This window comes from Fringilla coelebs (genome assembly GCF_963513975.1).
Source record: "Fringilla coelebs genome assembly, chromosome: 2".
In the NCBI taxonomy this organism is placed as follows: domain Eukaryota; kingdom Metazoa; phylum Chordata; class Aves; order Passeriformes; family Fringillidae; genus Fringilla; species Fringilla coelebs.
The window spans coordinates 38,012,820-38,083,820 of NC_140029.1; the positions used below are offsets into that span (position 1 = coordinate 38,012,820).

A 71,001-nucleotide genomic window follows, 5' to 3' on the forward strand; every position below is an offset into this window, starting at 1 on the left:
GTATTGCAAAATGACAATAGACAGATGCCCATCTGCAGCAAGAGAAATTCCAATTGGACATGTGAGGTGAGGGGGAAGAAATTAACAGGCTGCTCAGGTGTATTGTGGAATCTTCTTTCTTCAAGATTTTCATGTACTACTGGAGAAACTGAGCAACTTGTTCAGACTTTGACTATGGGCCAGATGTGACCAGAAGATAGGACTAGATAACCTTCAGAAGTGCCATCCAACAGGAATGATTCTGAAAATCTAGACAGTCCAATACAATCTGTGTATTGTATGTTTGGATGGCTTAACTATGCTAAAGGAAAAATTGTTATTTTATTCTGACCTATGGCTGAGTGCTTATACTTTTATCTAGAGTGGCACAGAAGTATTTGGTTTTATGCAATAATAAAATTAATTTACTTTTTTTCCCTAATGTAAAGAATTCAAACAAGGTGGAGCACAGGGAATGTTATTTTTTACTGTGAAAGAACTTTGATACTAGACTTTCCCCCATGAGTGAGGTTTAAATCCCTTGACATTTTTCTCAATTACCTCTTTGCTTTACACCTGTGTAACAACATTTTCCTGAAGTCACAAACCTGTTATAAGAATGAACATGTCAATTTCTTAATGAGACCCATGGAGCAATGACATCTTGACAGTTTCTTTCTTTCTTTGTCACTGAACTTATCTTGAGATCACCTCAAGGTTACCAGTGCAGTAGCAGTGGCTGAATAGGGAAAAGTCCTGCACCATTCAGGTCTCCAGAGTTGAAAGGGTGTTGGCTGAATTGGTGACTTGTAAATTGGTGACTTCTAAATCCATTTAGGTTTCAGGGTCCTGGGTTGTTTGGTATTTGTCCTGTTTCTTCAGATGACTGAGTCACCCGGCATGCTCAATGTGACTGGCAATGAGGATCCATTCAGGAGGACACACCTGGTGTTCTTTGGCCTTTTTTGCTCACCTAGCACTGACCAGGGCTTGGTATAATGACCAATATGAGTTGTGCATCATTCAACTGCTATTTGGACCAGGGGTAGTTATTTGGGTATTTTCAGCAGTTGTATTTCTTAGGCTGGGGCTCCATTACTGCTTCTAAATGAAAAATCAGGTTTGTGCAGTAGATCTGTACTGCCATTTGAATTTCTTTTTCCTAAATTTCAGCAGCTACAGCTTTTTCTTACAGTTGTTATAAGAGGTAAAAGCCCAAGTGGGTGGGTGTAATAATGCAAACAAAACCAAATAACTCAGAGCTGCAAAACTGAAATTCAGCAAGAGAGAGACAAAACCAAAATATGACCATATGGAAACTCTACAATGTTGAAAATGTTTGTTTCTTTAATTCTGAGAAGGAAAAGGCATAGATTTGTAAAAACACTTAATGAAAATATAAGCAGCAAAGTAAATCACTGCAATAATTCTACATACAGTTTACTTTAAAAGAACCCTTCCTGAAAATATTACCACTTGAAAAACATATTGTTTGTGGAAAATTTTGCAAATACCATCAAGTTACTTGAATATACTGCTGCTCTTAGGTTGAATGGAATGGATTGAACCTATACATCCAAATTTATCTCTTAAATTAGTTTGATTTGATCATAACACCCTATAAGACACTGTAAAAGCCTACCAGCACAGGCAGATCCTCTGGCATTCTTTAAAAGTGGAGCTCTTTCACCCACAAATTTAACTGACCTTCTTGCCCCCTGACTTTCAGAAACTACAGCTACAAATGCCATCTGTATTAGCAATATAATGCACTGAATGACAGTTTGATCCTTTATCTGAGCTATTAGAACAAAGAATAAGTGGTTATTAAAATTATGACTGACTTTAAGGGTCAGCAATACTTGACATTTATGTGAGACTTATTCTCTGAGAGCAGAAATAAACTCCATAGGCAAATGCCAAATACAAGCTCACCCTCCACTGGTCATGGCTAATAACCTGCCTGTCACACCAGAGGACAAAAGGTGGCTGTACAATAGAGCAGCCAGTCACCAGAGATTTCCCAGGAAGCTTCACACAGCAGCGCTAGGCAGACTTGTGAGAAAGAGAGCTGATGTTACATTCCAGCACATATTAACAAGCTGTTGGGCCCGAAGTGCTGAATCCTGACTCCATCTGACAAACACATCTCCTGTTGGATTCAGCAGAAGCTCAGCAGGGGTCAGTCTGTAGCTCAAACAGGAGGGCTGGTCAGCAGGACAGCTATCCAAAAGTGATCACACTGAACGGCTTCGCTGTAGCCTTCCTCTTTTGCCTTCATCGTTTTGTAGTTCACAAGGTCGTTTCACTAATAGTGACAATCCATTTATCCATGAAACATTTGTAGACTGAGATGTCCTTTTGGATACAAGGATTATGGTTACAATTGCAGAAGAGCCGATGATTGCAAGCAAGTTGAGAGGAAGGAAGCAGGAAGAGGAAATCAAGCAATGGCAGTTATTCCTGTTTGTTTCTTTATTTGCTTACACTAAACCATTTCTATTACACAATGTAGAAAGAAAATTATTTCCATTCTGCAATCTGTTTTTATACAGCTATCTAAGGACATAGGCACAGTAACTTCTGTAAGGAGGGGTAATACTCCCTGTCAGCTGGTATAGAGTCTAATTTTCTAGCTATACTGATTGATCAAAAAAAAGATTCTACCTCTACAAACTTTTTCACAGGAAATTTACTGATGAGATTTAATGACAGATTTTTGTCTAATAACCTTCAAACCAAAATCTCACATATGATTTCTCAGCAGGAGAGGTAAAAAAAGACTTAACTCCCTTTCTTTTCATTTTGCTTCTGGGCTAAGACACGCTACTGATTGCTTTAGTTTTATCCTGGGGTCACCCTTTGTGTTTCACCAAGGATGCCCTAGGATATCCAGCTCCCACCGGAAAAGTTTGGCAGGTCAGCCTCTCCTCTCTGCAACACTTCACCTCTAACACTAGGCACCAATGTTCAGCTGGGACAAAAAGTACATTCCACATCACATTTAGCACAGTTCTGCCCCAGAGGGCCAGAGTAAATAAGCAACATGCATCTGCCACAATCAAAGACAAAACCAATAGTATGTTCAGGAAGTCAACAATAAAAAATAAAAACCTCCTTGAGAGAATACAAATAGGAGTTAAATACTGACAGCTCCAAGAGCCTCCAAATTACTAGGGCAGTTGCCTGCTACAGAAGAGGTGATGAAGCTCTCTTCTCTAGCCTGAAAGAGACTGGAAGGCCTCAAAATCAGCTACAAGCAGAATCAGAAAATATGGTGTGTGGGAAGAAAAATTTTATTAATCTACCCAAAAGAAAACTCTTGGATAGGCCACTGAAAACAGGAGCATGCAGTACTGAGTGGCTAGGAGGAAAGTATTTTGTTTGCCCATACTAAAGAAGCAACAAATCTCTAAGTCTATCCATGCCTCAGCCAGACCATGACAAGCTGGTTTAGTTTTCTGTCTCCAGCCACCAGCAGCCAACAGTGCAAAGCTCCTTTCCTGATGGCCACTGTCCTTTTTCCATTGTTGCTCCCTCAGGTTCAGATAACCATCTATTTTTGGAGGAGCAGAGCTCCAGACCAAGAATTAAAAGCCTTTGTAAAGGGCAGCTGGTTGTCGTATGCTTCTAATACAAGACCTTTGTTCAAGCAACAAAACATTTAAATCCCTCTTGCCTCATGTGCTCTCTGTGTTGAAGAACCCCTAAATTTAAATTTAAAAATGAAAGCATAATCATTACATTAAGAGTAATTAATGTATTCTATCCCTTTATCACAAAAGTGTGTTTTCTAGGTGGCAATTTTTCAGCTAATTTAATGTCCTATTAAAAGTATTCAAAGGAAGGATTAAAATGATAGTGAAAATGGGGAAATATCAGATTTAACACCAAAACTTTTAAATACAAAGATTTATTGTCTAAAGTTTTAAATAATTGTTCAAACTTATAAGAGACTGTTCAGAGCTGTAATTGAAAACTTCTGGAAATATTCATTATATGACCCATAACAATCATGGTAAGACTTGGAAAAGTTATTAGAGTTGTCAGCTTAGCACATAAAAGTCAAGACAATGTCACAGATATATCTCTTCTGTGTTTATCACTATTGGCAAATTGAATTTAGGAATTTATAGGAATGCACTAGGAATTTGATGATTTGTTTTACCTATCTCTAGAAATGTCATTCATGTACGTGTCAGCAGCTACTAAAATGGAAATTATTAAGGAGAGAAAAAGCTGCAGAACAGCTGCAGCTGTCACCTCCCTATATCTCTCTTTCAGACCTTCAGTTTGGAAGGTCTGGCTTTCATCCTGCCTTTCCTCATTGCTTTATACAAGGCTATGTTCAAACTGGGAAAATTAGAAATCATCTCTAAGTCAAACAGTGTCTGAAATCTGTCCACAAATCGGTTCTCTTTCTCCAGCCTAAATTTCATGGCCCACAGAATAACAGTATCATTCTTGCACAAGTGATCAAAAGTTAGGAGGAGTTCATCCAGGAATGGATGGTGGTAAACTACATCAGCAGCCATAATGTAGTCAAAATGACAGGAAGACCTAGGAAAGTTCTTTTCCAGATCAATTCCCCAAGACAACTCCTTAACACAAGGCTGGTGTTTGCATTTCTGCTTTGTATTTTGGAGAATGTTGTACTGAAGGTTTCCCAGTAGTTCTGGCAAATCTGTGGCAGTCACAAAGGCACCTGTGACACAGAGAAAACAAATGCAATATTTGAATGTACATCAACACTTGAGTAAAAGCCCATTCACAAAAGCCACTGCAGAAGGAACTGGTTTTATCAGGTAACTCTCACTGAGGGCAATAAAAAAATGTAGATGCTCCTAATAACTCTTAAATATTGTGCTTAAAATAAATATTTTCTTCCTCGTAGTTCTACTCTACAGATTGCCATCTAAATGCAGCTGGTGGGGAGAAATCAGATACTTCCTGTATCTTGATATCATCACATTGTTAAAAGTACAGGGGCTGACTAGGGATTGATGAATACCATTACTGAATCCAAGAAGTCAGCATGAGATATAAGCACTACCTCAGGTTCTTCCCTTCTCACACAAGAAGAAGCTTTCTCAGACTACCAAAAGCTAAAGTTCTGTTAAAATGCAGAACCCACTGACCTGGATTACTCTTGAAGATGAATAGGGTGCCATGAGAGAAAACACAACAATGTCTGTAGCAGAGAGATCAAGTTGCTGAAGGAAAATACTGAAACACAAATGGATAGAATTGGACAGAAGGTGACCTGGCATCCAAGAGCTGTTTGGTCAAAGGAAGGGGATGCTCTGGTCTTACCTACATCTGGCTCAATCTGTTTGCCACTGATACCCTGCAAAGCCACTCATTTTTTATTTTGATCCCCAGTTTAACATGGTTAATGACAACATATCTACTGGGACCTCCTTGATTGTATCAATACACTCCCAGAAAAAAGAGAAAATAACACCAAAGCATGTTTCCAAACAAGCCTTTTAGAATTTACTGTTTCTTGCTCTTGGAAACTTTCAAATAACAGTCTCTTAGAAAAACCAAGCCACATCATTTGCCCTCCACTATTCATCTGAGAGGTGTTTCCAAGAGCTTAAGAGAAATATCACATACTCACCTAGCAAACTGGCTACTATGGAGACCAAGCCAGTTCCAGCTCCAATTTCAATCACATTTTTGTCAACCAAATTGCATTGTTTAGAATGAGTTTCCAAAAAATAACACAGAACAAGAGCCTGTAGGGGAGGAAATCCAGGAACATATTGAACAAAATAATAAACTAAATCCCTTTACTAAATATTAATTGTCATTTAAAAGCATGCAAAAAAAAATTGTTGTCGGTTCAAATGAGCAATATTCATTCAAGCACTGTCCCTAAAGGACCACAGCTCACCATGGTCTTTGGGCTCTATAGGTCACAAAATAAAGGCTACAAAATGCCTCCATATAGGTCTGTGAATTATTACAGACAGAAAGAGCAACTGCAATTAGATAATCTGTCACAACACATGACATGAATTGTAAAATTCATCAATTCCTGCTTCTAACTGGACTTACTTCTGGTTCAGATAAAATACGTCCTTCACAAAAACATCTTGATATAAAGGCTGCTTCTGAGAGAAAAACCACAACAACCCTCATTAAGCTCTTCCAATAGTCAATTATTTCTGGCAATAATTAATTATTGTTAGGGTTCAAAAGAGACAAATAGATTTACCCCCTTTTCTTCTGGTTCAGTTTCTTTGCAGTTTCTATTTGCTTACCTTGTTAAGCTTAGCAAACTTTCATAGTAAATATAGCCAAAGAAGAACATTTACAACAGACTCCTTACACATGTATATATAAAGTGATTAACTGGTCAGTTAATCTTAAAGTGATTAAAAATCTTCTTCAGCTTTTCTGCCCTATCACACACTGACCAATGAGTTTCAGACCACTGGTGAAATAGAAATTGCTAATTTTATTTCTCTCATAGTTTCCATATTTACTTCCATATTTTTCTCAGACTTTGATAGCTGTATAATCTCTATTGACAAATAAGATGATTGCAATATCCTCTCACAATACAGATGACCATTTGGAAAGGCAATCATTAGCAGCCTGCTCTGGCACAGCAAAATTAGTTTTGCTTTTAACTAATTATTAATGAGAAGGAAAGGAGCAGGGGGACTGCTGACCCAGTGTTAACATGCTAGAAAGTAAAACAAAGGGGTTTTTTTTCTACCTCTTAATTCAGAGCACAGAAGAGAAGGTAATCTGAACTTACATATATCATTTAATCAACAGCACTGATATAGAAATCAGTCTGTGAAAACCAGGAATAATTAAAGTCAGGTTCCTAAAGTCTGGGTCTGATATTTGACATTATACTGACATTATATTTGACCTTATATTAGGATTTCCTCCTAGTTACATTAATTCCTATAATTCCTTCCCTCAGGGTTTTGCATATTCTATTGTAGAAACTGGCTAGCATAATCAAAGTTTCTGAAGGTTAAATCAGGGAAACTTTAAATCTGGATTCCTTTCCATGAAACATGCAGAAACTTTACTTTCCCTAAAGTTTCTGCACTCTCGAAAAATTTGGCTGACATTTTTCAGATTTCAAGTACAGCTAGATGGATGTGGAAGGGAGAATATCAAGAGACAGAGATCGAAGGGTTGTCTTCCTTCCACAACAAAGCTGCCTAAGCCCTTCCAGAAAAAAATATGTTTTTCACTGAAGTCCATGATTTTGTGCAAATAATTGGTAGTCAGCCAAATTTTCCACAAAGACATACACTGAGGTCACCAAAACATATAGTACAGAGGACTGGTCCAGGTCTCCTAAAACCAGGAATATCATTTGGACTTCAAAGCAGAAGAGTAGGACAACTATCCTCAGCTGAACTATGGTCATACTTCTAAAATACCAGTATGATCCTAGGAGGTTGGGAAAGAAATGGAGCATCCTGGGCCTCTCCTTTAGGGACACAAATTTCATCATGTATCGTGGCACCCCCTGGAGATTTCTTTCAGTCTTAATTACTTCAAAACAGTAAGTGTGCTGCATTGTACATATTCAAAATCTGAAGAAGATGAAGAAGACTACTTGCATGGTGAATGTGTTGATGGTTCTTATATCAAGAGCCAAGGCCAATGGTTCTCTCCAACTATATTTCCAGCTTTTTAAGAAACTGAAAGCTCCAGCTGAACATTTTCCCATGTCTATCTATTAACAAGGTAAATTTGTTCCTTACATGAGTAGGTTGAATAGCTTCTACGAGTGATAACACCTTGTGAGCTTGTATCACAGTTGTTTCTGCAACCTGGATCTGCCTGCTACACAGCCATCTGTATTTATAAAATGTACAGAAATGCAATAATCAAAAAACTGCCATATTTTTTCCAAAATATGCTTGCAAGTGGCTAATAGAATTAAAAGCTACTGGCAAGCGAGAAAGGGACACAAGATCAAACACCTTGGGTGACTGGGGCACACACAAGAAATACCAAGTAAGCTTTGAGAAACATAAATCCACCAAAAACCAGGTTAAATTCACATTTGGGATTTGCAGAACAGAGACAGAGAAGCACAGAATTATTTCCTTGGGTTTATAACACATAAAAAAGTATATTTATTACACAAAACAAATCTTAAAATGCTAGATGGCTCCAAAAATGAAACATAACTATAGTACAAAAATATTGTACCGATGGCCAGACGACTGCCCCGTAACAATCAGTGGCTTCTGTAATTCTTATCTCATGGCCAGCAAAGTGAAAGCCTTCCCAGGTCTTGTAAGCTATATGGTCAGGAAAAAAACGCCTCTCCATGATTTCTGCAACTATCTGTTCATCTTCTTTTTCCCCTGGAAGCAAAAGTACAAAAGGTCAAAGAGGCTGAGCGGACTGATAATAAAACTATCAATTCATATTGAAAAGCTGATTTGGAAGCAAGAATATAAATTACATCTGTGAATAAAATACATTTCACCGTTAATGGTTAGAATGGTACACAGCTATTCTCCTAAATTCTAATTGAAATTTTCAGTGTGTGACTAAATAACTTCTTTCATGTCTCACTGAAGCAGCCAAGTTCATACAAAGTAAAGAAGAGGAATGCTAGCATACATTGTTTTCCATTTCAGCAACCCAAAGGAAATTTTTAAACTTCTTTTTCCCTTCAAGAACAGCTGCCCTAGTAAAGACACTCACAGCCTAATGCACCTGGATTTTTCATTATTCTCCATATCCTTTTACTGTTCACTTTCCCCATATTCTGGTTCTTTCTAACAGTAAACAAAAGGAGCCAGAATATCATTTATAAGTCTGTCACAAAACTTGTGAAACAGATCCTAGCAACACAAATTATGACAGACAGGAGTGAAAGCACTTCTGTTGTCAGGAAAGCTTATCCACCCACCCCAACAGACTGTGTCAGAGAGATTCTTTCCAGTTGGCTTGACATTCTGAATGCCATCCCTGTTGCTAAGCAAAGAATATTTATGATAGCTAACAAAATCCTGGATAACTGTTCTAACAGAAGAGGATTCATTCCTTTTTAGTGGAATACCAAGCTAGCTTCAGTTTTTGCCATCATCACACAAAACTGCACCACCATGTCAGAAAACAATATGTAAGTGAAACTGTCTAGAGCATTTTCTTAGCAAAGTCTACATTAATTCCAAGTTTTCACAGGAATTTTGCTTTACAGCCAACTATGGTCTGTGAAAGAAAAACATGTTTACAAGCTACAACTTCTAGAAAGCATGCTAGAGATTTAGACAACTCAGTTACCACCTTGTCCAAAGCAGAGTTTCTGTATCAAGCCTGCAGCTCCCATCAAAATCACAGATATTAATTTTGGGATCTGCTGGCTCTGGAAAATGCTTTCATCAACATAAAAGTCTTTGCTCTACTGAAGATTCTTCACATTTTCTTCCCCCTTGAATCATTGCAGTCACAGGACATAATGACCCCAAGTGTTGTCATTTATACTGCCATATGCCTCAGTATTTTTATTATGATAACTTATGGACAAAGTCTCTGTTCCAAGGAACAAAAGCAGGGGTGAACAAATAAAAACATTATACCACACAAAAAGACATCATGAAGCTGCTCAAACTCATTAGCCAGTGCTTTAAGTTTGTAAATTAAAATATTGGCATCAAAGGAAAATAGAGAATAGCAGCAAATGAGCTAGACAAAAAAAAAAAATAATTGAATTTGTTATGTTGACACCAAGACACAAAAAAACCATAAAAACTGACTAACCAACCACAGTACTTGTAATTGCAGGGGGAAAGAACCCTAATCACAGGATACAGCAAAATTAAAAATAATATCATGCATATACAACTAGGAAAAAAAGTTTTAATAATTTTTTTAATATAAATAAAATAAAAAGCCCAACATTGAAACTGTGGTATTTTAAGATGCTGGAGTAAGACAAGGAGTATGTGTCAGCCTCTTCAAGCCTCTGATGTTAATCTGGGAGAAAACATGCATCACTGTGCCTGTAATCAGGGAGCTCTTGACAAACATGAGCTAAGTGCCAGGGAAATGCTACTTCAGGGAAAAATTATTCTTTCTCTTATGAAAGAAATAATAAAAAGCTGTCTTATTACACATATCATAAGTGTATTTAATAGATCATCCTGTTTTCAAGCATACCAGATATAGCCTGCTTTTAATCTTCTCAGATTGCTTAGAGCTTGCTCAGATTGCTCTGATCTTGTTCTGTGATCATTACTAGCTGTGAAAGTAAAAGCTATTCTTTCTATTACCTTTCAATTACAACCATTTTTCTTGATTTTCCGCCCTTGACATCTGTTTTGGATCCAATTTTGTTGAGAAGCTGGTAACTTATTAGGTCTTAACTTATAAAGCTCCTGTGAGAAGATCTATAAAACTTTAGCAGTATTACAGCTGGCCCCCTAGCACTCAATAAACATTTCCCACCTATTCCCTACAGGATCAGCAAACTTTCTACTCCAGGTTTGCATAGCACCTACACTAACAGAGTTTGTAACCACTCTCTTCCTCAGCACTGTCTGTACCTCTGAAAGAAGAATCCCAAATCTGCTGATCAATAACACCTCTTGAATTTTTGCCCATCTTATCCTTTTGGTAATCTTTCAGGTGGCTTATCTGGAGAAGCTTATGCTTTTTTTTTTTTCCCCTTTAAGAAAACACTACTATTTTGAAGAATCAAAAATAATATCTGTTTCATCAGAGTTACCACATGTTAGACAAGGCCCAAAGGAGAAACTTTACCAGAACCAGGACATTAACGATCCTGACAAAGAGTGCTGACAAATAAGGAGTGCAGAGTTTTAGTCAGATTCACTTATTTTGTACAGGTTTCCCTTTGAACAGCAAAAAACACTCCTCTGCTGCTTCTTATCTTTCAGAACAACTTCTTGTGGGAGTGCACAAAAGGAAATAAGTTATTTTTTCTGTAACTGCCCTCAAAGCACTGAGAATAGAAAAATAAAGAACTAGTGGGAAATGTTTCAAGTGACACAAAAATTGTTTTAAAAGTAAGTAAAATCCAAGCGAGGTGAACTCTTTTAATATCTGAAAACATTAAGGAAATTCTGCTGGTACTTTGATCAAACTAGTTCCTTGATAACAGGTGTAAAAAGCTGAAAGGAATTTATTCTCCTGGAAGTGTTTACCTCTGTGTTAGTGAATATTCCCTTGTTCAGAAAAAAAAAAGCCCTGAACTTAGAAGTCAGTGAATGGACTCTAATGAGATTTTAAACAAAAAGAGATTACCCATCAGTAGAATAGTGTAGGATAAGAGAAGAGGAGGCTTTACTGACCTGGCTATCAATTCTTGTAAGAATGGAAGTGCATAATGGGCATTTCCAGCAATACTACTGGAGCACAGACACCGAACCATCAGAACTGAAAAGCCTGCCAGGATTGGCTCCTCCCTTCTTCACATAGATAGAAGAGGACAAACACACAGGTTGTGTTTGACAAGATAGGTTTGCCCTCACCCCTCTTCTTTGATGTGGAGAAGCGTGGAAGTGGTATACACAGAACTATTTTCTTCAGCCTATTCATCTGTTTGCATAAGCAAACACAGAAACTACTGGAGTTTCTAGTGCCAGAACCTTATTTACAGTAATATGAGGCAGTTTGATCCAATCAAGGTAACATACAGAAATTGAGATCATTTTTCTTAGTGAAACATAGTGAACGCCTTTGTCTTGAACTTGTGTACAAAAAGTCACCTCTACAGGTGCCCCAAAAACTTCAAGAATATCTTCAAGACTCTTAAGAATTCTTGCCCAATAGATTAATTACTTACAGTGTTCTTTGGAGTATTTTAGATAAAGCATTGCTTATTATGTAAGGCTAACATCTTTGGAGCACGTTCCATGAGCTCCCTTGATTTTACACTAATATCAGGACTGAGGGAAAACCTCATGTACTGTTGACATTACCTTGCACTGAATCAACTACTTCAAATAGCCTAAATATCATTCTCAAAGGCAAAGCAACTGAAATGCAAACAAGTTTTCCAAAGAGATGTACTAATCATGTGGAAAACTAGAGTTCTGAAGCCAGTGGTAGGTTAGTTAGAGAAATGTGTGTCAAGATGCAAAATCCTGTGTAGGGAACCGGAGGATTTTGCTGACACAGTGACACGTCATGTTAAACAAATGTTAAAATGCTATGTGTTAGAACAAAAACCTAAATAAAGAGAATGATGTGAGTTCTGCTAAGAGAAAGCTGGAGAAGTCCTTCAAGTGGGGAAGGGAAGATAGAAAGAAAATAACAGGAAATAGACCTGGTCAGAATGGAAAAAATTGCAAACTGCAGCATCTTTTTTCTACAAAATTAAGGCAATCTTTATGTGCACAATTTTGCTTAGAATTAGTAGAAATATTACTATAGAAACAAGCTACGTGATCAGCTATTTACAGCACTTGTCACATGAAATCTAGATACCTGAACTAAAACAGAGATAAAAAAGTAAAAGGACCCTTCCACCATGAAAACTGTGAAGAATATACTAGGGCTCAATATCTCCATTTTCAGACTCATTCACAAAAGCCAGATAGAGTAACAAAACCTACTCCAAGTACTTTGCTAGTGGATTAGAAGAAGCATTCATTCAGAAAAAAAATATTTTCACCCATTGATTCATGGGAACAGCCTACAGGAAAGAAAAAAACATATTAGCCTCTTTTGAGTGTTGGCCTGACTCTGCTTAATCTCAGGAGGTCAAATGGTGTCTCAGCCCAATGTCAAAAGGAAATATGATCCAGTCATCTGCTTCTCGCCTGCTCTGATGGATTTTCTCCAACTGGCAAAAGGAATGAAATCCAAGACTTTAGCATGAACTTGACCTGACAAAGTTCAGCCCTACAGCAACATATTCTCCCATCTTCAGAAGGAGTACACTCTCACCTGTAGAGTTTAGATTTAAAGTTTACCATTTAGACTTGTCCTTACAAATATTTTAATGCTATGCATCAATAGCTGTGAAGATAATTCCTCTATGATTTCTCAGCAATTGCCTCCACAAAGGAGGACTACCTGTGCTGTTACTACTGATTGAGTAATGCTAGAGAGTTTCCAAGAGAATCCAAGAATTCATAATATCCAGGACTCTTCAGATCACCCTCCACTCTGAACACACAGGAGTAGAGTCATCCAAACAAAATATTTAAGATGCATTTTATTTATATAATGTAGAAATAATATACATAATAGATATTGTTTATATTTTAAAATTATGTTGTCACTATCTATATATGCCAAAGTCAAGAGGATACCTGCAAAAAGATCAGTAAGGGAGCAAACCAGCAACTAGTTCTGTGACTGTAAGAGATGACTGGAGAACTGATAACTTCACTGATAGAAGTTATCCAAAGGTATCCCCATAAATCTATATGGGTATTTCCAATGGCTCAGACCAAATTCATCTCAAAATTACCTAAAGGTCACAATAGTAAGGGACCCTGGAGTGTTAGAATTTTTACTGAGCTACTAACATGTCAGGATCAGAGCCCTAGTCCTATGAGCACTACAGACGGCTCTGTGGAAACATACACAATCCTGAATCACAACATAGTCCCTAAATTTCAGGCAAGATCACTTTGGTATCTTTATTTCCTTCCATTTATTTCTATTTCATTCCATTTCAGCCTAAGGGCTCTCACAGGAAGGTGTTAGGAGAGAAATCTAATCATGCTCTTGACTTCACAGAAGTCAGATGTAACCTACACCTTTCTAAGAATATAAAGCAAAGTACCTCTCCAGTATGTCTAAACTGCACAGGTAATTTTTCCTTACTTCATCCCTACCTACAAAAGGGATATCATCACGTAAGTGTAGGCATTCTGCTACATTCATTACAAGCTCTGTCTGCTGAAGTGATGGCAATGAAGGCATGTATTATATTGATTAATCTGAGATACCATGTCAGGGTAACAAAATGCTTGAAACTTTATACTTTGAAATGCTGATATAGAAAACTGCCACCCACAGGCAGACTCTTCTCAGCCAAGAGACAAGATGCACTTTAGCCCAGAGCATGAGGACACAAGAACAGAAGGATTTGCTCATAGCATCCAGTCAATGTATTTACCCAGGTTTGAGAGGTGTGTTTTCAGTTTCAAATTTAAAACACTGATATCCCAGCCTTATCCAAGTCAAAGATCATCTAAAAACCATTAAATGGCTGAAAATAGAAGCACTATAGTCATTTTATCCCATGGACATATAATGAATTCAACTTTGCCAAGTACTTCCCTTGTTACTTCATCATGTTTGTCTGTCATTGAAAACATCTCCAAGTCTAGGCCCAGAAGCTATTTACTTTCTAAAAATAACTAAATTATGTCCCTTTGACTGCAAAGCAGACTCTGTTCTTAAATTAGTTTGTCTAATATACATTATAAAAGGCAGCTAACTTCCTGACAGATAGGAAGAGACCTAAAAAATGCTGTCAGTATTCAGCTGTCAGTAATTCTTGATTTCTAAAATGTTCCTTTGCATAAAGGACCTGAACACCAACCCATGCAGTCATATCACTTTTCTTCTGTGGAAGTTGAGATACATTATTTATTGTCAAAATGCAGCTACTACAAAGACTAAAGAAGTGAAAATAGGAAAGATGGGCACATCGCTGAGAGGGAAGAATAAGTTACTTCCCTACAAAGGTAATGTATGCTTTGATTATTTGAGTGTTGCCTCCAACTTCTGTTCTATGCATACACAGGAGTTCACTTGAGTTTAGAAATGGCTTAAGCAAAAACAGTGTGTCTACTTGTTGAGGGGAAAGACAACAGGGAAGTGTTAAATTAATAAGATGAGCCAACAGGAAACCAGGATTGCAAGAATCATGCTGGAAAGATAACAAGGAAGGAAAAAAACAACTACAAATCAGGCACTCAGTTGTGAAGAGGCAGACTTGTGGTCCATACTCAGGACCCAGGATGTTTTTCACATTTTACAATAAAGCCTTTGAAGTCAGTGAAAAAGCGTCAGTACAGAAGAGAATGAGAGAGATGAGAAGTATCTCAAGAAGTAACCCAGGAAATATGAATGAGGTGCTACATCACTACTTCCTCCCAGCTGAATTATCTTAAATTGTAAATTACAGGGTTAGGATGCTTTTCACTTGGCTCCATTCCAAGTATGTCCCATTTAAGGCACCACTCTGGACTCCATCAAGATGCTTGAAATGATGGCAAGAATTGCCATCAATTAGGACATCTGTCAGGCAGGGCAAATAGAAGGAGTGTGTCCCTTTTAAAATGTCAGGATTTATGAGAAGGTTATTAGGTCAGCATTTTCTCAGATATTTATGGATTAAAAACTGAGCCATGGCCGAGTGAAGTGAGACGATGGACTGTCAAGGACAAGTACACCTTGCAAACTTGTTCTTCTCCTTTTGTCTCAGAGATAAAATTATTCTGGGGTGAATTTACATAACACAACTGGGATAAAGTAATTTAGTTTCCCAAGAAATTAAGACAGAAGTGGTAGCATCTGGTCTCAGAAACATTTAGCCAAGGAGAGTTAAAGATAATACAAGAAATTATGTGAGGAAAGAGAGACATCTAACAATGCAGATGTGGAGAACTGATTGTTTAAAGCCACAAAAAGGAATGATCAGACTGGATGAGGACTGACCCATAAACTGAGAACCAGTAGTAATGGGAATCATGAACAAAAATAAGGAGTTTTAAACTGGAGAATGTATGACAAGTAAATTAATAAGCAAAGGGGAAGGCACCAAATACAAAGAGCTGAGACTGTGAGGGTGGTGCAACACTGGAAGGGGTTGCCCAGAGAAATTATGGATGCTCCATCCCTGGGAGTATTCAAGGACAGGTTGGATGGAGCTTTCCCTGGTCTAGTGGAAAGTGTCCCTGACCTTGGCAGGGAGTTTACAACCAGATGGTCTTTAAAGTCCTTTCCAACCCAAAGCATTTTGTGAGTCTGTGATCCTATGACTGAAACTCGCATAGAGACTGAACTGGAATAAGAACCCTGAGAAACAGATTTTGAGTCTGGGCAGGTGAAATAATGAAATAGGAATGGGGAAAGAAGTAGAGAAAAAGGATGAGAACAAGGAGGGCACAGGCTCAAAATAATCGAGCAGGAAAATCTCCATGCATCAGGTTCAGCACCCTTCCACCTCCAGAACCTGGCACGGAATTTAAGATGGCAAAGTCTGTAAAGATATCCAATTCCTGTCTCCTCATTCTCTTAGACTAATGTTTATAGACATGGAAGACAACTACCTGGCTCTACACAGACCACAACTCAGCTGAGATTTTACACAAAAATTTTATGAAAAATAAAATAATTATTCAAATGTCCTCCATTTACACTCAGCTGTAGAACATAACAAGACCCCATTGCAAAACATATGCATTTGTCCTAATACCTTATCTACTCCTGTAACCACTAAAAAGGGACTATTTATGAAGCTTTAGAATGCACAAAGATGTGCAGCCATGAAAGTACTTAAGAGAAAACGCTGCCAACAGCCCCTAAAGGTATTTGAAGGTAGGGTCTGAGGCTGTCTAGACAGAAATCAGAGGCTAGTAATAACCAATTCTCCTAACTGACAGCCTGTAAACAAACCTGCCTGAAAAGCTTGATCATAGTCACAGCTTCATTCCTTGGAACCAGACACAGGCAAGTAACTGGAGGACAGATGCCAGGCACCAGCAGGAAGCTGCCAGGACAAGAGTATGCAGGTATAACACACTTGAAATTCCTCGTGCATTGCTAGCATACTACGACAGTGCTATCTGTTGCATTTTCTGTACAAATGCCATAAACACAGTTCTTCAGAAAATTATTAATTAGAAGATAACTCATTGTCAGCAAGACACTTTGTTCCTTATACTTAATAATATTCTTAAGTGCAACAAGGAAACATAGTGAAATAAGAAACATTTTACCATCTTGTCTTTTGAATTCTCTGACCCCTTGATTTTGTAGATGATTATGCTGTGATGATGTCAAATCCATACTATGCCACAAACCCTAGGAAAGAGAAACACAAGTCTGTCTCAATAAAATTACGTTATTTCTTCTTTCACACATAAGCTTAATTTTAAAAAATAAATTACATGTATTATGCTACAATTTACTTCTATTGATAGCAAAGACATGAAGACACATAAGTATCAATATTCAAGGCATAAAAGCACAAAACACAGCAAACTAGTTCAACTGTTATAGTCTCACAAAGGAAAAAGAACAGATTAAAAAAAAACAAAACAAAGTTTTGATTAATGTTTAGATCTATTTTATGAAATTTTAAAGTTAGAATCAAAATCAGGTTCGGTAGGCTTATAAAGGATTGAAAGGAAAAGTAGAAACAAATTCCTGAAAGAGAAGAAAAATTGCACCAATATGATCTATTCTTGTTTGAATTAACTGGTTTGGAAGGGAAGGAAACAATCTAACAGCAAAAGCTGCACACGAGAATAAGGCAGCAGGATCTACAAATAACATGCTGCACATAAAGAATACGTGCCTATATGAACAGGAGCATGTTGGAGAAAAAATAGTAGGAAAAGTGGGACAGAGAACAATACAATTTTCAGCTGTCAGCAGACAACAAATAGTCTCCAGTTCTTGACGTTTTACAATCAGAGAGAACGCTGGGTTCACAGGAAAAAAAAAACAAACCAAAACAACAAACTAAAAAAAACCCACCCAAAAAAAAAAAAAAAAAAACCCCACACAGTGCTTTGATTATTTTTGATACTTTGATATGATTTTTAAATGTCCACTCTTATGTGGAAATTTGACTGATTTTTGCCAGGATGGTTACAGGTAGTGTGTAGTTAATAATCTACAGATATCTAAACACCCAATAGGGATGGAATTAAACAAGGCAAGGACTAAAAGAGAATATCTCTCCATAGTGGGACCAAACAATAAAAAGAAAAAAAAAAAAAGGACAATCAAAATAAAAATATATTCTGAATATCAAATCATCCTCACAAGTGCAAAGTCTTAGGTAGGTTTTTCTCTCAAAACTTCAGGATCAAGAGGACAGTATGGAACAGCCCTATCCTGTTTGAGAGGATGCACCTTACTCTCTTGACTTCACATCACAAAAGGAACACAGGTTTAATGTTTAACTTTACTACTACAATACTACAGCCATTATCCTGCTTGAAGGTGAAAATAACTTAGGGGCTTTCTAGAGGTCACCATAGCACACAGAACAAAAATATTGCCATTATATTTATGTCTATCCATGAACTTAGCAACAGCAACATTAGACAGGCAACAGAAAAGAGACTCAGAAAAGAGATTCAAAGTCTTTGTATGCATCTTCAGAATAACAAGTGGCATAAGAAAGTACAGGGATATTAAACAGAAAATGTTACACACATTCATCAGCTTGTAATCTATATCAGAAGGGTTAAAAATGACAGATTTCCTTCCCATTAGAAGACAAAATAAAAGGTAAAATAACCCACAGGACAAAGCATTTGTATTTTGTGGTCCTCTACATTTTTTTATGTCATTCTAAAAATATCCTGAGGTGCGCTGAACTACACAGCAACCTAAAATAGTCCAACATGGGCATTCAGGAGTGCTACAAGCAACTAAACAGTGCCAAACAGCTCAGTTACTCTGTTAAAAGCGAATTATATAAATTAATTTAGCATAGAAGACAGAGACAAGCGAAACACCACTGGCATCCACTGCATTTTGATCAACATTACCTGAATCTCTCACAGATTTCCAAAGATGGTGCTCCAACAGCGAAGTCCTTATCTTGCCGGTGGCTTCCCCCCTTGAGAGCCGCAGGCAAAGGCGTGTTCGGAAGCCTGTGTCACACATTGCCAACATCCCCACACCGGGAGCTATCACAAATCCCGACAGCTGCAGCCCGAGCACAAAGAGGGCACCACGCAGCCCTTATGTAAGGGAGCAATTTTGTAACAGCAAGAGACACCCCGCCCTCAAGGGAGCCCTAACCACAAAGTAACCAACTCGGTAGCACTGTTTACAAAATAAATAGTGGCAGGGTGTTAGCAACTCCTCACTGCTGCTAAAAAGTAACTGCTGCTAAAAAGTAACTGAAGAACACAAAGTCATTCTTCGGAGCCAAAAGGTCTTCCAGGAGAAAAATTTACCAAGGGGAAGGGGTGCTTTTGCAGCTGCGGTATAGGAATGCATGCTCCCCTTGGAATGCAGAACTGTAACGAGGTACACAACCCCCAAAATCCTAACCCCACGACACTGCTGTCACCCTGCATAAATACAAACATACCACTGCTCCATATCCAAGATGTTCATTCACTCAACAGAGCACAAACAGTGTCGTGGGACCAAATACAGGTATCTAAGACTTCTCTTTTTTTGACTGCAATCAGTTCAGGACAGGAGCCATCTCTCACTTTACACATTTTTAAGAAAAATTAGACTTCAACCTCAACTGGGTTTTCTAGGTGTTGCCAAAAAATAATAAATTATTGTAGCAAAACACTAAACAAGCCCTACAGAGAAGTGAGACTCTCTGTACCATAGTTAGCAGAAGAAATTAAACTGAGTTCTTCTACTTTTATAAAAAACTCACCAGGACCTGATACACACTTTTAAAGTAAAATTCACTAATGCCAATGAGTGATTTATAAAGTAAGACGGGTAGAATTCTGGGCTTTCCCTCCTTAACACCCAGGAGCTGGAAATAAATTTTACACTCAGAGAAGAGAGGCATGTGAGAAGTCTGAGCTTCACATCACCTCACACAAATTAATCAAATCAAATGTGAGTGCTGTAACCAGTAGATACCTCTGAACATCACCTTTGCCAAAAAATACTGTCTTTGGACACAGCCAAACTCCAAATGGAGTTTGTAACATGGAACTCCGAATCTAGAAGCGTATCTTTAATGCTCAGAATATGAACAATCACTGCACATCAGATTACAGAGGGACTTACTGTACTGAATGTTTTTCCTTGAGATTTTTTGAGGGTTTGCATCATCTCTCTTCAGTAAAAATATTACTTGGGGCATAAAATTTTCAAGACAGGCTTAGGGAAGAAGAAAGGCAAAAAATTCAACCTATTTTACTTCTCCCAAAACCTAGAAAGAAACTCAAGAAATTTTCAGAATTTCATTTATATTTGAAGTTAAGGAAGAAACTAATTGCAGGTGGTTTTAACAGCTCTATCAACTCAATTAGAATGCAAATAAATGGACAATATACTTTGGCTCAATTTTAAAATCTGAAGCCTGGAAACTTCTATCAAGTGAAATCCATGTCTTTCTGAGTAAGTGTGCCAAAATTAGCATTTTGTTTGGAATCACGTCTACTTAAATTCTTGACAGAAAATGAATGACAAAATACAGTACAAATAAGGATAATTCATTATATTTTAAAGAGAATCCATTAGAATATTTACAAAGTTCAAATCAGAAAAATCAGTCTTTTTCAATAATTCTTTTATGCAAGACATTCTTCTTTTAAGACATTTTCTTCCTTATTCCTCTCTTGCTCCGTGATTTCTTTTTTCTGCCTTCAAACACAGGTTTGGCAGTCACCATGACTACATTTCCCAGGTCTTCATCCTCACCACTTGAGCTACTGCACCCTTTTTTCCCTTTATGTTCTGCTGTCTCTGTTGCAGATGTGTTTTTTCTCCTTTTGCTCTTGCCTAAATCTCTGCCTTTGGATTCCTCCACTGAGGAGTCACTAGAAGTTTCTGAAAGACACAAATTTCCAACAAAACCACCTCCATATAAAAATTCTTTACTGGAATCTGACTGTTTTCTTCTCTTTCCACTCTGTACTTTTGTTGCTGCAGCTTGATTTGCACCACCTGTGGTACCTTCCCCTTTCCTTTTCCCAGGCTGTTTAAGTTCCACCTCCATGACAGCAGTGGCCTCCTGGATTTCATCATCTGCTTCCTTTTCCTTTCTCTTCAGACAAGTCACAGCTCTGCGCAGTCTCTGGCTTTTAATAGCTTGTTTTTCATGCTGTTCTAGTCTGAAGAATGAATCGATTCGAAGCTGAGTCTATCAAAAATAAAACAGAAACACAGTTGAATGTTTTTGTGGAAATTCAGTTGTTAGCTATATTATAAAGCATCTGAAACTAAAGCAGGACAAAGGAGTAATGAAATTAATACACATGCACACAGATGTGAACAATAAGACACATCATTATAGTAATACACATACTTTATAATAAATTAGGCAACAAGAACCTTTACAGAAATTAATAATTAGCAAACTCCAGTGAGATTTTATAAATATTGCACTGCTGGTGATTAGACATATGTTGCTATTGTCAACCCTAATACAGAGAATCTCTTTAGTGCTCTTAAGTATGTCCTTACAAACATGCCCTTAGCTTCCAGCTGTGAAAGCAGAATGTTTACTGAGGAAATGCTGTAAGTGCACTTTGCATTTCTGCTCCAAGTGCAAGAACACACAGGCGTTCAACTCAGGTTCATTGCACCACATGCCGAAACAGTATAAAGACTGAAGAGCAGAACTTATAGTACTCACACAGTGTGGATTTGTGCTATTCAACTACAGCTAGGCTTTTTGTACAGGCCAAGCCAGTCCTCTACTTTTTCCCTAACATTGCCTGAGAGACTCTTTCAAAGGATATTCCAGTCAACCTGAAAGTATATGTAAGTAACTACGGGGCTTTCACTCCACTCAGTGACACAGAGAACTGAGAACACTGGCTTAGACAATGGATCTATCTTTTGTACGGCAAAAGGAAAAAAGAATCTAACACTGGGGATCAGTTTTACAACCTAATTTGACAGCTACCCCAGAGGACATCATCGTTGACTTTCAAGTGTTAACAAAGTTGACAGAACATTTCCTTGGAAATTAGAGTACTATTACTAATGGGCACTTGCTCAACAGTTCAGTCTGCACTCTTCCTCAAAAGATGTGTACAGCATCAAATGGGCAGTATCACTCCACCAAAATCTCAGGGGCACTTTTATATATACAAAGTGTTTATGGAACACTGTCTTCTAGAAGTACTGAAGTTGCTTGAGGTACTTGTAGCTTGACTGTGTCCAGAAAAAACAGCAGCCTTGTTGCTCAGCGACTTGACAGCAGCCTCAATGACTTGAGATAGGTGCTTGACAGGTAACAAAACTTGAAACCAATGTCTGAAATTATGCAAAGTCCCTCACTACACACTTAAATCATACAGAAACGAAGTCTACAGAAGCAAGCTTAGTGACTTTAAAAAAAAAAATAAATGCATAAAAAGATTAAAAACCAAAGCCCAGCTTCTAAGAAAGATATTTTACTTTAAAGTCTTGCTGTTCTTTTTAAAATGCTTCTCTCACAATTTTCCAGTTACCCTTAAACTATAGGTAGATTTTCACCTGCTGCAAGTTCAGCTGTTTCATCACAGGCAAAAGGATTCCATCTATCTTTGTCCTAGTCCAGCCAAAGTGATCCTTGCAGAATGTGCAGAAAGTTAAGGAACTTTACAAAATGGCTACTACTGGTATTCTGTAAACATAAAATGAAAATTCCTGAAGTAAACAATGTCTGGAGGAAAGTTCAAAGCTTTTTCTTCTACTTCAAAGCTTTTTCTACTACAAAAATCAGCCAAAAGACTCTTGGTTAAAACAATATATCACAGTCATGCTGCTGTACCTCCATTACTTGCAGAACTTTTTCTCTAATATCAACATTTTCAAAAGCATGTCTCAGTGAAGACAGAACTCATTTTGACTAAATGGTATTGCCATAACACAAAATGCCTATAAATAAACCTTATTTTTACACTTGTACCTACTGAAAGTTTCATTTATTGTTTACAACACTATTAGCTCTGCATTTATTGCCATCTACTTTTCAATAGTTTGCTGCAGCTCAGACTGCAACTGAAGCAAAAAGTAGACATTATTGGAAGAAATGCAGGGAATAATAAGGGATAAAGTGCAGACTGAAACACCCTTTCTGTCTAGACTTCAATACCTATTTGTGAAAAAAGGCAAACATACAGAGGGAGTGTGCAAACAATCCCACTTAAAGAGGAGAAACAGGCACAGGACAGTTTCAGAAATATAACAGTTACAGAAATATAATATCACAACAAACTGGTCAGCTCAGCTACAAGATTCTCTTTGCATGCTAAGTGAGGCAGCCCACTCTCTCAGGAGGGCAAGCAGCCCTGACTGCCACATGTGCATGGCTGCATTCCCTTCTATTCCAGAGCTGCTATCATTTTAGGGGAGTACATGCAGATAGGGCTTGGGGCCCCTCACAACAAAGAGATGTTAAAAACTCCATTACTGACTCCTTACAAACTTTGAGTACTTTTACCCAACAAGCAAAAGGATATTCTCTGATCTGCTCTACATCAGGCTTTCCCCAGGTGAATGAACCCCTTGACTCATCCACCACAGGCTTCAGGTATGCTTCTGCCACTGCTGGATTTGGGAAACCTGAATAAAGCTGTAAGTCCCGCAGTTTCTTCTTGACTTTGGTGTCATGTGGATTAGGCATCACTTTCTTATTCTTCTGAGCCTCATTCCACCACTCACTGAAAAACAGAGAAAATTATTAATCTGCCTCATAAAATAAAATTTGAAATATCAAGAGCCACCATGCTAATTTCAATAGCCTTAGTCTCCCTACTTCAATTACTACAAGAGATGATGTAGAAAATGTCCAAATGAAAGATGGCCAAAGGGACAAAAAATCCTAAATACAGAAAAGACAAAACATACACGTTAAATGCAGCTATTGTAAGCCAAAGTAGCAAATATCACCTGCGTTCCCCATAAGCTGCTAACCAGGAGGCTCCAACTTTAGCCTCACTTGCAGAGGATGTTCCACACACAATGATCATTTATAGAGATTTTTTGGTATGCAAGGAAAAGAAAGGGAAAAAAAAGACCCCTAACCATCCTTGCTATTGCCAATACAGCTGCCTTAGCCCTCTTCAAATCTTGTTCCTGCCCACACCCTACCAGCCTCTCTACTTCCAGATCACTCATTCCTCAGCCAGTCCCCTTCCTCTATGAGTAATATACAGTAACCTCCCACCAAGCCAGGGACAATGAACCTCTGCTCCACTATGGATCCAGCTCTCCAATAAACTCTGAGGCAGATGCACAATTCTACAGCTGTCTTTTGTTCTGCTGTGTCTCACTGTGATTGCTATATCAACTTGTCACCTTATCTACCTGTGATTCCAAATAGTAATATAATGGAGTCATGTTTTACAGCCTACTTAGTCCCAGTAATGATGGTCCCATTAATCAATGATGGTCATATGTTTTGCTGCATGCTTAAGCATCAGCAAAACATATTATTTATTAATAATCACAATATGGAGATCCAAAAAAGCAAATCATAACAAAGCATACGCGAATTTTAAGAGAGGTTCCAAGCCATGCCCAGGAAATTCATTTAAAATCTCCATCGCTGTTACAAAGCCAACATTTGGGATGCCCTCAGTGTAGTCACTTCCAAGCAAGTATGCCAAATTAATTAGCTTACTTCTATCCAGCCCTGAAAAAGAAAGTATATAGATTCAGTATCTATTATCTTACAAAATAAAAAATATTATCAGAAAGGCAAAAACTGAAAGGAACACAAAGGCATTAACTCCATAAAATTATATTTCATTCAACAGCAGAATTTGCAAAGTTATCTGCTAAGCAGTATCAACATACTCCTGTGCTAGCTTAAGCACTAATAATTGTGCTAACTTGGCAAATGTATCTTGCCAAAATGAAAATGTTACAATGTACATCAGAAGGAATTTTTTTCATGGAAATTATTGTTAAACATTGGACTGTGCAGTGAGGTGGTGGAGTCACCATCCCTGGAAGTGTTCAAGAAACAACTGGATGTGTTACTCAATGCCATGGTCTAATTGACAAGGTGGTGATCAGACAAACGTTTGGCTTGATGATCTCAGAGGTCTTTTCCAACCTAAATAATTCTGTGATTCTGTAATTTCAAAATTCGGGGTTGTTACAAGATGGGTTTTTTTACATTTATTACATCCAGTTACTCTTTTGTTCTCATCCAATGCTGACCTGAATTAAGAAATGCCAGAATCAAATAAAAACATTCTGTTTGAATTCTAGTCCATAATACCAATGCCTCTGCTTCCTAGAAGCATTCCTCAACTGTGAGTCTTTTGCTCTGTGCTGGTACAGTTAATAAGTAGATCAAAAGAGGACATGAAACAGCCAGAAAGAAGAACTCAGCGGAACACTTCTATTCGATAGGCTATAAGGTCTGAGGCAACCAGACTGATTTTCACTGACCACCTCCAAGAATTTGGATTTGAAAAAAAATTTTTTAAAATTCCATGCAGAAGAGAAGGGATGTGAGTTGAAACACACAAAGCAAGACCACCATCATGCTAGTCACAATATCCATCAGCTGTCCAGACAGAGGAATTTCTGCAATGCATGGGAAACAAGAAGCACAAGACTGCAGAGGAATAAAGACTGATGACAACTATTTTTTCCCAATAAATAAATAAATATTTGGCTTATCTCATTAAAACCATGTAAAAATCGCAGACATGTTTTTACAGCAATCCTTTCCAATTAACCTACAGTAGCATACTTAAGTAGGGCAAAATTATTTCATTCAATTTGCTGGAAGAAACCAAAGCTACATTTTTCACCACATAAAAATATTATGAAATTTTACATGCTACTATTTCAAAGTCTGTAGCCTCTCAAATTGAAAATGTCAAAACTGATTTTAAAAGAGTTCTGCTCAAGACATAATAACAAGCTTAAAGTGGCTCGTATTTTGCCGAATACTTTATGTGACACTGAAGTTTACTAGTTAAACAAAACTGGCAACTATGTGGTTAGACTAGCTCAAGAGCAATCAGATAGAATAAAAAAAATCTTTCAGTGTCAACTATATGTTAAATGTTTTACGCATATTCCAGATCCACTTTTAATATATTACATCTCAGTATGTCCAAAACTAACTTCTATTTCCAGAAGACTAAAAATCTGATGACATGAGAACATACTTTGCCTACCTCATCAGAAAAGTCATGCTAAAATTTATCCAGGAACTGGTATAATAGTTCATATCTCCAGTCTTGGTGATCATTACACTAACTCAGTACATCAAATGCAAATTCAGGTGGGTCATCTGGCAGTAAAACAGCAACCTAAATGAATGGCTTTAAAGACTCTCCAAAGAACAGACACTGAATAAGAGACACAAAATTCTGTAGAAAATACAAAGAGACAGATGACAGAGCTGTCTTATTAAAGACTGTGTTTAACAAATCAATACCTGAGGCTTACCTAGCTCATTCTGAAAGTCAACATACTGATAATATTCTACGTATTTGTTCTGACTGAAGAAATTTTTATAAACATGTCGTCCACCAAACAACCAAACATCACTGTCATCAGTGATTGTCCCAGAGGTCTGATCAGTAAGGTCCAAAATGGCACACTGTGCCTCGGCCTCTGTCGGAGCTTCGATATATGGAATGCCAAACAGACGGAGGAGCTCCTGGAGGATGGAAGGAAAACAGATATACATTCATCTAAAGAGTTAAGCTCTAATACACTTTGGCTTGACTCAGAACTGCTAGATTCACACTTGGGAGTTATTTAATATTTGATAACAAACCTTAAACTTCTGTTAAAAAGTGCCAAGCTCAGTTAAGTCAAGGGGGAATCCCCACTCAACTCCTCTCAGGCATACAGTACCATGTAAGTCAAGCACTACCTGAGCACTCTTTTACCACACAGTTTGAGAACCTGCCATCTTAATTACACAAGCATACTTAAGTATTCTTTTGGAAAGCAAGGAGAAAACTCCATGCATTACAATTATGTGGGTCTCATGAAAGAAAGATGCAGGTTAAATATAAAAAGTAAAAAAAAAAAAAAAATTTTAAAAATATTTGGTCATCACCTTATCTAAGAAAGTAGCATGAAAGCATATGAGAAACATTCATATCAAGCAAGAAACAGTGGGAAAACTAATCATTCCTTGGATAGTATTTTGATATGCCTCTATTTTGATGCATTTTTGCTTTTTTGGGATACATCACACAGCCTCAGTTAAATATCCCACATGCACTAGGTTTACAGGCTTGTGCTAGGTACACAGGTCTGGATGATGTTCTTCACTCAGATTGCTTTTGAGGCTTGACACAATCATTCTCAAGACTTTAAATTTTTACTATAATGAAGAATAAAAGCACAAGATCAAAAGACTTTCAACTATAAAAGTGTGCCTATGACTATATGGCACATAATACTACAAAAGCAATCTACTGGCCTTAAAAAAATCACCAGAACAAACACGTGCAAATATTTTACCCAGATGAAATACCATTTTAAAACTACTTAAACTGTTCCATTAGGAAAAAAAAACACAAGCATTTACATATTTCTCAGATTTAATTTTTTAGCATAAGGTTATTGGGGACACTATCACTAGTGTACTATATTATGGGTTTGCTAACCCAAACCTTGAAACACTGACACAGAAATATCAGGCTTATTCAGGTGTTACTGGTGAGATTCCTTCAAATTGCTTACTCAGGGCATAAACTAAACAGAATTCTTGTAATTTTTTAACCTTTTAATCCCTTGGGGTAATCACAGTTTACCTAACACACAGACTGCACCAATTCCTCGCTGCTGAACGAACATAGCTTCCTAATATTTTTTGTTCATTTTGCACCTTTCACAAAAAGAGGCCAAGATCAAACTGGGTCAACCTTTAAAAGTTAGTGCTTAAAAGATATACTCATTTATCTGTAACTACACTATTATTTTATAATGTTATTACAATTAAAATAGTAGGAATTCAAGACTACCTCAAAACTTTCAATATTTTAAAACAAGCAAACTGAAGAAAACAAGCTCCAAAGAGGGAAAAAAGGTGACCTATAACTAAGCAAAATTACTAATAGCTTTTGAGTAAATGACTGGGATGGAGGAAGGAAACATATCAAAGTGACTCAACAAATACTACCTGGCTTTCCAAGAACATCTGTCCTGTTACAGAAGCAGCAACACGTTCCTGCTGCTGTTTTTGAGACTGAAGTGTATTCTGCTCAGCAGAAAGGTTCTTTTCTAATTCTTCTAGTTCTTCCTGAAAATATAAACCAAGATTTTTATTATTTCAACAATTCAGGTATACTTAGGAAAGTAAAGCACAAAGTCTCCCACTACAATTATTCTAGTAGTATATGTTCCATTAATTCCCTCTAGGAAGTTGTTGCAGCTTCTTTAATGCAGCAAATTGTAAGACCAGAGATGGCCTAGTCATCAATTTACCTTGAAGTCTTCCTTTGATTTTAGGGAGATTGTAATTAACCACCTTTAAAGAAACATCAGTTCCAATACAATTGGATAGCTATGTGAGAAAGCAATGAAACAATAAGAAGCTGTTCAACAGTTTTCCTTAACAACTATTTGGAGACAAAGCACTCCATTACAAGTTCAAAACAAGAAACAATGAGTTACCAAACTGATGTCTTGCCACTCATCCACTGCACCTTTACCATCAGCTTCTCCTTCAACATTCTGAGTGTTTCCCAACTGCACCTCATCAGACTCCTTCAGCAAGTCCACTGTGAAAGCATCAGATCCGTCTGTCTCCACTTCTGCAAGTGTCGGCTCATCACCCACTTTTTCATCATATTTAGTAGGAGACTCAGCCTCATTACTGACCTCAGCATCCACTTCAATAAAGCTTCCTATCAAAGGAAAACAGAGCCTTGTACACGTTTTTAACTTGGGCAGTGACTTTTTTTTTTCTATATGCAGCAAAAAAATATAAGGATTGTGAAATTACATAAACCAAGTGGCTGACTGGTTAACACATCAATTAAATTCAATGTATACAACATGCTTTCCTGACTCTCCATATTTTATACTCAGGTTTCAATGATAAAATGTGACACCAGGTGGAAAAAAACATAGCTCAGATTTTCTTCCTGCCTCCTATATATGTGGGAGTGGATGCATTTTTAAGCATTTCTTACAAAAAGAAAAGGTTACCTTCAACTGACTACAGATACAATACTGTCCTATTTTCTTATCCTTTTACACAATCAAAAAGCACATACCATCCGAATCGCTGTCTTCAGACTGTGATATCACTTCTCTTTCCACCTCAGGATCTCTTGCTTCTGGAAAAAGTCTAATATCCTCAGATACATTCTCCTCTGTTTGTGAAATTACTGCCTGTGTATTTTCAGAAATTTTCAAGTTTTCCTCATTTTTAAAAAGGTATTTTGTTTCCGTGTGAATCAAAGCATCTCTATCGGTTTGCTCAGGGGAACAGCTTGGCTTCTGCAAACACAAATTCATATCTTTCTCTCCCAGAGACTTTAAGTCCATTTTGGAACCATTTTTTTCTTTGTCCAAGTCTTCTTTATCTTTTTTAGTATTGTTAATATAAGAATAATTTTCAGCTCTGGATATACTGGTATCATTTGGTGAAACATGATTTTTGGAACCATTTTCTTCCTTGTCTACATCTTCTGTGTCTTTTATAGTATTGTCAATATAAGTTTGAGCTATGGATATACTGGTGTGCATGGGTGCAATATGCTTCTCCAAATAATTTTCTTCTTTGTCTATATCTTCTTTGCCTGTTCTAGTATTTTCAATAGCAGAATAATTTTCATCTCTGAATATACCAGTGTCTTTGGGTGTAATATCACTTTTTTCCAACTCCTGACTCTTCTGTTTAAATTTAGCATCTTGCATAGTCACTTGGATTGAGGAATGAATTGTAGCTGTAGGAATGTTTTTGCCCTCCTTAACTTCAGGAATCTGCTCTTCCTCATCTGAGCTACAGAGCAGAAAATCCTTGCCTTCTGGTTTTTCTGATAGCACTCCACCAGTTGTACCAGTAACAACTTCCTCCCCTTTATCATCTTCACTCAGAGCTTGCTGAATTGCCCGTAGTGTTCTTGGAGACACACTGCCTTCCTCTGACACAAATTGGCCCGTGTTCAATTGTCCTGTGTCCAGCTCTTCTTCTGAGCTGCTCTCCACCATGGCTGCCTGGATAGCAAGCAAAGTCCGAGGAGAGGGGGGTGCTGCCACCACACTGTCATCTTCCTCTGTCTGCTTCTTGTCAGATGCAGACGGCTTTGCATTAGCAGGTGATTCATTGATTTTATTTAATTTAGTCAATTCATGCATTTTTGATGAGGGTCCTGCAGTAGTTTCCAAGTCTCTATTCATAGCCTCTTTTGTTTGAATACCTGAAAGAAAGTTTTGTGTGGAAAAATACTGCTTTATAAAAAGCATTCCATTTTACATAATGAACATCATTATTAAACCACTTTTCTACAGATTTACAGATCAAAGTTAATTACTGTATAACAGTAATGCACATTTCATACAAAGTACTGGTTAGGTGCACCAATAAACAATATTCAGGTTTGTCTTAAACCTGCCAGTTTTAAGTGTGCACACTCCAAACAACAGGTTTTACATCATTAAGACCCGACATACCCTTTATGAGAATATAGTGAGAAGTCTCTTCAGAGACCACCCTCCTTGATTCCACTTCTTTCACAAAACCACCTTCATTTTCATATTGTGTTTGGATTTCACCCGAGTGCTGTTGATTCATTTCTTTTTGTACATTTTCTATGCACCGATTGAGGTTGCTTTTTTTAAGCAAACCCCTAAGCTGGTACTGGGAAAAGTCATTGGAGTCCTCAAAAAAACAAAACAAAATAAAACAAAACAAAACAAATCAATTGAAATAAAACACCCCCTTTAAAGCAAATTCATTTCCCACATTCTGGAAGTGTGGGAATTCTTTCAAGAGTTCCTTTAAGCAGCTAACATTTGTCTTTCACTGGCTGCTGCACTCACAAGCAACAGCAATACTGTCCTGGCAACATACAACAACTCTGAAAGGTACCAGTAGTTCTGAGTGCTGGAGAACATGACATCTCAATTTTGGCTATCAGAGCTCATCCCCATCTTAAAAGGAAAGCAATTAAAAGAGAATCCACATGTGGATGATTTTAAAATGATGGTTCTTAGCTTACAAGACACAAGCTTGGACACAAGCCATCATTCTGATGTATATTGCGCTTTCAAAACCTCACTGTAGAAGTGGCACTATAGGATTCCCCAGTCGTGTCTGAACAGCATCAACACATCTGCCTAAGTTACAAAAGCCTTTTCCCAGCTGCCAGCTCCTCTAACAACCTCAGGGTATGGAATTCAAGCTGTGTTCATCCTGCCTGGCTCATCCACACCAGTAGCATGTTATGCAATCTTTGGCATAATGCTGATGAGGCACAAAACACAGCACAATTTTTAACATTTTTGCCAAACTGAATTAGCTCTGCTAATTTTAGTAGAAATCAAGAGATAAGGCTGTTAAGAGTCATTATCTCATTGAATTTTTTTTCTCCTCACATTAACATGTCTTATTAAACAGTCCAGGGTGTAAAGCTTTCCAGATGGAGTACTCTTTCTTCATTTGCATTAATGACAACAGCTTCATTCCAATGCCTTGAAAGCTATTTTAAATATTACCTCTGGCATTGCTTCAAATAACGTTCTTCTTCGCTTTGTAAGTTCTTTAAGATCAGTCAAGATCTCATGTTTTATTTCTGGAGGCAGCTTGTGGAAATCTTCTGATTCAATATCTATAGAATAAGGATTTTCACATAACTGTTCCTATAAAAATGGAAAACAAGAATACATATTTTATATTACAGCACAATAAAAATAATTAAATATTTAGAGCCTCATTCCAAGCAAGACAAAAAAACCCCAAGCCCTCAAGAACTTTGTTGCTACTTCCCCACACAGTGAAGAAAACATGAAAAAAAAGTAACTACTATGCAATAAAATAGCACTAAGTACCTCATTATTGATGTACACTATACAGAGAAACTTGGTTTTATTCTTTTTACAAAAAGAAACTTAGTATAAAACACAGAACCAGTCAGATTTTGTCCTTCTAAAGAAGTTCTCCTTCTGAAGGAGAACTGCTTCAAAGATAAACAATCTTTCCAAGTATGTTTCTTTTTTTTTTTTTCCTATTGGTGAAAGCAGAGATAATTTTATTATTTATTATGTCTTCTTCTTCTTAGGTTATATATTTCTCTTCTCTTCTTCAAATCAGCACATCAGAAGCAAATACAGAATTTATCCGTGAAAACACAAGGACTTAAGTGCTTCAATTTCAGTTTAGATTTGGAGAAGCACAGGAATTTTGTTAAATATGCTGTTATTTATGTATGTACACGTGCACAAATGCATACATTTCTCCTGCATTGTTACAAAACCAATGTCTTCTCCATATGTTCAAAGGAAGTAGTAAAAAGAAAAAGAAAGGCTATCACAAGAATTTTCTGTTCTGCTGCATTTTAGTGGAGAAATCACATTTATATTTCCTCATTAGTAGGAATTCTTAGAGCACTGAAAATTAGCTTGTTTTCTTATAAGTAATGCTATAATAAGACCTATATCTCCAAATAGATGGATTTTATAAGTTTTTTGCTTGTCTTTTAAGCACAGCGGATGAATGAGAGGATTGCTCACAGCAACAAAGCAACTATGTTGCACTTACTTGCAACATCTGTTTTTGGCTCATTCTCATTTGCCATTCTTTTTCTTCCTCCTCCTCTGAGCTAAAAATCACAAAGAGAAAACAAATGTGTAGACATTTACCCAGGAAAACAGAGTTTCTATTTTAAGCAAAAAGACATTAGTCATGCCTTTGCTGGTCAAGCACAAAAATTTGCAGCATTAAACACAGACACACAGACATATATATATATTTACATACATATTTATATCTGTGTATATATATATATATATAATATATATATACACACATATAAGAACATAAAGATCTGAGCAGAAAGTAAGAAGGTCAACTTATGTCAGTTAAAACTAGATGGAGACAACTGCTGCTGTTCAGATCATGACACTTGGTCAGCATTTGAAGTATATAAAAGTACAGATGTGCAGAGAATAACCTATAGGGCAGCTTCACATTCTCAGTGTTATTTAAGAAGATGCCACAGGTGTGACAAGTACAGACAAAGCCAGGTGTGACAAGTACAGACAAAGCCTGGCTCTGCTGAACATGTCAACACAAAACAGAATCAAGCTGCCACACTCAAGCTTGAACAATCAGTCCCATTTAGCTGTATAGACATGATCATAGAGACTGAGGTAGAACTTTGATCCTCATATATGAATCCAGGGTAGAAATTTAATCTGTGGGCTGAAAGCTTCTTCTTTTACTTTCCCATAAAGAAGTAGGAGGCTTCTATATCCAAAAAGAAACTGAAATAAAATATAAATTAAAGAAACATACTTTATATATATATATATATATTACAGTGTCTCATAGGTTAAGGTCTTTCATCAGCATCAAAAAATGGGGTTTATACTTTTACCCAAGTTTATTAAAAACCATTTAAGCTATTTTTCTTAATTCTACCTACCTATTCTTCTCTTCATCCTCTAAAGCAGGTAATACATACATATCATCAATTCCTTGTCTGTGAACTTGTGTAATACTGGGCAAAGCTTCATTGCTTAGGGAAACAAAAAAGAAAAAAATAAAACAGTAATTAACAGCTTCAGAAAGAGTTACTGTCACTTATAAACAAGGGAAAAATAATTTTTTTTCTTGCCTTTTGCCTGTAATAGCAGTTTTGATAACATGTCTCTTTAAAAGTGTTTTCAAGAGTTTCTCCGTAGTTTTCCTGGAATCATTGATGGCAATTTCCTTTCTTTGTCTCCGCTTAGCCTATGAAAATAAGATTAACACCAACAAGATTTTGCTGGAGGCTGAAGATGCACATCCAGTGAATCCCTGTTAAAATTCTGTGTGCTGAGCCTATGAGCTACTCCTAACTCATTCTACACCAAGGGGAACAGAGACTTCAGAGCCTCTAAATCTATATTCATTTCCCCTGTGGGACTCAAAAGCAGCTTTTATCTTCTGGGTACAAAGGTCTGCAGAGCTGCATTCAGGTCCACTCTGGAGCACAAGCCAGGCTTCTGCCATCATCCACTTCTCTGCAACCTGGCTCCCATGCAAATCAAACCTGCCTAGATTAAAGAGCTGCTGCATACTCCAAGAGCTAACCCAGGCTGGGACTGCAAAGGACGCCCGCAGATCAGTGGACTTCAATCCTCCATCCCCACAGCTCAGAAACACAAGCAGAAAAACAGGAAGGAAATTGAAAATAGCTGCTTATCATCAGCAGACATAGAGTGAGTTACATTGCAGTAACTCACAAAGGTACTTACCAAGGTTTGTCGCTTCAGAAGAGGTGCCTCTCCATCAAAAACAAAGACGGGTCGAATCCGGAAAAACAGTAACTTGCAGAGCCGATGAAACAGAGTGAGCAGGTGAGCATTCCGTACAGAAATGCCACCACGATCTCTGGCTCCCTTTATTGCTTGGTTCAACCAAATACTGATATCTTAAAGAACCGTTGAGAGGAAACAAATGTGCTCTTTTACACAGATACCACATTGGGAGCTCCTATAAAGTCCACAGACTTGACTGAGTGGCTTTTGCCCATGGCTCCAAGCATGTCTTATCAAAACCAAGAATATCCAAATAGCTATGAACTTGGACAAAAAAAAAAATCATTGCCCATATTGCCCTGCACAAAAAGCAGAGTGAAAGCAAAAGCACAGCAAATACCTCCCCAGTTATTTTTACAGGTAAATGATGGGTAACTTCCTTCCACATCTTTCCGGCATTTAACCAAGTATACAGGATGGGAAAGCTGATGCATAAGTATAAGACTTTATTTTGTAGTCCTACTGAGAGCAGCACATTTACTTATAAAGTGCAAAATTCTATAGTCCAACACTTGCATAAGGAACCTATTAAAAAAAGTCTATTTTTTAAAAGATGAAAATAAAAGAGCTTAGTATTTCACATATTGTAAAGCAAAACTTCCACTTACCAAAACGTGGGCAATTTAAATGTAATAACAATAATAACATCTCTTATAAATAAGGGAAATAATTAAAACAATCTCCCTTGCAACTTAGGTTCCCCAGCTTTACTTTTAAAGGATACCAACAGCAACTTAGGTTCCCCAGCTTTACTTTTAAAGGATACCAACAGCAAGAATTTTCCCTTCAAGCGTTTCTGGGTTTATGGGTCTCCCGGTGGATTCAAGCAGCTTCCAAAGTCCTTGAACTCCCATTGTTCTTCCTTAGCTACTTTGAGACAAAATCTATGAGGCACAAAGGAAGGAATGATCCTAAGATTATGCGGCCCGCGACTGCGTTATCAATTCAAACGGAAATAACGAGGCAGGCGCTCGGGCCGGGATAGCCAGGGACACGGGCAGGGACAGGAGCAGGGACAGGCGGGGGTGGCGATCCCTGACCTGCGGCGGGGAGCGGATCCCGGCGCAGGGCCGCGGACGGGACGCAGGCCCCGGTCCCCGTCGCGCACGGAGCACAGGCCCCGCCCGCGCAGCCCCGGGGCCGCCGGGAGTCGCCGTGCGCGGGGCGGGGCCGGCGCAGGCCCGGCCCGGGAGCGCCGCCCACACCCCGCCCTGCACACCGGGACGGGCCGCTCCTACCGCCAGCTGCGGCTCCTGCGGCCGGTGGGCTCTCGGCTGCATGGAGCAGAGCCTAGTACCTAACAGCAGAGAGTAACAGAGTGAGTGATGTGGGAGAAGAGCTCCGAGATCATCGAGTCCAACCTGTGACCGAAAGTCTCTGTGTCAACTGGACCGTGATCCAAGTGCCACGTCCAGTCTAAACACCCAGGAACATTAACTACACCAGCTCCCTGGGCAGTCCCTTCCAATATCTGATCACCCTTTCTGTGAAGAAATTCCCTTATGTCCAGCCTAAACCTCCCCTGGTGCAGCTTGAGGCCATTTCCTCTCATCCTGTCACTTGTTACCTGGGAGAAGCCGACCCCCACCTGGTTACACCTTCCTTTCAGGGGGTTGTAGAGAGTGATAAGGTCACTCCTGAGCCTCCTCTTCTCCAGGCTAAACAACCCCATCTCCCTCAGGTGCTCCTCACAGGACTTGTGCTCCAGAGTCTTTACCAGCTCTATTGCCCTTCTCTGGCTGGAGAATGGAAAAAGTCTCCTGTTCCAGAACAAAATCCCACAATGCAGACCAAAAGCAGTCCTATTTTTCCCACTCCCAAACATGGTTTGCCCCGCAGGCTTGTGCTCTCTCTGTTCTGCCCCAACCACAGCCCCAGTGCACCTCACCACCTGAGAATCCCTAGGGAAAGCTCCCTGCAGCACAACCCCAAGGACATGCACTTGGCTCCTGCTAATGCTAGAAGAATCTACATATACTACATGCTCTGTGGATAAAGTGTGATAATCTCCAGCCTAAGAGCAAAATAAATGTAAAACCAGAATTTCATCCTAACCTACTTAAGTAGAACAGCCAGGTACCGTCAGAGAAGACCCTGTTTCTCAGTGCAACTGTCAATATCAACCAAAAGTTAAGAGACACACATGGAACTCTGGCTATATAAGTCCTAAATCCGTAAAGAACACAGCTCAACAACTATAAACAAATCTGAGCCTTCAGCCCAAACTCAGCTTGCAAAAACAGGGACTGAAAATAGCTCATCTGGAAAATAAAATTTCAAAATGTATGAATTTTGTTCAGTCATGAGGCTGCAGGCTTAGAGAAATTAAATAGTAGAAGTCACAACAGCTGCACTGAGCACCACTTTTTATGACCCAAGGGATCTTACCTACTTTGCCAAGCAGTAGTTGCAACTCTGATCTGCCGCTTACCTACTTTGCTGAAGATCTTCACTAAATGCAGGGCCATCATTTCCAAGACAAATGAAAAGCAAACAACCAGATAGAAAACAAATTTTATTGAATGAACAAAAGTCTAAAAGTCTCCCATTTTTGGTTAACAAAAGCAGCAACCTACAAAACCCCTGCATTCCATGACAAATCTTTTTATGTCAAAAAATTAATCTTTGAGCAGGTATGAACATTTATACACAGAACAATACAATTGTTGAGATGTGTTTGGGCAAACAACAGGATTTTTCAGGGAAAGAGAAAAAGGGAAAAAAAAGAATTCACCTGGGACATCTGAAAAAGCTTGAATTGTGTGCAGGCTGAGAGGTATATCATCGGGGCTGCCAGCAATTTTCAGCACTTGCATCCCCCTCACACGAAATGAAAAAAGCAGCAGACAAAGGACACAGATTAAGACTGAACAAGGAAAAGAACTGCCAACAGAACTCAGTGTTCAGCTAGCTCATTTGGCTAATGGTAAATGCAGCTTTTAATACTGAATTTCATAAGCTTGTGTTAAGTGAGTCCGTGCTCTCAGGAGGCTCCAGGGTAAGAATTCAGCCACTTTACCCATAGAGCAAAACTAATAGAGAAGTTCCATCCTCAAACAGGTGATTCCTCAAAGTCAAAAACAGGCAACCAGATAAGGGAAAAGAAACTGAGACCTGCTTGACGAGATATGAATATTTGACTGACACAAGTCAAATAGGAAATAAACAGAGAATGTACATTCTCTTTGTAAATCCAACAAGGTTTTCTAACCTATGTGATTTTTTTTCATTTGCACTGGATATGGGCAGCCTTACTAAAATGAAGTGCTAAAAACAAAGGCAATGCTTACTTTTATCCTTACATCATCTGCAGAATAACCCTTTTTTTATAATGTCATACCATAATTTTTCATGCTTTTGAACAATAAATATATTCAATGAAGTCTGTTTATTACACTGACTGATTTCAACCTGCTCTTTTGTTTTCACAGACCAAGACACAGTACAATTATTTCAAAAGAAATGATTGATTTTGCTATCATATTCACCTTTGATTGCAAAATTACAACAATCTGTGCTTATCTGTCACTTTATACATCATATCTCATCTATTGCAACCATATCAACATGTTTATTTAATAATTATGAAGCTGTATCTTATACCATAATTTCTATTCTTATGTGTTCTAGGACTAATAAATCCCTAATATGTTTTGATTAAAACTAACTTTAATATATCAACTCTATCATCTAAAGTTAATTTTAATCATTTCCATCATAATCATTGTAACTCTGATACCCACTGTTCCTCCTCTCCCGAAGATTAGATTTCTTCCACATCGATTCTTGATGAAAGCTAGCACTGAAAGATCGACCCAGTCGCCCGTGTTGTTTCTTAGATATATTGTCTTCACTCTCTGATTTGGAAATTCCTTGTCCTTGTGTTTGGGATTGTTTATTCTGTCTAACATTCCCAAATGGAAAATTCCAAGGACCAAATCTTTGCCAGTTAAGTCTCTGAAAGGCAATGATGCAATGAAGATTTCCTCCAACCTAATAAAAGTAAAAGAGGTTTTTTGTTAAATGCACACCACAGGCACATTTCTAACACACACAGATACTTGACATCAACATTGTGGCAAGTAACATGATACTTTCAAAAAGAAAGCAAACAAGAAGTGCCAAAACATACAAACCAGGAAAAAAAAATACCAAACAACAAAATGCCACAAAATCATATACAGAAATATACAACTTGCATCAATCAGTTCTGATTATTTCCCAGATTCAATTACTACTTTCTTATTCATCTTTTTAAGCTATCAATTATACCCTTCATGGGCCAGTATCACTTATCTTCTGCTAGTCTTTTTTTACTTTCTAGCTATCTTCTCAGCAATTATCTGTTCTGGTCCATTCTGATCTTGCTGACACAGTCTTCCATAGGGTCTTCACATCTGAAATAATCTCTTCAGTCTATTATTTCTCATAGAGTTTCAATCTGTGAACCACAAACACATCCTCCACCCATGAGATACAGCCCTACCTATAGAAAAGGAAGCCACATGCATTGACAGTGTCTCCGCTAAAGGGAGACAAAAACATTCATTTATGCCTGATCCTACTCAATTGTACTTACTTTCCCACTTAAATGTTGTTGGAGGGTCACACCCCAAAGACCCTGTAATTTGTCTGCAGAACATTCCTATACTTGCTGCAGCTACATTTTAAACCAACAAAGTTAAATATTCTGACCAAATACATTCTGTATACACAGATATCCTGGTTCATCCTGGCATATACCAAGCTACTGATGTTTTATATCTTATCCAGCAAGTAAATTTAAATGACTTTGGTATGCAAGAACCCACATTATACTTTTGTCTTCAGCAACACTTCATAACAGAACAAATTCTTTTAGTGAAGTTATCTTACACTGCTGAAGTATGAGTAAGTTTGCAAAAAAACCGACCATGAGTTTCCTCCCATCTTACTGAGTTTACCTTACCTTCTTTGTTTTTCGATGTTGCAATCCTCTCTCTAGGTGTCGAATATCTAGATATTCCGGGTTTTGAGTGTTTAGGTCAGTGACAATATCTGTCCACCTACAGAATAAAATCATTACTACTCAGCTGATATTTATGAAACCTCAGCAGCACAAAGACTCACGCACACATACACAAATCATGTACAAATACAGACCTGTAGCTTTAAAGTGGCTTATCAGTGATTTAAAGATAAATGAATGTGTAAAGTTACAAAAGCCTCAGTATTAAAGACATCAAGCTAGTTGTAAAAGTGTCACTTTTAAGCAAAGCATTCACAGTGATTATTCCTGCTCTTGGGAAACACCTTCCAAATGAATAGGAGCACCATGAGTCATAGTTACACTCCTTATACTTAGCAATTCATCAGTTTGGAAAAGAAAGAAGCAAAGTGTGGTTTAGGCAAGGAGAAACATCAACCTTTTTTAAATTAAAACCTCTCCTACCCTTTTGTATTATTTTGTTCAGTTCCTTGGTTTCTTTTGCAGACTAAATGTGCTTTTACCAGACAGCTCTCATCATAACTCACTCCTACATTTTATTTAATTCTAAACTATCAATTCAATCATTCCCCATTCACTCAGCTTTTCAAAGATTCATAATTCCTTCCAGCCCAACTGAAACTCATACTTTCACATTCCAGACCTTCAGCACCCTCTAGTTCTCCTAGTCAATACGTCTAGTTTAGACACCAACTTTGTTTGAGTCAAATCTCATCTTAAATGTACTGTTTGAATGAACAGATAAGCAAATAACACAATAGAGTACAGGCTGCACCTGCACCTGAGCTAGGAGAATATTCTGTGCACAATCTCAGCAGCAGAATAATATTCTGTGCACATCCCAGACACAGCCTGTGGATGTCCTCAGCTCCAGTACAAACTCCTCCAAGGGCCATGCAGTCTGTAAGTCACAACTGGCATGACAACAGCTGAAACTGCCTTTTCTTCCTGACTAATATGAGCTGTGTCACACTCAAACAAGAGATGTGGTATCTCGGCAGCCCACATATGTTCTGACAGATGATATAAAACTGCAGAGCCAACCTTGACATCAAAACACACAGCTTCTCACTAAAGCAGCATCTGTTTCTATTAGATACATATATATACACATGTATATATTAATTCAAAAGAACTAAAAAGTCATTCAGTGACTCTGAGAACTACAAACTGTTTTGAGAGAAAACATTCTTTTACATTCTTATCAAGTAACATACCTTTTACAATGTATTGTTGGATGCTTTCTGCTGGGCTCTCCAATTAAGATCCAATATTCTACTTCTTGCTGCAAGACACGACCTCTGTTCAATAGAAGATAGAATCCTAGTAAGATTTATTATGCATACTAAAAAGAAAAAGATATTAACAGTCTCTTGTTCTTTTTAGGAGTTTCTAACATTTAAAATTGTTTCCTCAGCCAAACTAAAAACCAGCTCCTGTGCTATAGAGCTCGCAATTGCGTACGGGGAACCTTTTGTTCCACAAGGCCTGAAAGCAAACCTTGGGGATGCTACTACATGTCATTTGAGAGGAAGACAGATTTTCCCTAAAAGCAGTTTTATTTGGGTGAAAGACCGTCTGGTACATGATGTAAATATAAATAGATAAGAAATAACAGAAATAAGAGTTGTGGAAAGCCACATAAATGTGGTACAAGCAGCTTCCTCCCTCTCTGCAATGTCTAACAGACATGAAAGAGTCCTTTCCACTATTTTTAAACTATACCTTGGCTGACAGCTGTTACTAAGAGCTGCAGGGTAATCTGTAAGAACAAAACTGGCAACTTCAAATGCTTCCTTCTAAACATCCAATACCAGATACTAAAATCCAAACCTTTGAACTAATACTACTTTGCAATCAACTTCCAAGAAGTTCAAAGCTTGAAGTAACCTTGTCAAGGAAAATTTCTGACAGGTATTAGGGCAAAACTGACGAGATACACAGGACTGCTCTGTGACTTCCTGTGTATAATTATTTCATTAAAAACTACATCAGTTTCAACCGTGACAAAACGTGACATTTTTCTGCCTAGGGTATTAGACAGCATATGGCCTTATTGCTTGGAACAATTTGTTCACTTTCAAAAAATTCCCTGTAAAATAACAATGTATTCCATCAGTGCAAAGATGGGAAACCAAGACACAGGATAGATTGATTGACTTACCTAAAGTCACACTGGTAGTCTGTGGTTGAACTGGGAACTGAACCCAGGTCTCCCGAGTCCAAATCCAGCAACCTAAGATCATACAGGAAGTCTGTGGGTGACCTAAGAACTGTCTCTAAGCTCAGCCTAGCAACCTATCCACCCACTTCTTTTGGGACCTAAAATGTTTCTTGGCTTGATTTTTAAACAAAAACTTAACTTTGTGAGTACAGTGCAAAAACAGGTAAACAAGAACTGCTCCAGAATCTAGGGGTAGTCCTCCTGAAAACAAAACTTTTTTTTTTCCTTAGTAGGATCAGAAAATTCAAAGAGAACAGGATGCTCATCTGGTCTGACCTCCAGCCTACAGTAAGGCTATAAAAGCTTCTTGAACTTATTAATTCATGCTACACTGTTAGAACTGCTGTTAAGAAAGAAAACTACTATCAACTTAAAAATAACATCACTAGTGACTAAGAATCCATTTCAGCCTTGGGTAAAGAATGAAAGTTGTTCTCACTCATTACTAAACAACATAAATTTAAAATAGTTAAAAGGCATGTTATGTTTCCACACACTGGACCATATTATCTCTCAGACTGTATCTAGTAAACTTTTTTTTACTTCGGTCTTCTAGTGCAGATTCTTTCTAACTGATTAAGTAAGAGCTTAACATTTTGGTAAACTCAAGTAGATTAATGTGTTGGATTTCTACTTGGGGAATATTATTTTACACTCTTCTCACAAACTTGGAAAGTCAGTGAACTCAGTCTCAATAAAAAACTGTATTCTTTTGTTCCTACATTAAAAGCTTTAATTAACCCTATCATAATCTTCACACTGGGAACCAAGTAGATTTGGATAGTTATGCTTTACCACCCCAATCAATGACCATTTTGAACTCCAAAAGCAGAGCTAGCATTTTCTATTCCTTGATGTGACCCTACCTCAAAGTCAGACTGCACAGCAAGCAAATAGGCAGAAGCTCACCTTATACTAGTGACCTACACTTTTAATCGTTTAACATTCCCCAATTCTGGTAACTGCTAATTTTCTCAGGGATTGACTACTTATGCTCTATGATAATACTAATAAATACTGACCAATGGCTGACCACAGAGAAAGTCCAACAGAATCCTTTAATACATACCACGTTTGCAACCACTTTGAGAGAGGAAAAACAGCTTAATGTGACTCAGTGAATGAGGTAAAACAAACTACTCTCCCCAAAGGGAGTGCACAGAGTGCTCTACAATACATAGCACTCTACATCAAGCAGCAAGATAAATGCCTTACAAAAGCTAATATGTATCTCAAGAATTAATATTTTCAAAGTTAAAATTTGTAGCTTTAATGCAAGACTCTCCCCAAATTCTGTCTGAATATTAATGCTATTACCTTTTTTTTAAAATCTGTATTTAATTGAAAACTCTATCAACTGTTGCATTATATTATCCTAGTACTGTCACTCTGACAAATCTGAAATTATTACACAGGGAACTGTATTTTTATTCTAAAATAACTGACATATTAAGCTTTTAGAAGTATTCCAGCATTTCAAGCATTGTTAAAAAAGCCAAACCTAAGGTCTTAGCCCAAAGGTCTCGTCTAGCTTTTCTCCCCCCCATTCCCTCCCAATTCCTGGTAACAAATTCTTCACATATCTTTACTTTTCTATGCCTTGCATGTTAGTAGTTGGAGTTTATGATCACCATTATTAGTCAACATTAATGCAACAAAAGTACGTAACCACCATCCTGTGATGCCTACACAACCCCTGCTACTGCTATACTCAAGCACTGGTTTCTAAATGTAAATTTCATCACATCCACCTCATGAAGGAGTAATATCACGGTAGACTTTTTGCTTCTAGTTTATAAAGGAAAATCACAACATACACACTCTTTCTTTGTTTTCCCTTCCAAGCTCTCTAGGAACAGACTCTCCCCATAATTACCGTTTTATTGTTTAGCCTTAAAAAAACCCCACCTGGCCTTTTTCAGCCCATATGTTTTTATTTTTCAGATCAGTTACCTTCACTTGTCCTTCAATAAAATAACTATCTTCTCTCTACATGGCTAGAAGGTCTTAAAAAACCAATTTCTTAATACCACTTACACTTTTCTGTTTTAAATTCTCTCAATGTAGTCTGTTTAGTCATGTTACATTTTAAGTCAGTCCCTTCAAATCACAATGTAGTGTTTTTCTACCTCAGATGCCTATATGACACAAACTGAACCATTATTTATGGAGAAAAATTGTATCAATTTGCAGTAATAAGCATAAACACAGTATCCTACCTATAGGCTTTACTAGCTTTTACTGGGGTTGCTTCAAATCCAATTGGGCAAAAATAATGGTTTTGGCAATGGTAGATGTAGGCCATTGATTCATCTTTCAGTCCACGTGTTAGCTTCGCTAGGGCCCCTGCAGCTACACAGAAAGATCAGGTTACAGGCCAGGGTGCTTTGGATCCTGTGTAACACAGTCAGCAGGAAAAAAAAACTATTTAACAACCAAGTAGTTATACTGCGTTTTAAGTGCGAGGACATGACCTGACAGGCACGCACAAAATACACTTTTGATTTCGAACTTATTACTTTTTTGTACCAGGCAGGAAATTAAATACTATCTGCTGCACATTCTGTACCAGGGAAATGCAATATAAAATATGCTTTATGTTTAGATCAAAATCAAACTAAAAAAAAGAACCAGAAGTATCTCTTAACCCAGGAAATACACACTGCAACAGAACACAGTCGCAGCTGCCCTAGGTCAGATATGGCACCCATAGATGATAATACTGAAACCACTGAAAACACTCAAACATTTTGGTGTCATGAGCCTCTTGGAGCTTCCTAGTCTCAGGAACACATAGAGGCATGCAATGTGACCACAGTGCTCAGTTTCAGGAGAAGACTAGAAGAGGCACTGAAACATGACAATTTTCAAGTGGGATGTCAAGAAAAAAATCCATTTAAATAATATCTAAAACTTTTCAGCGTGATTTTGTGCTTTCAAAGAACCTTTCAGTTAGAAGGTAATTAGCCAGGCTGTACCAAAGGCTAGTAAATGGCACATGAAAGTAAAATTTTTTAAACAGCACACCTAAAAAGTAGACAAAAATGCAGCTTCATAAGCTAATTGAGAATAACCACCTAACTTTAGAGAGAGATGTTAGCTACAGCCAGGCAGAACAGGTAAGTTCATTACCTTTAAAACTGGGCTTTTTAAAAGCATAAAACATTAAGTAAGGACAAATTCTTTTTGCTCTCCCAGTGGATGACACCAAAGAAATCCTCCCACACACCAACACAGAACTGGAAACACAGTTGTTTTCCTGGATATCTTAAAATTCCAATTCTGTGACAGCAGATTACATAGCACAGAATGTATTTTATCATATTAAAAGTATAAATGAAATTTTTAGCTCAATAACAGGAAAAGTAAAACCAGAAAAATCAGCCAACTTGTAGCTATTTGATACCTCATATTGGATTGGAAGTACTACTTACAGACTTTGTCCTGTCAAATGCTACACACTGCAGGAATTTTCAATTTATACACTGAAAGATGAATACTTTAACATTAGCTACGTACCAGTTTCTCCAGCTGTCTTGTTCTTCCCATGAGGTTTATACAGAACATATGAGCATCCCTTGATATGGAAGTGATCATTTATTTGCCTAAACCATCTGAAACAATAAGCTTAAAGATTGTAGTAACTCAAGAGTTATAAAATGCAATTTCATTTTTCACACTTTGCTGTGCTTTGACAGTTTAGGAAAAAAAGTCTTGGTGTGCTACTAAGTACTTACCTCACTAATATTTAGATTGTAGATGACCACAGCATCCAATATAAAACTTAACATATCCTAGACAGAGAGGTAAATGCACAAAGCCTTGTCCTTCATTTTGCTTTTCCAGACTTGACATAGATATATAATAACCAAAGATCTGGATGTGAAATGTTGGTCCTATTGTATTTAGCCCAGTCACTTCTAATGTTCAATTACTCAGCCTTTAGAAAGACACACAAATTCTGAGGTACCAAACTTCAACCGTGATTTGTAGGGTACACAAATGAAATCTAAGACACCAGAAGGGACCCTCCAAGTGAAACTTTCTGCTTATCCTGCTAGGTTTCTCTCACCTAAATTTCACAAAGCCTGAGCATTACAGAGCCTCATACTCCTCACGGCAGCATTAAGTGAGGACAGGCCAGCAATTTTTCCACATCAGAAGATTCAAATTCACATGTTTGAAGATAATACATCAATCATAATGCTATGCTGGGTAATGGGGCTGGCTTCCAGCCCTCCTGTTTCCCAATCTGCTAAGCACTTCAAAATTATTGGACAAGGCAGGAAAAAAAAAAAAAGAAAACAAGAAGATGGGTAACTTCTCTGCTGCACAGAGAATGCTCAAAGAGGAAGTCAAATAAGAATTATAAGTTTAACTTTTGTCTGTATAGACTGTTGACGTGAAGAGACAGAACACTATATCAGCTTAGTCTGTAAGAGTTGCTATGCCCTGACATACTCCTGAAGAGATACAAATCCTGGATCTGAATTTCCTAAAGCAGGTAAGGAAATTTTCATGACATTTTCCAATGATCTAGCCAGTATGCTAGATGGAGAATAGACTGTTGCCATATTTTCACATCCAGCACAACCCTGATCTGCCAAATACTATATATTGCCCTAAAAAAAATAACTAAATCAAATACAACTCATGAAGCAAGCAAGAATACTACAAAAGTTTCTAATCTCACCAAAAGGTAACAAACCAAAGCCCTGTCAAAAAGCTCAGCACTCTAGTACAAGATGCTTCTTGTCTCTGTTTAATCCTAGAATGTCTCATTAATTTAATGCAAAAAATAAACAAACTACAAAGAATTTAGGTCCAACCTTTAAGTATCAGGAAACAGTAGAACAGAAGTGACAAAAAATTTCAAAGTGTTCTGTGACTCCAGCCCCATGTTTTTGTTCCTGAACAGTTCCAATGCAGCAAGGATTCAGCACTACACCTCATTTTCAGTTCTTAAATTACATTTTACATTAAGCTAAGAGTGTATCAATTGTCTTTTCAGACCATTTCAGTGATATTAACAAGCATTTAACATACATTTTCAAAAATAGGAAAATAAGTGTAAAGAGGAAGTTTCCTAACCAAGAGACCAGACTCATTAGAGTATTATATAACCATTACCCAACTGAACCAAAAACCAAATAGAATTTCACATTGATCTGACCTGTGTAACAACATCACACCATTCAAAATGGCCAGTGCAAACAACTCTTTGAGAAGTTTCATTGTCAGAGTACTCGGGTATGCTTCATTATTCTAAAACTTAAGAGAATTATTATGTCAGCCCCTTCGTTTTTAAATAAATGAACTACTACCATATTTTTAAAGGTTCTATCTCTTAGCTGCATCAAAAGAACCAAACATACCTCATTAGAGTTGTATTTCCAGTGAAGGGACCAAACCTAATCTCCTCAAATGGGGGCTGAAAACCCAGTATATGTAAGGCTTCTTCTTGAGTGATGGGGGGTAAACTTAAAAAAAGCATAAGTGTTGTAATTAGAAACATAGTTTTGACACTCTAGAGGCAAAGCAAAGCAGTCTATGTGTGACTTTACCTTCCAGCTCCCAGTGTACTATATAAGAAATTCCAGCAAGACACTAAGGAGGAAATTCCACAGGAAGTCTTGTATTGAGGTCGGCTAACACAATACCTTAAACAAAAAACCTCAAACATATTAGTAACACAATCTTGACTCACATATATGACAAACCTGAATTACTTTTTTGTGTGCTATGTCAGTAAAGCGCCATGTTATATTGAATGTTTTTATGTCATCTGTATTAAAATAATAAAGCAAACAAAAAATCCAAAGCAACTGTACCTTAAAAACAAAAATTAAGAAATATGTTATTCAATTTCTTTGCCAGATGCCACCACCCTATTTCATATAAATCAGTCAAATTTCTAACAGCCCCATGGGAGATTTGTACAAATGATCCTGTAGGAAAATATGATTCTGTACTAATATAATAAATGGTTTTATCCAGTCCCTTCTAACACGTGCACTTGTGGCAAACCACATCTCTACCAATTTACTAATGAATGTCATTCTGGGCCACAGATTCCCTAGCTTAACTCCAACTTTCTGGTGTCATAGACAAAGTAAGAACCAGACAGATGCATTAAACTAATTGAATTAGTGAGCTATATTAATACAATAATGGTTGTATAGAAATTACAGATTCTGATCAAGTATTTCCCAGCAAAAAGTAAAATCAGAAGTAAAACATATCAGCGGTATGTTTAAGGCTACTTTTTGCCTGACCATGCTACTGATCTTGTATTTTGTTTTGCAATGAATCCCCATGTAAGTTTCTCCCTTTGCTGAAAGCAAAAGGCATGTTTAGAAAGAAAAATGTTTTAAGAATGTCAACAGATGGGAGAGAAGCTCTAATTTTTATTCTAGAATATATGAGATAGTGTATACATACTTAACATCTCTACTAAAAAAAAATTATAAAGACATTATTGAGAAGTTTGAAATCAGGTAACTAGCAAGAGTGTTTACTGAGAAAATACACAGTTAGTGTAGTTCATAAATTCATAACTTCATAAATGAATTCATAAATACTACCATCTCCGCAGGTCCAATACTTTTCTCTCCTTCACGTCTTCAAGAGCTGAACGCTGAGGACACTCCCTGTATTGTTTGCTTTTTTTGTCCACGGATTTTTTCTTTGTACCTTGTTTCTTCATGTTGCCTGCAAACCAAATTTCAGAATCAAATGAATGTCTATTTGCTATTCACAGCTTTCTCCTTAAGAACTTCTAGTAATAGCATACAGCGCAAATAGACACACCAGTTTTGTTAGTAAGCATAAACTGGGACTAAATGTTAAGTGAAAGAAGAAAGCTCAAATACATAATCTAAACTGTCAACAGGCTTGCAAAGCTGCCATTAGCTCTGTAAACAACATGGTGTTTAGATCATGGACAGAATTAATGATGACTTGCCCAACTGTTTAGAGAGATAAGTCAATCTGATTATTCTAATGCATTAAATCACCCATCCCAGAAATAGACTCTCAGACCAACATGGACCTCCCATCTCCCAACACTGTGTAAGCACAGAACATAATGAAATGCTTGATTTTCATTGCCAGCCTTACAACCAGCTACAGTTTCTAAAAAAACTTCTATGTAAATCCATTAATAATAATATACACCTAAAGTCTTTTCCTTTTTATAAGCCATTGTGACAGTATAAAATGAAGAGCTGGGCCTCGTGCTGAAGCAGAAATACTTTTGTCCTCTTTCGAGGCCAGATATGTCCAGATGCATAATATACTAGGTCCTATTAAAACAAAACAAAAAAAACCATTCCAACAACACAGTGGGAGGGCTGGGGGGAAGGACACCAGAAACCACCCCAAATACTACACAGTTAAGCAGAAGGCAGCCTTGCTTTGGATCCACTTCCCCTGGCAGTTACACTTGATTTTCACTCCTCTCTCTCCTATCCTGATGAGCAGGCTCCTTGAAATGAAGTACAGGCTCTTGTGTAGCACTTCCCCACGGGACATGTGAGCTGGCCAGCTCCCTTCACAAACAAGCCGGAAACACGAAGCCCTTTTCTTTCACATCAAAACATCACCACCTCACCTGCTTTGTTCTTCAGATTTGAGTTCCCGCCATTGAACTCAGATTTGTCTATTTCCCATGCCAGTGGAAGCTTTCCAAGTTTGCCAGGCAAGCTTTCCAAGTTAGCATCCTCATTGTAGATAATCTCTGAAGCACCAGTTTGAACGCTGAGTAAGTTAGGTGTGTTATTCCCAACATTTAAGGCAGCACTACTTGATAGGCAGGCACTAACTGAAGCACTTGGACTTTTACAAATAGATGTGACTCTGTTTAAAAAAGCATAGTCTGAGCAGATGGTATAAAACTTCTCTCTTGTATGAGTCACAGGACATCCCCATGGATAATGCCCATCTTCCCCAGACACCAAGGATGCAGTGGAGGCGTCTGACATGCAGTATGGCTTCACGGGATCGTGAAGAGAAGCTTTCGGGGATTCTTTCCCAGGTCTGTTTTCAGTGTTTCCATTATTTCCAGAACCATTTTCTTTTTCATCTTCTGAAATAGTAGGCATTGAATGATAGTAAGAGTAGTGCACAGCAAAGAATATTTTTTCTTTATGTTTTAATTACAACAGGGTTTTCATCATTGCCTCCATTTCCTCTGCAAGGTATCAACGAGGTACCTGAAAAAAAATGTTAAGTTAGTACAGGTGTCTCATTCAGCATAAAATATACACAAAGCTTATCTTTGAACTCATAACCAATAAAAGCTGAAATACCCTTTAAGATACCACAACACGGTGTCTTCCCCTAAGCCTCTCTAGAACTCTACAATCAGCACTTATCATTTGTGAGGTGCCAACAGCATACACTGCAGTGATATCATGATGAGGACATCATAAGTAATTACACTTATAAACCAGCACATGAATAAAAAAATAGAAAAATTGAAAGCTTTCTACATATTCTTGGTTGTGGTTGCTCTCTTCTATCCCTTACAGTCACAATACATAGTGAAATACAGAATAATTTATAGAAATTAATAAGTCATCATACAGCAATTTAAGGTCATAATTTAAGGTCTTAATTCTGCTGAATCCTGCAAACTTCTGCTGCAGGTGAAGTTCAAGCATACAATTACAGTAACTATAACCTTATCGATTGTAAATTGACAACATCACCCTCAATCTGTTCCAGTGCTTTCCTCCTACAGCTGTTAAAGGTTCCCTTTTATTTTAACGTGCCTCTTATTCTTCAAGATGTGAGAAAGAAAAGCTGGTTTTGTTTATGGCAGCTAAGAATTACTAAAAACAAATTTAGACGGCTGGCTCGTTTGCTTTGAACGATCCTTTTTAAAGGGCAAGCTGACAGCGTGTGTGTTATCTGTCATCTCAGCAGCTCGCACGTCTGCAGACACGCGCCGCAGATGGGAACCTGGCGCGAGGGAGGCAGGAATTCCGCTCCACAGCCTCCTCCTGCAACACTGGCTTCGGGCCGCACCTGCAGCGCCCCGGGAGCGCCCCAGGCCCCTCAGGGCCGGCCGGGCTCCGCTTGGCGGAGCGCAGGGACACATCCGAGCACCCGCCCCTCCCCCCGCGCTGCCGCCAGTCGGCTCCAGAGTGAGCAGCCGCGGGCTGGGGGAAGGGGCCCCCCGGGACCGTGGGCTCGCTCCCCTCCTAGGCGCCTGCGAGGGGCAGCGGCGGTGGCGGGGCCGCCCCCGGCCCCTGTTACCTGCGCGGAGCGGGGCTCGCCGGCGTCGCCTCCCCGGCCGCGGCGGAGCGGGGACGCGGGCGCGCCGGAAGCAGACACAGCCGCGCGCTCACCTGCGCGCCCCCGCCGCCCCCCGCCTCCTCCGCCGCCGGCCCGCACCAACTCCCGCCGCCGCACGGGGACGGGGGGAGGCGCGGGGCTGCCCGGCGGCCGCGCTCCCGCTGAGGGCCCTCACGGTGCCTCAGAGGAACCAGCGGCGAGCGCCTCCCGGCTGGGCCGCGACTGCGCCTCGGCGCCGTGAGTGGCGCCTCTTCGGTCGCCCTCCCCCCCATATGCGCCCTCATGGTCTCGCCCGCTGGTGCCCCGCGGGCGGGCGGGGGAGGGAGGGGAAGAGCAGGTCGGAGATGGCGGGGGCGGGAAGCGCCGCCTGTGTAAGGGCTCGGCACGGAATTGTGAGAAACAGAGCGAGGGAGATGGGCCTGCTCAGCCTCTAGAAGAGGCGGCTGAGGGGATCTCATCGATGTCTATAAGTATCGAAGGGAGGGTGCCAAAAGGATGGAGCCAGGTTCTGCTCGGTGGTGCCGAACAATAGGACGAGAGGCAATGGGCAGAAACCGATGCGCAGGAAATTCGACCTGAATATGAGGAATTACTTATTTACTGTGCAGGTTACCAAGCACTGGAACAGATTATCCAGAGAGGTTGTGGAGTCTCCCTCACTGGAGATAGTGAAGAGCCATCTGGATGCAATCCTGTGCAGTGTGTTCTGGGTTTACCCTGCCTGGGCAGCGAGCTTGGACCAGATTATCTTATATTTGCACCAGGGTTGGTTCCCCTGACAGTAGTAAGAACATGTGTAACAACAATGCTTCTGTACAACTGTATGAAGGAACGAAAATTTATTTCAGGTAACACTGTCTGGAACTGCTGACAATATTTGTCATCCTTCACTGCAGTCAACAGGAACAAACACAGTACACTGAAGATGCAACTAGAGCTGTTCTGCTACTGCCACAAATATGTACAATTAATTAATTTTAAAATATTCAGATTGATTTTATAAAAAAGCCGTGATAAAATTTGAAATAAAATATCAAAATATGTCCTGCTGACAGAAGATTCATTCCTGGCAATTACAACGCTGTGCCTCAGTTCATAGAGCCTCTACTCCCAGCAATACTTTCTGTGAGAGGTGGTGCAAGAATCTAATATCTCCTGAATCTAATATCTCCTGAATTGCTAGTGTTATTTGATGGTTCTCAGTGGTTAGGCAGAGCTGAATTGCCAGAGTGCTTGAGCAGTTGAGGGTATAGCCATGTTTGCCATCCCCTGGACATGAGAAGCCCTAGATCACATTCTGTAGTTTATGTGGCTTCATCCTGAGGCAACGTGCCCCTTGTAAAGGAGAACATCCCTTATGCCTTTGCCAGCTGGAAGCCTGTTGAGCCTTAGTCGGCCAACAGCCTTTGATATAATGAAATAATTCTGCCTCCAAAGCGTTTTTAACTGAGCCAAATTATAGGCATTAGGATAGCAGCGATGTTGGCTTTGCCAGCCAAGACTAAAATTAGGTTGCATGATTTATCTTATAACTTGTTTGGGTGCTGACAAATAGTGCCAAATCTCTGCATGGATTCCCTGAGCTGCACTTATGTGGGGGGAAAAAAGCTGGAGGAGAGAACTTCAGGAGGGTGGAAGTGTGTCACCTTTACTTCATCACTGCTGTGCTTTTTTTAACATGTCAGTTCCATCCTACTAAGAGGAGGAAGCATGATCTGTGAATTCTACAGCTATCAAATTTCTTTTTAATTAAAAATATCTTTAAAGTTGTCTCCCACTAGAGAAGACTGGCTTCTCTCATACAGCAAAATATGAGCTTGGAAGGAGTGTGATTTCTGCCTGTAAAACACATCAGGAGAGTAAAGACGGGGGAAGGAGAGGAGCTAAAGAGTCATGGATATACAATAGAGTCTGTGTGAATTTTTAGACTGGAAATTGTAAGTCTTCTAATTGGTGACTGTCCTGAAAAACTCATGACAGTTAGAACATAACAGGGCAAAAACTGTGTCTTGAAAAGTTGAAGCTTGGTAATATTTAAGGCATTTTGTAATGACCTTGTTTGTTAGAAAAGACTCTCTTCATCAACCCAAGTTGTCATTTCTCAGCTTGAAATTTTCTTCAAGCAAGTGCTTTTTGTGTGCTTTTCTCTAAGCACATTTGCAGTATTGCAAAGTGTAAAATACAAAATCTTTTTGAAATTCATGACTCCTTGCTGATAAGTTTCAATTTTCTTTATTGTTCGCCTTAACAAGAGAGAAGCAGTCAGGAGCCAAGTTGAAAGTATCTTAGAGGTCCTTCCCAACCTAATTCTGCATGAACAGCATTAGTGTTTGGGACGAGCTCTCTGCAATTGGAGGCTGGATTGTTTGACAAAGGGCCATGGAATCACCAAACACCTGCACTAGGCAATTGCCCTGGTGGCAGCGGGTGAGGTGCCCCCTCACCTCTGCTCCAGACAATCCCAGACCTGCACTACCAGCAGCAACACATCACAGAGTCACGAAAGGGAGGAAGGGACCTCGGGATATCATCTAATCCAACCGCCCCGCCAAGGCAGGGTCACCTGGAGCAGGTGGCAAGGGAGCGCAGAAGGTTTGGAATTGTTATAAATGAGAAGCTTGACTAGTCCAATATTCAAGCAGTAATCAATTTATTAATTAAGATGGTAAAGTATGAGCAAAACAGCGCTGGGTACAGTGGGGGAAGTTTTTCCTCCAACTGCACGCCGATATTTGAGGCTTACAAGTATTTATAGGGGTACTCATAAGCTTTCTCAGCAGTTTCTATTCCCAGTTTTTTTCCTCATCAGCAGTTTCTATTTCCAATTTTTACATCACAATTCTATACACTATTGTGATTCAGTTTTTCTTCAGGATGCATCCCAAAAAGGAGGATCCCCAGATGGTGTTGGTAGTTTCCGAGATGTTGGTCCAGTTTCCGCAAGAATAAAGATGAATCCCATCTGTTGAAGTCCAGCTCCCCAGATGTGGGTCCACCTTTTTAATTACTATGACAATAAATCTCATAACAGTGATGTCCAGCTTTCCTTGGTCAAAATTATAAATACTTGAGATGATGTTCATCTTCCTTTCTCAAGCTGTTTTTCTCGGTTTTGTTAAGGCGTGAGATAAGCATATTTCCTTTATATATATTCCAAAGCTATAGTTTCAAGGATACAAGCTATATTCTAGAATTATACTTCAAAAGGTTATTATTGCAGCACTCTTTAAGGCCTGACTACAAGCAAAAAGCAACATCCCTAACGCTTTAATTCAAATGCTCCTAAACCTACCAAGGTTAATTGCAAACAAAGGATAGGTTCAGAGGCCTTCTTCCATGCTTTACTTTCCTCAGTTATTATTATTATTTGCAGCTGTCCGATGGTCAGTGTCCACATATATTGCAATCACAAATACACACATTGCCTGTCTGTACCTGACATGAAACACAGCTTTATATTTCACAGAATGTCTCCAGAGAGGAAGACACCACGGCCTCCATGGGCAGCCAGGGCTTCGCCACCCTCAGCGCAAAGAAGCTCTTCACCTCCAGCTGCCCAGGGGAGGATTTTGAAAGCGCATTTTCCGGATTGTAGACTCCATTTCCCACCGTAAAGTTTGGGAACGGAGTGAAAGGAGGCTGGGGGGTGGGGGTGAAGAGCTTCAGCTCATGGCACGGATTAAACAGCGGCTCAGACAGGTCCGGGTGCGTAGGTCAGGGCCGGGGGCCGTCAGAGCCAGCTGTCCCCGATGTTTCCCATGCGCCAGATCCCAGTAGCTCCCGGGGGCTCCGCCGGCGCCTCCCAACGGGCCGGCGCCTCCCGGCAGCGCCGCCCCGCCATGCGGCGGCCCCGCCCCATGGAGCCGCGCCGGGGGCGGGACTGCCCGGCGGCGGGCCGAGGGCAGGAGGCCGGTGTTCGTCCCTCGGGGGCAGCGCTGCCGATGCGTGCGCTTTGGCCGCTGTGCCTCGCCCTGGGAGCCGCGGCGGCGGCCGCGGGCGGGGGCGGGCGGCCGAGCGCCGAGCGCAGCGCCGTGTGGGGGCCCGGGCTGCGCGCCGCGGCCGCGCTCCCCGCACGGTACTTCTATGTGCAGGCCGTGGACGCCCGAGGGCTGAGGTGAGGGCGGCGGCGGCGGCTTTTCGGGGAGATTCTGGGCAGGGTCAAATCGAGAGGGTTGCGATTTGCTCGTAGAAGGTGCAGGCTAAAAGCTCCCTCTACGTGACTCTGCATATCACTTGGCAAGAGCTAATTCTTTCAAGGAGTATCAAATAACGGCGCGAGGGGATGAGATGAGAGGATGAAAACGTTCAGCAGCAAAGCATGCGTGTTAGTCAGTGGAAAAAGTCATTATTTATTCTCCTTTTTCAAAACTTTAGCAGTGACTAATACATTTAATTTGTTAGGCTCAGGCATCCCTGTTTCCACTGTTTGGGTACATTAGTATTTCTCCTACTTGCAGAGGCACAAGATCAGTGGAATCATTTAGGAATTACTCCGTAGACTAATAGGTAAATTTCTTAGGAATGAAATAAGATGAGGAACAATGACCATAAACTAAAATACAGGAAATTGCACCTCACCATGAGGAAAAACTTTCCCTGAGGGTCGCAGAGGACTGGAACAGGCTGCCTAGGGAGACTGTGGAGTCTCACTCTCTGAAGATACTGCAAACCCCCCCTGGACACGTTCCTGTGTCCCCTGCTGCAGGGTGACCTTGCTTTGGCAGGGAGATTGGAGTAGATGATCTCCAGTGGTCCTTTCCAACCCTAACAACTCTGTGATTCTGTGATTTTCAGAGGATACTCATCGCTTTCCATTTATTTAGGAAAACTGGTCATGCAACCTAGATAGGTGCTCAGAATGCTCCATCAAGGTCATCCAGATTAGATGCACACCATGGCTTCTGTGAGTATGGAAGCTGCCAATTCAGCTTAACTTGGATAGTAAATATTTTTTGCATTTAATTGAACTGGCAGCTCTCGAGTATGTCTGGACAAGTTTTAGGAAAGGTGAAGTAAGGAGTTACAGCCCAAGAGCCTGGTCACTGGAAGAAAGGTGGAAGGAAGTTGACAGCATTTTGACTGCACCAACTTTGTTAATACCTCAATAATATGTAATAACTTCATGATTATTCAGATTATTTTATTTGGTTTCCTGGAGGTTTTTATGTTTTGGTGTATGTTTAATTATACCAAAATATCTAATTTACACATTGAATTATGTGATCCCGCTATAATTTCTTTTCCTTGTTTTCTTCCTATATAATCTACCATAATGATTAAGAAGTGTAACTTTGTTCTTCCATAAATAATACCTGGAAAATAAGGTAATCTGAAAACATTTTGCTGCTGAATGTAAAATAATAGACTTATTAACCTGTTAAAGTGAACATTCAGATGTGCTTGTAGAGGCCTAACATGGCTCAGAGGAAATTGTGGCTAACATGGCTCACTGAAAATCTGTTTACTTGCAAAGGAATGGACCAGCTAAGAAATCTGTTGTATGTTTCCTTTGTTTATTAAGCTCCCACTTATTCTCTGGGTAGGTTCACTTCATCCCCAGGTGAAAATGCATTCCAGGTGAAGATCACTGCTCCCGAAGAACAGTTCACTCGTGTTGGTGTGCAAGTATTGGACAGGAAAGATGGTTCCTTTCTTGTGAGGTACAGGATGTATGCGAGCTACAAAAGCCTGAGGATAGAAGTCAAAACTGGAGATAAGCATGTTGCAAAGTCTCCATATATTTTAAAAGGTAAGAGGCACCACTGCACACAGGTTTCCTGTCATGGCTGACAAAGTGTGTCCCAGAATGTCTTCTACTAGAAGCATAGGAATTTTGGGGACCTCGGTACTTCTCTGAACGATCAAATCCCATTGGAATTATGGATTCATTATATGCATCCTATACATAGTATTCAAAATAATAAAAGGAAGCAAATGCTGTGAAGCTGTTGCCTAATACAGGTAGAAGGCTCACACATAAGCTGATGACTCCATTAGAGTTAATAAAAATTTCAGACATACCCATTTATTGTTGCTGAAGTTTTGGCCTTAAGCAGTGAATGCTCAGTGCTTGGCCCTGTTTGTGATCTCAACAGCTCAATATTATGACTTTTTAAAAGTAAAATAATAATTTTGTTCCCAATAGGACCTATTTACCATGAAAACTGTGACTGCCCTCAGGAGGAAAGCAGTGCATGGCTGGAAGAGATGAACTGCCCTCAAACCATTCCACAGATTCAGAGAGATCTAGCAAATTTTCCCATTGTTGACCCAGATAAGATTGCAAAAGAAATTCCGCAGAGGTTTGGACAAAGACAGAGTTTGTGTCACTACACCATCAAAGACAATGAGGTATGGAATCTGGTTGATCTGAAGTCCATATGGGAATTTGGTGGCAAGCCATACGCAGTTTGGTTGTTCCAAGTTGTAAAAGCTTTTTGTAGTGTATTCTTTAAGAACAAAACTTTGCTTCTCTGTCCTTGAATACTTTGCAGTTTGTGCATGAGCTCAGCAATGTCTGTCCTACTTTGTAAGTGCTTTTTTGTCTACGTTACAACTGAAACACAGAGAAAGCAAATTACTTTCCAGGCAATCAATGTGAGTACTGGGCACGCACCCAAGTCTCCTAAATGCTAATTCAGTTTCCTGTTCTCTGAGCAATACTGCTTTGAGGTGTCACAATCATCTAATTTGAAGTACATCAATAAATTACATCATGCATAATTCTGAGATACCACTTTTAGCTGAACTGAGGATCAGAGCTACAATTCTTTATAACAAAGAATTGTATATACTGTACTTATTTCAATGGAGTTTTATGTGGAAATTAGAAGAGTGGAACACCACAGAAATAGGCAACAGTTTCTGCTTCCATGAAACAGACCTCAAACATCTGCAAAAGCAAACAAAGCTTGTAATTTTTTTTCCATCACTTTTCTGTGATGAGATTGCTGTTGCTTCCCAGCTGATTCATAAATATATACAGCCATATAGTCTGTCTGAGTAGTTACTGTGTGATTAAAAGAGCTCTGAATTGTGCCAGCCGTTCTCTGAAATGAAATCACCCAGTAAAACTTCGTTTATTTTCAGGTTTATATAAAGACATATGGGGAACATGTTGGCTTCAGAATTTTCATGGATGCCATACTGCTTTCTTTAACCAGAAAAGTGAGTACCTCTGTACAGTCACTTTTTCTGCATGTCCTAATTTATAGAAGCCTGGCCTGAAATACATGTCAGTGTATTTGTTGCTCTTTATGTTAAAAAACTCTTGCTCATTGATTAATTATGGAAAGGTAATGGATTTTCCTTGTTTGAAGCTGTCATGTTCTAGAGTGCCATCTGACTGAGTACCACAAAAGTTAATTGAATGAGCAGGCTTTTATAGGTGAGTTTGATAAGCCAGGACAGGGTGTGTTGGCTTGGTTCTTTTTCTGTAGAATAAATAAATCATCCTGTAGCATCTAACAGAAAATTTTATCTCTGCAGGTACATTGCTGCAAAAATCTGAACACAAGTTAACATAACATGTTAAAGAAATAGCAAATAAACATGTTAAAGAAATAGCAAATAACCTTTCCACTATCCTCAGAATTAGTAATGGATCAGTTATGCTACTCTATCTTTGGGTGTCATGCTTTAAGGATCGCTCCATTGATAACATTGCTGAACTAACATTGCACAGGAAAATGGGAAAAATGACTAAATGTACAAATGCACATTTGGGGATTGTTTCATCTAACACTGTCTACAGGAGGACATGATGTCTAAGGGAAGACATGAATGTAAAATACAATTACCTAAAAGATTGTTCTCTGGAAGATGGAAGTAAACTGTTCTTGGTGTCAGTAGTGTTGGACAAGAAAAAATGGAGTTAAATTGCATCTAAGGACTTTAGACTAAAAGTTGAAAAAGGATTGCTAACTCCAAAACCAGAAACTGTTTACAATCTAGAAAACACAGTTTGTCTCATTCCCATTAAATAAGAACTTTATTAGGATAGTGTCACTGAGTGACAGTAGATAGTTGGTTGGAGAAGAAGATTCAGGCTGCTGAAGGATTCTGCTGCTGGGGATGTGTAGAAAATACAGTTTGTAGGGTTTATGCCCATTGCAGCCATTAGATGGCACCATAGTCATGAAGTTCAGTGCTGAGCATTAGACTGTGAGGCAGACACCTTTTGAAAGGAAATTATTATCTTCCACCATTTAAAGTGTTTGATACTTGGCAAGATATTAATTTATTTTGTTTTTAAACAGGCAACTGAGAGTGATTTATTGGAGATGTATATTTTTAGAAAATGAAATTAAGAGAGTGAACTGAGATAAGACATTAGTTCTGCACTGACCTTATATATGCCTTCAGGGTTCTGTAAAACGCAGCCATATGTCATGTTTTGCCTTTTGCTCTCCAGACTGAACTGTCCCACCATTTTCAGTGTTTTCTCACAAGGCAGCTGGTCCTTTCTTTGGAAAACTACAAAGCTGCCTTTCTTTGTACCTTTTCTTAGTTCACTTGAAAATACCCAAATCACACACAATGTTTAATACAGGGGTGCATCACAGTTTCATAAAGCAGCAAAATTATGCCCTCTGTCCTGCTTCCTGGCCATCAACAGTATTTTCCTTGCCTTTGGCTGTGACAGTGATTTCAGGTATGGTTCCATGCTACCAAATATTTTAAATAAGTGACAATTTTATGCTTAATAATTTACTGAAGCACTGACTAAATGTGGTCTTCTCATCATGGCTGTTTATTTCTGTTTCTTCTCTTCTGTTGGATTTAGGCATCCTGCAGACACTAGGTGAATCAGATCACTGATGTCACAGAAAACTGATTTAACAGCCAGCATTAGTTTTCCATATAGTAGCAAGGTGATCCAGCTTACCTTGGAACTATACAGTTGCTGACTAGGTCCTAGTGCTAGCCTGATAAAAAGATTGTGTGGCCAGTCATGTAAAGTATAACAGGAAACCATCCTCTAAAAAGGTGCTCCTATGCCTTATGTGACTTCGTGCAAATATTTTTTTAAAAAATATTATATTTTAGGCTTTGCTCTGTGGTCTCAGTAGTTCTAACAGGTTTCTAAATATGAATGATTTATTACAGGTACATTAAGTATATTAGACACCTGGCTATTTTTCCTCTTAGTGAGGTTGTTTTCATAATGCAAGAGGTCAGCAGAATATTGTTTGTGCTAAACTGCATTTGTACCTACTTTGCTTCTCTTTAGGTGAAAATGCCAGATGTAGAATTTTTTGTTAATCTGGGGGATTGGCCTCTGGAGAAAAGGAAGCCCCCACAGAATTTGCACCCAATCTTCTCGTGGTGTGGGTCCAGTGAGTCAAAAGACATTGTCATGCCAACATACGACTTAACAGACTCAGTTTTGGAGACTATGGGACGGTAAGAAATGGCTTGAACTTTTCACAAAATTCACAATGAATGATCTTCCATAGAGATCTGTATGGTAACAGTATAATAACTATTTTCATTTACTCATTGAGACACTGGCAACCCAGGTAGGCAGTGACTGTGTAATCAATATGTTATTATACTTCACTGTTTCATTTCAAAAATCTAAATTTATCTAAACATGGTCAAATCACTGAAAATAGCACTTAAGAGTGTTTCAAGGCTAGGCATTTGATTTGTTTGCTTTGTTTCTCCCCCTGTGAACTTGTTGATTACTGGCCAGGTGTCTTTCTTTCCTGATTTTGTTGGAATTTGTTTTTTGTGTACCTTTCAAATCCCAGCATAGCTATTAGGAATTTTTGAACTAGGAGCTACCATCTCCCACTTTGATTACTGATCATAACTAGCCTTAGCAACTGCTCTGTTCTGTCTTGACACACTAAAGAGACAGCTTGCTTCTAAGAAATTTTTGTAATCCATCTTGAACTTGTTTATCGTTTCACTGCATTTAGTTCAGGTTCCTTTTTTTTGGTCATGACTTTTTCTAAATTTGCTATCCCTTGCCCTCCGAGTTTGTGTTTAATTTCTTAACATTTTTAAGGACGCGCAGTATGTTTTATTAAGCAAGTTACACTACCTTGCATCAACCTTCTCTGGCAACCATATCCACTTTTGCCTATTTTTTTCCGTGGTATTGTTTCCACATGCCATGATGTTGAATGATGCTGTCATGCCACACACTGTGAACTTAACATACACTATCTGTTTCTATTGCTGCAAATGACTGATACAGAAACACATGATCGTGTGCTCATGACTTGCCTTCATCTTTGCTCTCTGCCTGTGGGTACTGTGAACTCTTTTAAGTAACTGCACTTTAAAAAGTTCCCAGTAGGCTTCACTATTAAACCACTTCTTTCTGCTGCAGAGTCAGCCTGGATATGATGTCAGTCCAAGCAAACACTGGCCCATCGTGGGAAGACAAGAACACCACAGCCTTCTGGAGAGGACGTGACAGCCGCAAAGAGAGGCTTGAGCTTGTAAAACTCAGCAGGAAATATCCAGAGATCATAGATGCTGCTTTCACAAACTTTTTTTTCTTTAAACACGATGAAAGCCTCTATGGCCCTATTGTTAAGCACATTTCATTTTTTGATTTTTTTAAGGTAAGACACTAATCATTTTTCATAGAACTCAGTTCTCACTGTTTCCCATTATGAAATAACTTAGTATGTATTATTGAACATAAAGGGATTTTTAGTTTTTCAGGACACCACCAGTAACAAGCATGACTAGACATCCCTCCAGTGAGATTAACTGCTATGTAGCTCCTACCCTCAGGATAGTAATGTCTGATTAACATCTAAAGGTTCTGTAGAACCTCGTGTAATCTATATAACTTCAAGTTCCTTTTTATTTCTTTTTCCTGATTCAGCGATCAGGACTACTAACATAACTAACATAGTGGGAAAATCTGTGGATGAAGTGGCACATCTACCCTCACATCCGAGGATGAGCACCTAAGAATTCCTGGAGAACTTAATTGATGAAGCTCTGTGTACCCTGCACTGTGATGAATTCCAGACTAGATAATAAAAACTTCTTAGACATTGATGCTTGCCTAGCCAGTCCTACCTGTCTCAATATCGGCAAGTCAGTAACACCAGTGCCCTCAGAATATAACCTAACCAAGCCACTGGGATCTTGTGGTTTTTAATAAATTCTGGTCCTTTTCTTTCCAGTATAAATATCAAATTAATATTGATGGCACAGTGGCAGCATACAGATTGCCTTATCTACTAGCAGGAAACAGTGTGGTGCTAAAGCAAGACTCCATCTACTATGAGCACTTTTATAATGAGCTGCAGCCATGGAAACACTACATCCCATTTAAAAGTGACCTGAGTGATCTGCTAGAAAAACTGCAGTGGGCAAAAGATCATGATGAAGAGGTAAAATATGCATTAAGAAGTATGAAGTAATGTTTCTAGAAGAGAACAGAAATTGAATTTCTTTAAAACAAAGTAAAAGAATACTAGGAGAACTTGAAATTTAGTTTCATCAACTCTACAAAGAAGAAAAACATTCAAAATGCATAATATTGTCCTTAATTTGAAATCAAATTGAACTTCAGGAAAAAAATAATATCTTCCTGATAATGCCTTAACTTTTAAAAAGAATGTTTTATTTGAGTTATCCTAAACTGTCAACTTCAGTTGTAACTCCACAACCAACAGTAGCACCCTGAAATAAATACTAGTTCTGGTCAATAAAAAAAATAAACCAAACTTTCATTTTCTTTCACAGGCAAAAAATATTGCAAAATCTGGACAAGAATTTGCAAGAAACAATCTCATGGGAGACCACATCTTTTGTTACTATTTCAAGCTTTTCCAGGTCAGTATATTTTTAATGGCTACTGGCACAGAAATAGAAATCACACAGCAAGAATTTAGGGCAACAGAGCTGCTGGAAATTGGCCAGTCTGATACTTGAAGCCACGAAGCAATCAGCAGCAATTAAAATCTTCATTTGGTTTTTACAAACATTGTATTCAATTATATGCTATGAAACCCCTTAAGACTATGCTGGCTGTTTGAGAGGCAGTGGGATCCCATAAATCTTGATCTAATCTGCCAGAATATGTTGCCCACAATGATCAAAGAATTCCACATCAGACGCACACCCTGTGAACCACAGCTGAAAATATCTGTGCATTAGCACCAAGATACTGAACTCCAGAGAGGCACCCGAAGGGGCTCCCCTCTGCAGCTGGGTGTTCCCTCACCCTGTCTGTGGCAGTCTGCAGGAACAGATTGTGTAGCCCCAGAGTTTTTACAAAATTGCTCAGCTGATATGGTACAATATTGGCAACTAGATTTACAATCTATAAAATTTATGGATTAATGATACCTTCCTTTTTTTAAAACTAGGAATATGCCAGCTTGCAAGTGAATGAACCAAAAATCAGAGATGGGATGGAAAAGGTGCAGCAGCCTGATGATGACCTTTTCCCATGCACTTGCCACCGAAAAAAGGTACAGTCCATGTAGAGTTAAATGTAAAGTGCTGAGTGTCTTCAGTTCCTGCTCAGCCCTGCTGCAGCAGGGCTGCTCAGTGCCCCACAGTATCAGTTATCAGGCCAGGCCATTAACACCTATCGAACTTAGAAACACTTCTTGATGTATTTGCAGGACTAGAGGACTAGACAGTGAAAAATAGGCTTCCAGTTAACTGAAACATGTTTCTTCTTTTTTGACTGCAGGCCAAAGATGAACTCTGACAGAAGTAAATAATTTTTTTCAGTATTTACCTAAATTCAGACTGTCTTCTTAAAGAAAGAAGAAGAATCTGGGTTAGTATGCCTGTGGATAATGTCAGTGGATATTTAAAGTTTACCATTTCATGATCTAGGTATGGAAGAAAACAAAGCACCCCTGATTTCCTTTTTATCATGCAGTGGTGGCAGAGCCTTATTCAAACACATTTTTATAATTTTTTTAAAAATAAAAACTATGTTTGTATCAGTCATGTGTTCCTATCCTGTGTTACCTTGGAAATGCAGATACTTTTTACTTGTGCTTATATATAATAAATCTTTTCACAAACATGAAACTGTTCTGCAAAGAAGGGCAGATGAGAATTGTATATCTTCCCTCCACTCTATCTATCAATCAATCCATCCATCCAAAGGTTTCTTTCTTCAAACCATAACTTTGCCCCTTCTGAGAGAATTTCAAAGGCAATGCTGGGGGGTTCATAATAAATCTTGTTAACCTGAAGGAAATCCACAATCCAATACTACTGTAGGCTTGGTTATACCAGCAGGTTACTCACAGCCCATAATGAGAAAGGCTGCAGCTGCCAGTACATACAAAATGTTTCATCCACTCTCCAGTGTCAGAGCTCAGACAGGGACCTGGGAGCCCCTGTCACAATGGATGCAGAACTGGTTCCTGCTCCAGGAGTCCCTCCATCACTAAACACAATTTGTCTATCAGTTTTTATTTATCAGAGGGTCTCTATGACAGTCCTTTACACAAAGAACATTAGTGAAGGGGACTCCTCGAAACCAAACCATGTTCTTTGCTCGACATGCCCAGGTGTGCCTGCCTTACCTCCTCCTCCCCACAGAGGCAGAATCTGGCTCCCTAAGGTGGCAGACACTGTGACCAACCAAAGATTCCTCTCCCTGCCTCACAGGTTTGGAAGCAGCTGGGAAGGCCAGCACACAGCACCAAGGCAAAGTAGTACACCAGGCTCACCAGCCTCAGGGGATGTGCTGGCAGAACCCTAAAATCAGTAGGTTTTAATTGCAAGTGAGTACAGCATCAGTAATATACTCAGAAATTCCCTAAAGAGACGCTGTTGAAGTAGATTTTTTCCAGTATATTGCGTCAAATATTAGTCAAAAGCATTACTTAATCCTCTGCATTCCCAAGTGTTGTATATGGATATTTGCATAGAAACAGAGAACAGTGGTGCCATGATATATTTTCTGTACTTCTGGAAGTTCTTTATTATTTTGCATTTTTTTTCATTCATACAAAGCTTAATTTTCATTTGCTCTTAGACCTCTGAAAACATCAGTTTTAAAAAAAATATGCCTCTAAATAATAACAAATCCCTTATTTGCCACATTTAGGAAAAACTAAATGAAGATACTGCTTGAACACTGCAATTTATTTTTGCTGTAGTTGAACATTCTCTCTAAGCCAAGAAAAAACCTGTGCATTTACTTCTTCCATGACATCATCTGCTGTTCGTCCTTTGACTGCCATCCCATGGTTTGCTTTATCAATCCAATGGATTTTTTTAGGCCCTTTCATTTTGCTCACCACACCTTCTAGCAATTGCTATGGAGAAAACAAGAATGCAAATATTAGAGAATATGAGAACTGCTACAAACTGGAAGTCCTAGGTATCTCTTGCTTTGCCTGTGCAATGCAAAATAGGCAGCTCTTAAAAACCAGATAGATGGATCTGTGTGCACATGAAAAACAGCTTGCTAGGAAAATGGGATGTATTGTCTATTCAGGATATGAATAGTGGGATCTGCTCAAAGCTTCACCCTCACTCAAACAGAGAATAGCAGAAAATTAAACTTCAAAGGAATCAATTTTTACTGTCAGAGGGTAGTGCTGGCAATAAAATGATAGAATTTAAGTCAGATTTGTCTTCAGAGGCAATCTGTCTTCAGAGTCAGATTTGTCTTCAGAGTAGCAATGTAACTCCTTAGGGATTAGCTTTGACACTCTTGAAATTTCTCAGCAAACAGATCTAAGAACCAGCTCACAAAATCAAAGATTCCCCCGTAAAGAGGGCACTCCAAGGATCTGCTTGTCACTAGCCTGACTTATTTTGGCAACAAATCCTCACAAAATCATTATGACTCCTTAGAACCTGTCCAAGCATGGAAAATGACAATTGCACATAGACTCAAATTCACCCTGGCCTGTTCAAGAGCAGCAGACACCTGTTTGCAAGGAAACATGGCAGAAAAGCACTGTTTCCCTCCCTCTGTACACCTGCTCTTCATTTCTGCAAAAATATTACTTTCTACCACAGAAGCCTGACTTGGGGGTAGAACTACTTTGCTAGGAGAATTTGCCATGAAAATGTGACCAAATGTGACATTGGTGGCACCACACAATGGGTTTTGTAACTTGAAATGGTTAAAACAAAATAAGAAATAACTCACTCCTTCCATAGACCACTTTTAATTTTTGCAATCCTATCGAAACCTTTTAAATCAGGTGTTTCAGTGACCTAAAGATGAGCTTGCTAAAGTGGAAGATCAAACACAGTCCATTAAGTTTTAAGCAGCAAAAGGAAGCACTGCCAGGCTTCTTTGTGCCTGATGAAGTTTTCTACCCAAAGCTTCCTTCAGAATACAGCTATTTAGGCAAGGCTGTTAATTAGGTGAAATACACCTGAGGCTCATTGCTGCTCCTCCAGACTGCCCTTTCATAGCAGGATGTACAGGGGTACTCACTTTTTCACACATCTCATCTGCTGATCCCGAGACAAACAGCACTGGACACGTGATCAGTAATAAATCCTCATCCCGGAGCTTGGACTGCAGTTTTGGTCGATGCAATGGGTAAGATAAACACACGAGACCTTGAATGAAGCCATCATCATCATCACCCTGGCTCAGCTGACGTATCACAGAGGCAGCAGCTCGTGAGCCCATGGAACGGCCTTTCTCCCATGCAGAAATAAAGGAAAAAAGTGTTACCTGCTGTCACCTCATCTACATTCTGGTTTAGTAAACAACTCCCCAAACCAATCCAACTGAGTGTATTTCAGTGTCACAAAATGCTAGGGATGTTCTACTAAATGAAAAACATTAATCCTAATTCCAACATTTTCTGCTAAGATATTTGTCTAGTTGTAATATTTACACCCCTGTTTAAAAAAGAAGAGGAAAAGAAAGAAAAGAAAATTTTAAATGGATAGGGATCCCCTGCAATACTGGAAGGAACAACACCCCATCCTGGGGACAAGGGAAGAGAAGGACTGGTCCTACGCTCCAGAGCCTGGAAATTTGAGACAGCCATGATAGTATCCTGTATCATTATTTTCATGCAACCTCAATTTGCTCAAATTCAAAACAAAATTCTGTGCTTGATTTCACTTGGATCACAAAACAAGTCCAGCCAGTGTTATGCACACCTTGAACTTCAGCCTAAATGTAAAAGTAGAAGGGAAGGAAAAAAGTGTGAACTTGGAACATGAGGCCAGTCAGTAACAGCAAGGGAGATTCAAAGTATCTCCTCAAAGAGGAGGCATATGAGCTGGCAATGCACTGTAATTGAGTGTTACAAGTCGCTAGTAGCAGCACAGACTTGGTTCACTTAAAAGAAAACTTAGAATTTACCCTATCAAGATATTCCTAACCATCCCCATCTATTCCCCTTTCCACATAACATAGCTGACTATTTTCATCTGCCACTAGGTTATAATTACCAAAACCTGTCTTGGGAAAATTGTTTTCCATTTATCAGTAACCAGAATTATTCAAGATCTGCAGTTAAAAAGTACACATAGATAATCAGAAAACTGTCATGCCCTGTAAATTCTAAGTGACAAGGAAGTTTTCTCCCAAAGTACCTGGAAAATACAATCTATTGCTCTTTCTTTCCTCTTCTGCAGTAAGATCTATGGCATCATAAGGAGGGTTCATTTGCTTCTCACCAAAGTGGGACAGACTTGGAATACTTACAGATTGCTATTACTACAGACAGTACAAGAGAGAAAATTATTGATAATAAAAACAATACCTGCAAGGAAAACCCCAGAAAGTTTATAATCATCGTGAAGTTTTAAGTATTCCTATAGAAATAAGAGAAAGAGAAGCATTACAAGTCAGAATTAAGACAGCTGGGAAGCTGGGGATCGCTTCTGTTTGTAGCTACTACAGAGAAAATGGGAAGCTCTTTCAGAACTGTAGATTAAAGAACAGGTACATACAATGTGCTCTCTTGGGTTTTATCACATAAATGGTTTCATAACATTTTGCAGCAACAACATAATCAATTTCACATTAGCTCTCAGCAAGTCTAAAATATCAGATGCCCTATAAAGTTACCAAAACAAAACTGATTACTATGTATCAACTCAGTTACAGTTACAGACCCCATGCACTCTCCTGTCCCATCAAAAGGAAAAACAGGTTTGCAAAAATGCCCTTCATCGAGGTTATGTATTTGTGACAGAAGCAGTTAAGTCCAACGGAAAAGATAAATTCAGGAACATTTTTTATGGTTTTAGGAGATAACTAATCAGATGCTATCTTAGCAGATGCCTTAAAATTATCCTTACATAGCAGCATATTAACATAAACACACTAACAACATTATGCTTCTTCCAGGAAGACTGGAGATGCCCATGAAAGACAGTAAAAGCTGACTCCAAATTAATGTACATATAATCACAATGATATCATACAAAATTCCTTTAGAACTGGACTCTGTTCCCCTCTGAAAAAGCCTCCAATGCAAGCAGATCACCCATCCTAAATTCTTCCACTTTTTGCAAGCTGTAAGCTTTCCCATGAAACACCCTTGCTCTTTGTCAGGCTTTTCTTTTTCCCTGAACTCGAACCCACACACTTGTGGCAGCTGTTCCAGCTGTTGCCCATCTAAGAACTGCTTCTGCTGTTTCTGTTCACACACAGTGCTCCATTTACCTAAACACTGCTTCTAATTTTCCCACTGTTGCTTGACTAATCTTTGGCTGTAATTTAAGAAACCTGGAAGACAGCACCTGTGGATCTAAGCTTTGGTCTAAGAATTTTTTCACTCCTTACCACAACTGCTTTGAAAGCCTTAGTCCTGTAGGCAACATTAAGGCCTTTACAAGTAAAGCGCAGGCACAGAATTCCATGGGATGCAAGATAGGCTGCCAAGGACACTAAGTGAGGCAAATTCATGTCTCCTCCAGCTCCATGAGTAAGAATCACTCCATATGTTGGTTTCTTCTCTGGGACAGAAAAGATAGCATCAAGGTATTTGTTTCCAAAAGGTATTTTCACTTTAACCTAGAAATGAAACAAAACCCAATACAATTAAAAAAAAACCCAAAAACAAATGAAAACCCAAAAAGCACCCCCAAAAAAACAAGAGGGAGTGTTCCCACTCTATGCATTTACACATTATTATGAAAAAAAACCCAGACAATTAAGAAATAAATTAAAATTGAATGCCTGCATTTATTTCTTCTGTTTAAGAGTACTAAATGAGTGACTGCACCTGCAGTTCAAAGATTTTCTGTACAATAATGGGCAAATCACTTTATGACTCCACACCTTATGTTCTGTATTAGAGAATGAAGCTTCAAAGCATGAACTGAAACGGTTCTGGCCCTTTCTATATATTTATGACTAGCTTTTCCAGACCCAACTAGCTACCTAGACCATAATATGTGACATTAAGACACAGCCTAGCAAACATTTGGAAATCACACAGCGGTAACCAGTGAGTGAAGCAACAGAGGCGAGGACTGAACCTTCCCCAGGGACAGGGGACAGCACAGGTTCGGCCAAAGCTCCAGGGGGACACAGGGCCTGCATCCCCACAGCCAGCAGGAGGAGCTGATCCAGACACAAGACCTGCTCATGTTCTGCGGAATGAACGGGACTGAACAACACAAACATCCCTATGGCGGCTTCTGAGAGCAGGAAGGACAGCCCGGGCCAGGGATGAACTCAGCGTCCCGGCCGAGCTGCTGCCCCCGCAGCCCTCGGAGCGAGGGGCAGATGCCACACAAGGAAGGGGATGGCGGAGGAGACGTGGGACAGCCAGAGGCCTGCACACAGCGATAGGCAGAGCTGCAGTTGCCACCAGCCACGGACACGCCGCTCCTGAGAAGGCATAGGCGGCAGCGCACCCACTCCGCCCCCTTGCCCAGCTCCAGGGCCTCCTCAGAGGGAAGGGCGGCTGCCGCGGGCAGCAGGAGCCCGCTCATCCCCACGGGCGCCAGGCGCTCGGCCCAGCGGCGGCCATACCTCCGCCCTCCCGCTCATCCCGCCGTGACGTCACCGGAGTGACAGCCCCCTGCGCCAGTCCCGCCCCAAGGCCCGGCTGCCGCGGCGCTGATTGGTCAGGGCCGGCGAGGCCCCGCCCCCAGGGCGAGGAGAGGCAGCGGCCTGCGCGGGGCAGCGGGACAGGCACGGGTTGGGCCGCGTTAAATACGTTAAACAGCCAGAAATAAATACAGCCCCACTAAATTGTTTTTATTCACCGTGTGTACAAAAACTCCACGGACTGCTAGGTGGTAGTTCAGCACAAATAAAGCAAATTGCATAGGGATTGCTCGGAAAGTCAGGTTTTTACTGACTTCAAGGAGTGCAGATGAGATGCTTAGGATGAGTTGCGGAATCCCAGAATCATTTGGGTTGGAAATGACCCCTGAGACCATCGAGCCCAAGCTGTGACTGAACACCACCGTGTCAACAAGAGCCCGACACTGAGTGCCACATCTGGTCATTTCTTGAACACCTTCCAGGCACGGCGACCCCACCACCTTCCTTGGGCAGTCCATTGCAATATTTAGAAACCCTTTCCATGAAGAAATTGCTCCTGATGTCCAGCCTGAACCTCCCCTGGCGCTGCTTGAGGCCGTTTTCTCTTGTTCCTTTGCTAGTTGCTTGGGAGAAGAGACCAGCCCCCACCTGGCTACAGCCTCCTTTCAGGGGGTTGTAGAGTGACAAGGTCACCCTGAGCCTCCTCTTCTCCCCTCCATCTCCCTCAGCTGCTCCTCATAAGACTTGTGCTCCAGACTCTTCCCCAGCTCCATTGCCTTGTTCTGGGCTTGCTCAAGAGCCTCAATGTCTGTGCAGAGCTGAGGGCCCAGAATGAGACACAGGATTCAGGGTGTGGATGTGGCAGAGCCAAGTACAGAGGGGAAGGTTAGATGTCCAGAGTGACATCAGGCAATTTTTTTTGGCAGCTGTCAGCACACTTGATCTGTGTGACATTGACAAACGGGGCAGAGCCACTCAATGGCTGGTTTTCTAGGTACACATCTGTCCCCGGGGCTGTGCTCTGCGGTACAGTACATGACCTGCTGTGTTCAAAACGCAGCCTTCATCTGGTGGGAGACAGCACCAACCATATACAACTGTGCTTGCAGTATTTGTATATTGAGTATTTCACAGGCCAATTAAAAAATTCCAAAATCCTCTACTGCAAGGTATTTAGCCAGAGCTAATGTTTTCTTCCAGTGTAAGAAGCTCACTCATATCAATTAAGGTGCCCTATTA

At 39.3% G+C, this 71,001-nt stretch overlaps 5 protein-coding genes across 6 annotated transcripts; 1 reads left to right on the forward strand and 4 right to left on the reverse strand.

The window, feature by feature from the left end:
* Window positions 1-1,354: 1,354 nt before the first annotated feature.
* Window positions 1,355-18,848, reverse strand: LOC311166274 (protein-lysine methyltransferase METTL21E-like). Its single transcript, XM_084226161.1, has 5 exons — window positions 18,699-18,848; window positions 16,911-16,995; window positions 8,179-8,336; window positions 5,603-5,720; window positions 1,355-4,684 (listed from the first exon to the last, which is right to left on the reverse strand). The coding sequence occupies exons 2-5, from the start codon at window positions 16,978-16,980 to the stop codon at window positions 4,260-4,262; spliced, it is 771 nt and encodes a 256-aa protein (XP_084082287.1). The 5' UTR covers window positions 16,981-16,995; window positions 18,699-18,848; the 3' UTR covers window positions 1,355-4,259.
* Window positions 18,849-20,338: 1,490 nt separating this feature from the next.
* LOC311166721 (DNA excision repair protein ERCC-5-like) lies at window positions 20,339-35,447 on the reverse strand. The gene is made up of 16 exons (XM_084226839.1): window positions 35,349-35,447; window positions 35,075-35,192; window positions 34,246-34,421; window positions 33,624-33,739; window positions 33,432-33,524; window positions 32,546-32,606; window positions 31,504-31,647; window positions 30,460-30,667; window positions 29,058-30,206; window positions 28,453-28,685; window positions 27,959-28,078; window positions 26,266-26,479; window positions 24,340-24,484; window positions 23,308-23,510; window positions 22,342-22,424; window positions 20,339-20,998 (listed from the first exon to the last, which is right to left on the reverse strand). Exons 2-16 carry the CDS (start codon window positions 35,160-35,162, stop codon window positions 20,447-20,449), a joined length of 3,585 nt encoding a protein of 1,194 aa, XP_084082965.1. The 5' UTR covers window positions 35,163-35,192; window positions 35,349-35,447; the 3' UTR covers window positions 20,339-20,446.
* Window positions 35,448-36,827: 1,380 nt separating this feature from the next.
* On the reverse strand, window positions 36,828-50,986 carry BIVM (basic, immunoglobulin-like variable motif containing). 2 transcript variants are annotated; one of them, XM_084226840.1, is made up of 11 exons: window positions 50,781-50,986; window positions 49,132-49,732; window positions 48,104-48,230; window positions 47,084-47,179; window positions 46,895-46,999; window positions 45,039-45,133; window positions 43,739-43,871; window positions 41,460-41,531; window positions 40,513-40,596; window positions 39,257-39,353; window positions 36,828-38,301 (listed from the first exon to the last, which is right to left on the reverse strand). In XM_084226840.1, exons 2-11 carry the CDS (start codon window positions 49,619-49,621, stop codon window positions 38,011-38,013), a joined length of 1,590 nt encoding a protein of 529 aa, XP_084082966.1. In that variant the 5' UTR covers window positions 49,622-49,732; window positions 50,781-50,986; the 3' UTR covers window positions 36,828-38,010. The 2 variants fall into 2 exon arrangements, with proteins under 2 accessions (XP_084082966.1, XP_084082967.1); XM_084226841.1 differs by lacking the exon at window positions 41,460-41,531.
* Window positions 50,987-54,726: 3,740 nt separating this feature from the next.
* On the forward strand, window positions 54,727-63,710 carry POGLUT2 (protein O-glucosyltransferase 2). The gene is made up of 10 exons (XM_084200959.1): window positions 54,727-54,933; window positions 56,363-56,568; window positions 56,965-57,170; window positions 57,909-57,986; window positions 60,052-60,224; window positions 61,162-61,399; window positions 61,976-62,185; window positions 62,541-62,630; window positions 63,167-63,271; window positions 63,499-63,710. The coding sequence occupies exons 1-10, from the start codon at window positions 54,761-54,763 to the stop codon at window positions 63,514-63,516; spliced, it is 1,497 nt and encodes a 498-aa protein (XP_084057085.1). The 5' UTR covers window positions 54,727-54,760; the 3' UTR covers window positions 63,517-63,710.
* A 1,023-nt stretch (window positions 63,711-64,733) lies between these two features.
* Window positions 64,734-69,768, reverse strand: TEX30 (testis expressed 30). Its single transcript, XM_084226401.1, has 5 exons — window positions 69,745-69,768; window positions 68,548-68,778; window positions 67,520-67,571; window positions 66,229-66,437; window positions 64,734-65,089 (listed from the first exon to the last, which is right to left on the reverse strand). Exons 1-5 carry the CDS (start codon window positions 69,760-69,762, stop codon window positions 64,916-64,918), a joined length of 684 nt encoding a protein of 227 aa, XP_084082527.1. The 5' UTR covers window positions 69,763-69,768; the 3' UTR covers window positions 64,734-64,915.
* Window positions 69,769-71,001: the final 1,233 nt, after the last annotated feature.

Coding starts and splice junctions, on each gene's coding strand:
- BIVM (XM_084226840.1), bottom strand. CDS start 49,621: ATGCCTACTATTTCAGAAGATGAAAAAGAAAATGGTTCTGGAAATAAT. Junction 45,134..46,894: donor GGAAATACAACTCTAATGAG/GTATGTTTGGTT, acceptor TTATTGTTTCAG/ATGGTTTAGGCAAATAAATG. Junction 41,532..43,738: donor AAAGCTAGTAAAGCCTATAG/GTAGGATACTGT, acceptor GTATGATCTTAG/GTTGCTGGATTTGGACTCGG.
- LOC311166274 (XM_084226161.1), bottom strand. CDS start 16,980: ATGGATTTGACATCATCACAGCATAATCATCTACAAAATCAAGGGGTC. Junction 5,721..8,178: donor GGGCAGTCGTCTGGCCATCG/GTACAATATTTT, acceptor CCTCCCCTACAG/GCTCTTGTTCTGTGTTATTT. Junction 4,685..5,602: donor CATAGTAGCCAGTTTGCTAG/GTGAGTATGTGA, acceptor TCTGTGTCACAG/GTGCCTTTGTGACTGCCACA.
- POGLUT2 (XM_084200959.1), top strand. CDS start 54,761: ATGCGTGCGCTTTGGCCGCTGTGCCTCGCCCTGGGAGCCGCGGCGGCG. Junction 57,171..57,908: donor ACACCATCAAAGACAATGAG/GTATGGAATCTG, acceptor GTTTATTTTCAG/GTTTATATAAAGACATATGG. Junction 57,987..60,051: donor TGCTTTCTTTAACCAGAAAA/GTGAGTACCTCT, acceptor GCTTCTCTTTAG/GTGAAAATGCCAGATGTAGA.
- TEX30 (XM_084226401.1), bottom strand. Junction 66,438..67,519: donor TTCTGGGGTTTTCCTTGCAG/GTATTGTTTTTA, acceptor CATGGGAGAAAG/GCCGTTCCATGGGCTCACGA. Junction 65,090..66,228: donor CAGATGAGATGTGTGAAAAA/GTGAGTACCCCT, acceptor TTTTCTCCATAG/CAATTGCTAGAAGGTGTGGT.
- LOC311166721 (XM_084226839.1), bottom strand. CDS start 35,162: ATGGGAGTTCAAGGACTTTGGAAGCTGCTTGAATCCACCGGGAGACCC. Junction 33,740..34,245: donor TTCTGAAGCGACAAACCTTG/GTAAGTACCTTT, acceptor TTATTTTCATAG/GCTAAGCGGAGACAAAGAAA. Junction 33,525..33,623: donor ACTGCTATTACAGGCAAAAG/GCAAGAAAAAAA, acceptor TGTTTCCCTAAG/CAATGAAGCTTTGCCCAGTA.